General features: G+C 43.0%; 2 protein-coding genes across 5 annotated transcripts in view; both read left to right on the top strand.

The window, feature by feature from the left end:
- Window positions 1–6,916, top strand: part of LOC311105986 (T-box transcription factor TBX2b-like) — a 10,264-nt gene extending 3,348 nt beyond the window's left edge. For 2 of the 4 annotated variants that reach the window (XM_084148239.1, XM_084148238.1), the window contains exons 3-7: window positions 661–807; window positions 2,394–2,470; window positions 2,781–2,950; window positions 3,815–4,428; window positions 5,255–6,916. In XM_084148239.1, the coding sequence (XP_084004365.1) occupies window positions 661–807; window positions 2,394–2,470; window positions 2,781–2,950; window positions 3,815–4,428; window positions 5,255–5,689 (1,443 nt within the window). In that variant the 3' untranslated portion in view covers window positions 5,690–6,916. Of the gene's footprint in view, window positions 1–660; window positions 808–2,393; window positions 2,471–2,762; window positions 2,951–3,814; window positions 4,429–5,254 lie in introns of all 4 variants that reach the window. The other 2 variants (XM_084148237.1, XM_084148236.1) reach the window with 1 other exon arrangement.
- Window positions 6,917–34,438: 27,522 nt separating this feature from the next.
- Window positions 34,439–61,865, top strand: LOC311105987 (T-box transcription factor TBX4-like; the record flags this gene model as incomplete). Its single annotated transcript, XM_084148240.1, has 8 exons — window positions 34,439–34,582; window positions 34,915–35,009; window positions 46,957–47,076; window positions 50,541–50,688; window positions 57,366–57,518; window positions 57,722–57,810; window positions 60,714–60,946; window positions 61,186–61,865. 8 exons carry the CDS (start codon window positions 34,439–34,441, stop codon window positions 61,863–61,865), a joined length of 1,662 nt encoding a protein of 553 aa, XP_084004366.1.
- Window positions 61,866–72,089: the final 10,224 nt, after the last annotated feature.

Below are 72,089 nucleotides of genomic sequence, written 5' to 3'. Positions count from 1 at the left end.
CGGTCCCTAAAGTGCTGTTTGTAGCCTACTGTAAAAATAAACCGCGAAGAAGAGGAAAATGATGGATGCCTCAGAAAGTAGGCTATATAGAGAGAAGCTGCAGTGTTACAGCGTGTGTTCGTTCAATGCTCATAAACCTATGTGCAAACAAACCGACTGTAAACAAATTTAACATTTACATGCCAGATGCATCCAGACGTTTTTGCTAAATGTTGCAGACAGTGTTTTGATAGATCTAGGCCTTTAATTATCCAGCCAGTGTGTATAGGCCTACGTGTTGTAGTAGTTAATGAATGTATAGAATATACATGTGTTATAAATGTTATCAGATACCCAGTAGATTAGCCAGAAGATATGATAATGCAAATATTACATTAAATGTTTATCTTTAACACTGTTTTGTATCTCGATCTATGTTGACCAAAGGTGTGTTCTCTTGCATTCTAAGAATACGCTGTAGGCCAATTCTGAATAGACCTACTCACTGTTATGAATAATACTTTTTTATAAGAAATAATAATAACATATTTTAATCTCATGTGATGTACATTATTGTATTGTATTAATCACTTATGGCCCTAAGAGTTATTTTGAGATAGGCCTAGCATCATATGGTGTCGATGAAATGCTAATAATTCATTTTTTTCCTTCTATCCACAGACGATTCTTAATTCCATGCACAAATACCAGCCCAGGTTTCATATCGTGAGGGCCAACGACATCCTGAAGCTCCCTTACAGCACGTTCAGGACATATGTGTTCCCAGAGACAGACTTCATCGCTGTCACAGCTTATCAAAACGACAAGGTAAGCTATGCAATACGGTAGCCTATACAATACAGTACAATACAGTGGAATTTAACATAGGCTACGTGAATGTTCGAGACCATGAAATTACCTCGGCATTAGAGGTTGGGCCTATATTCACATAAATACCACGATTTTCTATCAGCAATGGGTTAATCTGAGGTTCAATTTAGTTTTAGTTTTGTTTGTTTTTATGCTGTGAAAAGTTGGCTCATTTATGGGTTTTTTTATCTGTAGGACTAAATGCACCTGCCCAATCAAACCGCATGTTGGTCGTCATTGTCAAATGTTAGGGTTAACCTTATGTAACCAGTTTAGCCTACAGTTGCAGGCATATATTTGACTAGTAAAATACGGATTTGAAAAAGTTGGCTGTTGTTGTTGTCTTTCCGTCTATGGGCTATGGACGATGTGCTGCTGTTGAGTATGGGCTACAATTCCATTCAAATCTATGTAGATGGCGCATCTTTGGACACTGACACCATTTGGTTAAAGACTGATTTCCCCATGGTTCTTGAGGGTGTCAGTAATTCCTAGATTTGATGTATTGTGTATTTATTTTAGTTGCAGTCTAAAATGATCGAGCTCCCTGCCCCCCCCCCCCCCCCCCCCCCCCCCCCCCTTCTTCCCCTCCTTGAGTCTAATTGGCGTCCGTGTCAGAGGGGCCTGTGGTGGTCTTGTTGCTATCGTAAAGTTTATGGCAAAGAGTCACAATCGATTAGAAGGCACTAGCCTCGTCAGCTTGTCCGCGAGCTACACGGTCTCAGAGGCTGCCTGCGCAATCAAAGCGTGACAGATGGGGAACTGCGACGCCCTGATTGGTCTATTCGCGAATTCCTCAAGAGTTCCATACAAGGTGAGGTGGGGGGAAACAGGACCAACCCCGTTTCGATACATTTAGGCCAAGCGGCGTGCACAGCCGTTCCAATGACATGGGTGGCTCCAAAGCCCATGCAGTATTTTATTCCATACAAGCCTTGCATGAAGTAGCAATGATCCAAACCACATTATTAATTATGGATAAGATAGTCAGTCATCTGTTCAAGTCGCCCCCACTCAGCTCTCCCCCTCTCTCATTCTCCGAAAAAAAATGGATGGAGAAACACTGTATGTTTCTCATGGGGGTCGTGAGAATAACGCCTCGTCATTAAACCCCTATTAATAATGCAACATCTATCGTTGCTTCCTTTCACTGGAGTGTGTTCTGTTCGGTGTGTTTAACGGGATACTGTGTGTGAGAGAAATATATCAGAATAAATAAAGTTGAGAAAAACACGTGACCCTATATATAGGTCAATACATTATTAGGCCTGGACCTATAGGCCCATAGGCCGAGTTAAGGTCTAATACTACTACTACTAATACTACTACTACTAATACTACTAATACTAATACTACTACTAATACTACTACCACTACTACCACTACTACTACTCCTACTACAACTACTACTACTACTACTAATAATAATAATAACAATAGTAAATTGTAACGTCTATGGTTTGGCCTATTTTTCATTGTTTTTCTCGTTTATCTTGTTTACACCCTGCACTGTCTAATATATTTTCTCCATCTCCTGTCCACAGATAACACAGCTGAAGATTGATAATAACCCTTTTGCCAAAGGATTCAGAGACACCGGAAATGGAAGGAGGGAGAAAAGGTAAGCATTCGCCCATCAGACTGTGTAGTCTAGCCTACTTCTATATACATTATATTTATCATAATACGATCATATGCATAGGCCCTATATTATGCATGTTTTAACAATGCCCCAACGTTATTCCTTTTAACCTGTTTATTAGTTAACCCCCCAAAAAATGACAAAATGCATGCTATTCTCAACTCTGATGTAGGCTTATCATTGAATGTAGGTCGGCCTACTGCTGCCCTCATGTCATGTTAATGGTGTATGGATGCCTTACTTGAATACATGTACCCACTATTATTAAAAGGGAACCGTTCAACTCTAGGAAACAGTTGACCCTTCCCTCCCTGCGGATGTATGAAGACCAATGCAAAGCGGACCGAGACGGGGGTGACTCAGATGCCTCCTCTAGCGAACCAACAACCGGCAGAGATGGTGCGCACTCCCCAATCGGACCTGGATCCAGCCCGCTTAGGTTCAGTCGAATCAGCCGAGGTAAGATACATTATATTTAACCTAAATCTCAATTCGTTTGATAGGCTTAAACATAATAATGCAATTGTGGCCAATGGCATTTAGACTTATGGTGGCTGAAATATGTAGGCTATAGGCCAAATCCTTTAACAATTTAGCCTATTTGAGAGAATAGTCTATAGGCCTATATCCACATTGTGCATTGCAATAGTATACGGGTTGTGTTCACTTCATTTAATTTATTATATCCAAGTAATATACATTTTAGATTCACAGAATACAAATCCATGTGCAATTTACCAAGAAAACACAGTGTTATAGTACATTTTCTAATTACAAAATGTACTTTGATAGTTTTCAGCAGCTCTTGTTCTTTAGATTTAAAATGTTATTTTGTGACAGGCTATTTGTTCAACTCACTTATTATTTAAATATTAAATAATTGTTTCGTGTTGTAATGCATAGACTTAATCAGGCTATTTGACCATCGAAAAACAGCAACTGCTGACTGCTCAACTTTCGATTCATCACTGAAGTCTATTTACTCTGGGGAAACAGAGAGAGTTGGCCTCCTAAAAATACAACACAAACGTCCCATGTTAATGCTCATGTTAATGAACGTCCCATGTTAATGAATAAGACCTGGGCTGACATCTAGGAAGGAAACGGTTAGAAAAGGCATGTTAACACTAAATCATGACTGTACACTAAAAATCATCACTTACACTTACACAATGCCGTTTCAACCTCTATTTTACTTTCCATTATTAATGCTCTTAAAAAATAAAATAAAAAGTCTGAGCATGACATGGCATTTTGTCAGTTATTTTACATTTAGGCCCACAAACATACAGCTAATTCTGACTACTACTTTTTTTATAACAGATGATAAAACCTGTACTGACAGTGAGCAAGAACTTGATAATCAGGACGAGCGTTGTACCGCATCGAACAGCCCTGGACCGGAGCCGCCCTCTCCCTTCAGCCCGAGGTGCGAGGACCGGGTGAAGGATAAGCCGAGTCTGGAAAAGAAAGACGACTATCCGGACTCAAGGAAGCCGAGCGACTCCATATTCAGTTTAAGGAACCTTGAGAAAGGAGACAAAACGGAGAACAGGCACAGGAAAGACACGACAGATTCGTCAAAAAAGGACACCACAGACAGCGGCGCGATAAGCGCAACCAAAGAAAGTTTCTCCCCGCTCATGGTTCAAACAGAGAGCCCCTCACACTTCAGCGCGAGCCACCTGCAGAGTCTGGCCTTGTCTGGCTTGCACAGCCAGCAGTTTTTTAATCCTATGAACGCCGGACAAATGCTATTTCACCCTGGACAGTTCGCTATGGGCCCAGGAGCGTTTTCTGCCATGAGCATGGGCCATCTATTGGCCTCAGTATCCGGAGCAAGTGGTATGGAAAACGGCAGCCTCTCCGCCCAGGGCACGGGGGGCACACCGAACCCTTTCCCCTTCCATCTGTCACAGCACATGCTCGCCTCTCAGGTAAGGGCGGCTTTAATTCTACATGGCAACAAATTGCTTGTTTGAACTCAGTGATCACTTATAGGCCTTTATGCTCGTTTGATGTCACCAAAACCGTTGAAGCCGGTATTATTTAGCCATAGAATAGGCTTTGACTAATAAAGCACGAGTCTTACAAGTAGGCCTAAAGTATGTGCAAACTTAGTGCCTAAAGTCCACTGTAGACGCCTTGCATTGTACCATTTGACTGGCCAGATTTAGCAGGCCCTATTCTGCGCAGAACTAAAATGCGCAGCATGTTGTTGAGTTATCAGGTCACTGCCACTAGGATTAGGGAGTCCTGGGGCTCTTGCATAGTGATAGGAAGCATGCTGCCAGAAGAGCGACCAAAAAATGTCTAGGCCTGTATATATATATTATTATTATTTTGAACAACAGTTCTGTTAATGGTGTTTCAAAGCAGTCTGATATTTGTTTTAAAAGAACATGCTTTAGAAGACCACCCATAAAACAACCACTCATAGGGAATGTGTGGGAGTAAAAACGCGAGGCCTTGCTTTTATTTACCTCCCTTTGGATTATGAATAAGCATTCTCCTTTTCAACATCCAATCCGTATAGCCTTCATTATTCTAAAGGGTTCTTTAACATGGTAGAAGACGACTTCCTTGTAGGTTTAATTATTGAAGTGAACTAGCTATTCAGGCGGTGCGTAATTTGGTCGTTGAGCGGGCTCCCCAAGGTTCAGTAAGCCTAGTCATTTGAGTAGGCTATATCGTGGTCTGAATATATCACTATCACCAGCACCGTCCCTGTACTAACAGCCATTTTCTCCTGTCTGATTTCAGGGCATTCCCATGCCAACCTTTGGAGGCCTGTTCCCCTACCCCTACACCTACATGGCTGCCGCTGCAGCTGCGGCCTCCGCCTTGCCCGCCAGCACTACAACCAGCTCGCTCTCGAGGAATCCCTTCCTCACCAGCTCCCGCCCCCGGATCCGGTTCAACCCTTACCAGATCCCGGTGTCTATGGCCCAGAGCACAAGTCTACTCACCACCGGCCTGCCAGGCGGCCTAAACCCCAGCTCCGAGTCCTCCAAATCGGGCAGCAGAGAGACGAGTCCCGTGCCTGAGCTCCACAACCACAAAGCGGGGTCGAGTCATAGGACCAGCTCCCCCAAATCGATGAAGGACTCTATCAATGAGCTCCAAAACATCCAGAGACTAGTGAGCGGCCTGGAGAGCCAGAGAGAGACGTACCCCCCCAGAGACTCTCCTAAGTGATCTCACTAATGGAATAATATATTCCACCACGACTTGGCTTGAAATATCAGAGGACTTTATTACACATTTTGTACAGCACATTACGCGAGGAAATGGCAATACAGGCCTACCTTTTCGCGCGCCTGGACTGAGAACAGAGGCAGGGAATTAAGGAGAGAGAACCAGCGGCGTCACCTACTGTTACTGTGTGCTGAACGCTGTCAATATTATAGAAAACTGAAGCATCGAAATAATATGAAAATCAAGAGTGGGCACTGAATTTTTAGGCTGCTGGCTAAAACTTGAGCACACTAAGAGGATACCGCAACAACATGTAGAGCATATTGATGTTAAAACGACAGTGGCAACGTCGTGGCATTGTTTTTAGGGACTGAAGAGAGAACTGTTTCAAACTATAATCAATAGACGTGCTTTTGTTTTATGATGAGAGCACTGCAGCAACATAAGTACTGAATGAACATTGATGTGCGTTTTGCCCGCATTATGGAGAAGGTGAAACCTGTAAAACAACAGGAAAACAAGCTACATCCAAAAAGTTTATAAAACATAGGCTATAATTTCAAAAGGGATGGATAAAATGAACGTTCCGTGAAAAATAATTGCTAGAAGAACGCTTAGACCTATAATTTCTGGCAGAATTTTTTAAAAACTATTTATGTAATTAAAATAAATTCTGTAAATAAGCTATAAAGGAATCCAAGAATATGCAATTGGTATTAATTTATTTAAGACTGTACATTGGCGTGTATATAATATTTAGAGTTTAACTCGTTGCTTTTTATTATTTTTTATTTTACATGAACGTATACTGTAAATGAAAGCTATTTAGCGCTTGTTGGTTTGAACCAGAACGTCTTTATCTGTAATGCATTGCTGATTATCTGCCTGTGACACGTGAAGGAAACAAACATGTGTGCCATGTTTATCTGCAATCTCTGTCTGCAAAAACTAATATCAGAAAAGAGAGAGAAAGAGAGAGAGAAAGCTGCCTATTTGTCACATTACCTGACTATTATCTGCAGGAGAGGCAGAGATATAGGAAAACCTCAGGTCATTTCACTCCAACACAGGAGAGGATGATAACATTTCTCTTTAAATGGGGCATAATGCATATCTATATATAAATATATTTAAAATTGAAAGCGTATCTTGCTTATGCTGGTTGTCCGGGTACATTCATTTTTTGTTGAATTATCTCACAATTTCAATAAAAAAAAAAACATGTGTTAAAAAGTTTTGTTCACTCATATTTTGTACCTACTGGATAAAGGTAAAGTACATTTGAAATTCTTAATAATAATAATAATAATAATAATAATAATTTAAATGAATTATTAATAATGTATATAGTCTACCTATTATTAGAATTATAGCCTAATTATTATCATTATTATTAGTAGTAGTATTATTATCATTATTATCTCCCAACATCAGATGAATGAGGCCTCTAAATGAATGATAATACCCCTTATAAAATATAATTTTTAAATGGTCAAACACCTGAAAACACACACACGCACACACACACGGTTTTGTGAAATAAGACCTAAGTAGTTCACTGAGTGTATGGCGCCCTCTGTCGGCAGTATATTTGAGGATAAAATTCATGTTTTTCAGCCCAGTATTTCTCTAGTTCTTTATCAGTGATGATTGTGTAACAAATTCAAACGAAATATTACATTATAACATCTTGAAATGGCAAATCAATGTATTGTAGGTTTCTGTTCATAAGAGCAATGTAGAATGTATAACTGTCATTAGTTACAAGTCAATTTATTCTTATAACAATTAAGCCTATAGGCCTATAATTGTCATATTTACATTGCGTTGCCGTTGAATAGAGGAGCGTGAGTACATTTTACATTACATTTACGTCATTTAGCAGACGCTCTTATCCAGAGCGACTTACAAATTATGCAAGGCCTCTATTTTTAAACTGAGCTACTGTTAGTGTTTATATCAGTGTTTCCTGTAGTATTGTCTGTATTCTACTATTAATAGAATATAATAGTAATATAGGAGTATTTATAGGAGGGCGAGACACGGAACTTCCGTCTCCCCCTCTCCCCCTCTCCACTTCAACCGCACATATCCTCTGCACTTTCAATAGCACTTGGTCTATAGACGCAGTTAACCGTTTGAGTGAATGAGAAAAACTGATCACCATTTGTATGACACACACATACAGTAGCCTAGGGTAGTCCATAAGTCTATTCAAATCAACAAGAATTGACATATAAAAAGGGTCAAATGAAATATACTTTTCCTTAAGAAATTAGACACAAATTAAATTAAACAGCAGCGCCCAACATGCCATAGGCCTTATAAGCATTTTGTTGACGAATGGCTTACAGAAACTGAAGGCATAACTTTCCAGAAATTACGCAAATATTGTCTTCACACGAGGTAGTACAGATGAACACTTTATTATTGTATGGACATATTTTACGCGTGAGCTTGGTTGGGGACAACTTGTCCCGTATCACCGTGAAAGGGTTAACCGCCACAGCTCAGGCTGGGAGTTTGGGAGGATGGGTGCTTGGACGCTTAGGTTCTTTGGCTGCAGACAGCCCTTTGTCCAGAAACCGGCGCCTGTCGCCTGCCTGCCGGCCACACAGCCTCCCCACACCCGCGCACAATGGCAGGGGGAGCAGGGGGAGATCCCGCGAGCCACGGTTCTTCTAATTAGAGCACCCCTTCTTGTTTCTTTTATTTTCTTTCTGCAGTGATAATCACAAAACTCTCATTCTATTATGGGGCCATTGTTGCCCACTCTGTTATCTTCAATTAAAAGAGTGAGCTACTCGACCTCGCACTTTCGGATAACAAACTATTTGTCTAAAGCAATCAGTCAATGACTGATCAATAGGCTCCTTTAGCAGACTCATGGATCGCGACTAATGATTGGTGACGGTTCGGGGTAAAAAGGCCAAGACTATTCACAACTTTGTTCAGTGATCACTGTAGGCCGCTATTTCTCTATTGTTTCTACAACATACATGAATGGAACCTCTATTGGGCCTGGTGGAACGAAATTAAATAAGATGTGAGCACGAGTTAATTAAAAGTGTGTGCATGACTCAAAAGAGCACAAGAGAAGCCTAAACCGAGATAACTCCAATTCTCTTGCTCATCATTAACTGCAATAATTAGGTTATAATTATTTATATGGTTATTCATGTTTTGTTTTTTTTTGTCACAAAAATAGCTACATTAATTGAATATTCAGTTTTGACCAAATTTTCACATGCATTCCCATGGGTATGAGAAAATGTCATTCTTCCTGATCTCAACCAACCAACCCAGCATGACTCATGATGAGTAGGCTACAGACTCCTTTCACTAAAATCAGGGCCAGACAATGACATGATGATGATAATCTATTTGTCCATCACCGCTGCCTTGATATATGTGTTCTGTGTGCTTCTGTAGATTCACTGATGTTTACACTTACCTGAATCTCCAAACATCTCTCTGGGTATTAGATTGCGGAGTGCATTCACCACCCATCAGCAATGTGCACATAGAGGCAAGTGTTTCGCTGATTGGATCACTGTTGCCTGACTGTGGCCCAATCACAAGGCCTAATTTTCCCGTAAAAATCTTTGAGCTCAAATAGATAGCCTATAGAATAGCTTTTGTGTAGAAACGAAAAAAAAATGCATTGGTCGTGTTCCCCTGCTCAGACATTGCATTGCATGCATCAACCAATGTTTGCGTGAGATTGCTATAACAAAACGATGTGATTACAGCAACCCTTGGGCAGAGGAAAACACCCATTATCTGTTGTCTGTTCCACCAAATAGCAAATAATTTGGGGAGACCGGGAACAATATTTATGAAAATATGATTTGAGTTAGATTAATAATATTTTTATACAAACAACATACACCATTAAACACTGTAACTAGAGGGCAGATGCATGTGTGAACAACAGGCCATAGAAATAGATAGAGGACTAATCTTTGTATCTGTGCCATTATTGACAGCATGGACAGCGACATTGAGGCTATCTCCATTTTAAAGTAATACATTTTCTTCTTCTTATTTGGCTAATTGCTCCCAACTCAACTTTCCACAATTGATATAATCTGAATAATATTATGCTACAGATCCAGTAGCCTATTCACTTATAGCCATTGGTGATTAGCTGGTGATTTTCTGGTGCTTAGCGGTCTGTCACACAGACAACAGACAAGTTATTGATTAACTTGCTAAAGTAAACTTAAAAACGTTCTTTTAACAAACTTATCGAGGTTCCTGGCATGTGCCAATCAGTGTAAGTTAGGTACACAAGCTGGTAATTATCTTGGGGGCAAGAGGAGTCTCTCCTCCATCCTATCTCGTGCCCCATGCCTTGGCTATCTCAGAACGTGAGCTGGGTGAGAAAAAGGACAACCCACCACTGGAGGACTGGAGACAGATCTCCTGGAGGAGTGGACAGATTTCCTGGAGGAGTGGAGACAAATCTCCTGGAGGAGTGGAGACAGATCTCCTGGAGGAGTGGAGACAGATCTCCTGGAGGAGTGGAGACAGATCTCCTGGAGGAGTGGAGACAGATCTCCTGGAGGAGTAGAGACAGATCTCCTGGAGGAGTAGAGACAGATCTCCTGGAGGAGTAGAGACAGATCTCCTGGAGGAGTGGACAGATCTCCTGGAGGAGTAGAGACAGATCTCCTGGAGGAGATAAAAAGCAAGGAAGCAGATATCAGCCCAGAATAGACTGGCAAGGAGGGAGGGAGCCTTCACTGTAACCTACTAAACATTTCCTTGGAAGCTCTCACCTGCTTTGTGGTTCGAAAAGACACTTGCCATGACCTTTCACTCCATATATATATATATATACTCCCTCAATTATGGAATAATTCAACGTAGATATAAACTTGTTTCAGAATACATATATTTTTTCTCTAATTGATAATTGCATATATGCCTGCTATTTACGCATGGAAGAAATGCCATTTTACGCATGGCAAATAGTTTTTAAGCCTGGCACAAACGCTTGTATTTCAACATTCTTGGTAGTAGTTCATGCCTGCCTCACAGTCAGTAAAGTTTGTAGAGAGTGAGGAAAGAAGAATTGTTTGTTTACTCTACTGGTCAATGTTTGACAGGCACTGTTTCACAATAGAAAGGTGCCTGTCTGTCTCACTCTAAGTTACAACAACTGTTGCTAATAAGGCCCCATGGAGATTGCATTTGCAAGCCGTCTCCCCCTCCTGGGCACAGGTTTATGAAATTAAGTGAACCCCACAGCAAAGTCAAAATGGAATTTGCTATATTTTTGTCCTTTGTAGGTCCCCTGTAATTCTTACACCATTACCACTATGTTTATTGAGATAAAATATAATCACATCTTAATATAACCATAAATATCCTATAAACTTCCTTATTATCACCTGCATACACATAATGTGGGCTGGAGCTGCCGCCTCTGGCTCTGACTTTCTGCTTGTTCTTGCCCTTCTAAGCAGACCTACGCAAAACTGTTTTGAAGTACCACCATTCACCACTAGATGTCACAACTACTTACTTTTGAAAAACAACCAGGTTTTTGGGGAAATATCAGTATGAGATCAATTAATCATTTTACCTCCTAGTGAAGCGTTCTTCCGTGATATGTCACAAAAGTTGAAAAAAACAACAACAAAATAAAGCAAAAATAAGCATCTTAGGTACATGTTCTAAATATTAAGCAAAATGTATGAATTCTAACACATTAGTGATGGTTCCAATTCATTCAAACTTCTCCAGTACTGAGAGTTAAAGCTTTGAAATAAAAGAAGTGTACAGCGACCTAATAATGTGTGTGTGTGTGTGGCCTCCAGATTGTGGGCCTGACAAAAACTAGGGCAAAGCAATTGGCAAGGTACTGCTCTGTTTCAGCTGTCATTGGCAGCCTAGCTGTTTGGAGAAGGAGGTGCTTTCTGTACCCTTGAGTGCCATGCATACAGGGACCTTTGAAATGTTTGGATCCTTTTTTTGTAAATGTGATTGGTGGATTCAAATTTAAAATGTGTGTGTGTGTATGCACCCAACAGTATGTATAGCCATACTTATTGAGAAGGATGCCTTAAGGAGGCCCTGAGCAAAGACTACCTACCATGTCTTGTTATGTAATGTAGGCTAAATTGTTAATGTACAGACAACTCTCCTTGAAAAGGACAGTGGTGGAAAAAGTACTCAATTGTCATACTTGAGTAAAAGTAAAGATACAATACCTTAATGAAGAATTACTCAAGTAAAAGTAAAAGTCACCCAGTAAAATACTACTTGAGTAAAAGTCTAAAAGTATCTGGTTTTAAATGTACTTAAGTACAGTGGTGGAAAAAGTACTAAATGTTCAAACTTGAGTAAAAGTACAAAGTAAAAGTAAATGCTATACATAAAATTCCTTATATTAAGCAATCCAGATGGCACAATTGTTTTGTATTTATGGACAGAGAGGGGCACACTCCAACACTCAGACATAATTTACAAACACAGTATTTGTGTTTAGTGAGTCCGCCAGATCAGAGGCAGTAGGGATGACAATGCATTATATTGATAGGTGCGTGAATTTGACCATAATTCTGTCCTGCCTCAGCATTCAAAATGTAACAAGTACTTTTTGGTGTCAGGGAAAATTTATGGGAGTAAAAAGTAAAAAAAAATTCATTAGGAATGTAGTGGAGTAAAAGTAAAATAGAAAAGTAAAGTACAGAAACACCAACAAACAACTTAAGTAGTACTTTAAAGTATTTTTACTTAAGTACTTTACACCACTGGAAAAATATGTGTATAAGCTAAAATATTACAATAGGAAAACCAGTAAATCAATAATAAACCAAACAATGTTATACTAAAGATATGTGAGCTCTTGAACCCAAGAGTGTATCCCAAATGGCACCCTATTCCCTACATTGTGACTATGGGCCATGGTCAAAAGAAGTGCACTATATAGGGAATATGGTGCCACTTGGGACACATACCAAGTCTCAGACACATGCTCCATGCATCCTGTAGGACCTGTAGAGTAGACAGAGTAGACGTCCAAAGTGTCTTTTGATCTCCTGGGTCCTTGAGGACATGTTTAAGAAGACATAAAACACTGCAGAGGAGCGGTGAGAGTTTTTCAGATCTGAACGGGGAGAAATCATTTGCTCCTAGCACGCAGCGCCCCTGGTCCTGACACAGAGATGAACATAGGAGATTAATTTAGACTAACAGAGTTTGTCATGATAAACCAGCCAGCTCTTCTAAAAACATACAATCCTCTCACACAACCCCGGGTTAAGCACAGAGAGAAACAGTCACAATGGCTGTGCACACGCAGACACAGACATAGAGCTTGATTCAATCAGATTCACGCTAGCCGACACCCCCATAGCTGGTGTTTTGACGGGTTAGAGGTGGAACCGCGTTAGAGCTCCCGGTATAGCTATCGCAGACATTGGCTGCACAGTCACATTAGTACACTCTTAGAAAAAAAGGTGTTATCTAGAACCTAAAAGGATTCTTCGGCTGTTCCCATTTGAGAACCCTTTAAAGAACCCTTTTTGGTTCCAGGTAAAACCCTTTTGGGTTCCATGTAGAACCTTTTCCCCAGAGGGTTCTACATGGAACCTAAACGACTTCTACCTGGAACTAAAAAGGGTTCTCCTATGGGGACAGCCAAAGAACCCTTTTGGAACCCTTTTTTCAGTGGTGGAAAAAGTACCCAATTGTCATACTAGAAAATGACTTAAGTATAAGTGAAAGTTACCCAGTAAAATATTACTTGAGTAAATCTAAAAGTATTTGGTTCTAAATATACTTATGTATAAAAAATACATGTAATTGCTCAAATATACTTAAGTATCAAAAGTAAAAGTATAAATAATGTATAATTCCTTATATTAAGCAAATTTACGGATAGCTGGGGCACACTCCAACACTCAGACATCATTTACAAATGAATCAAATCAAATTTTATTTGTCACGTGCCGAATACAAGCCCTTAACCAACAATTCAGTTGGTGCTAAGCATTTGTGTTTAGTGAGTCTGCCAGATCAGAGGCAGTAGGGATGACCAGGGATGTTCTCTTGATAAGTGCGTGAATTTGACCATTTCTCCTGCTAAGCATTCAAAATGTAACAAGTACTTTTGGGTGTCAGGGAAAATGTATCGAGTAAAAGTACATTATTTTCTTTAGGAATGTAGTAAAGTAAAAGTAACAGTAGTCAAAAATATCAATAGTAAAGTAAAGTACAGATACCCCAAAAAACTAGTTAAGAAGTATTTTTCCTAAAGTACTTTACACCACTGCCTTTTTTCCAAAAGAAACCCATGCAGCCGAGTTTACAAGTTCGAACACTGAAATGTGTGATATAATCTAGGCCTACACCTTGATTAGGCTGATAGAAGTCTTCATTATTTTGTTGAATGATTTTCAATTTGAGCATCATTATTTCTATATAGCCTACACTTTATCGTTCTGAACTTCTAACGAGAGTGGGATGGGTGTTGCTTCGTGACAATCACAAGAGCAGCTGCTCACCGATGTGACAGCTCCAATGCAGTTACACCTCCGACACCGGCAAAACATCAGCTATGCGGGTGTCAGCTATCGCCGGTTAATGCTTGATCTGATTGAATCTAGGCCATAGACAGAGCGACAGATGTTTAAAACGTATTGGTTCACTGTGTAGTACATATACATACGCACATATTTCTATTCAAAAGCTTGCATGCAGTCATGCAAACATACATTCACGTGTTCACACACACATCTCACAACACGTCATCCCTGCACACTCATGGGGTATCAATGTCACCAGTACGCTTGCAGTGTGGGCGTCCCATGTTGCTTCCTCACTGTCTAGTGTCTGTCTCCTCTAGTCCAGGTGTTTCTGTGTATCGACGACTCACAACGCTACTCTTCCCTCGAGAACAAAGGCTAAGTACTCGGGAAGTCTTTTGAAATACATTTTAGATGACCACTGACAAGTCAATCGCACCCAATAAAAATGGAGGGAACAAGCTAAGTGTTGCATGACAAATGGCCTCCCTTATGCCACATATAGAGAGCAGAGAGCAACACAAAGAAGAGAGGGGTTAGGAAAGTAGTCCCATCATCCAAAAAGCTCACCAGAAACAAACCATATTTAATTACTATACTAAAAGAAACGCAGGCTGCGTCCCAAATCACACCCTATTCCCTATATAGCCCCCATAGAATGACAATGCCCCTATCCACAGGGCACGAGTGGTCACTGAATGGCTTGATGAGCATGAAAACGATGTAAACCATATGCCATGGCCATCTCACTCACCAGATCTCAACCCAATTGAACACGTATGGGAGATTCTCGAGCGACACCTGACACAGCGTTTTCCACCACCATCAACAAAACATCAAACTAGGGAATTTATCTTGGAAGAATGCTGTCACATGCCTCCCATAGAGTTCCAGACACTAGTAGAATCTATGTCCAGGCGCATTGAAGCTGTTCTGGCTCGTGGTGGCCCAACGATGACAAGGAAGATGTGTGTTTTAAAAGCAGACACAGGAAGGGGCCGTCAAGCGGAAATGGAAGAAAACTAGACTCCCTGCGGACCTGGCATCTTTTCACTCCCTCCTCTATACATTTTCTTCATCTGTTTCTGCTGCTAAGGCCACTTTCTACCACTCTAAATTCCAAGCATCTGCCTCTAACCCTAGGAAGCTCTTTGCCACATTCTCCTCCCTGCTGAATCCTCCTCCCCACCCCCCTCCTCCCTCTCTGTGGATGACTTCGTCAACCACTTTGAAAAGAAGGTTGACGACATCCGATCCTCGTTTGTTAAGTCTAATGACACTGCTGGTCCTGCTCACACTGCCCTACCCTATGCTTTGACTTCTTTCTCCCCTCTCTCTCCAGATAAAATATTGCGACTTGTGACTGCAGGCCGCCCAACAACCTGCCCGCCTGTCTCCGGTGACCTTCTCCCCTACCTCACCTCGCTGATCAACTCATCCTTGACCGCTGGCTATGTCCCTTCCGTCTTCAAGAGAGCGAGAGTTGCACCCCTTCTCAAAAAACCAACACTCGATCCCTCTGATGTCAACAACTACAGACCAGTATCCCTTCTTTCTTTTCTTTCCAAAACTATTGAGCGTGCCGTCTTTAGCCAACTCTCTTGCTATCTCTCTCAGAATGACCTTCTTGATCCAAACCAGTCAGGTTTCAGGACTGGTCATTCAACTGAGACTGCTCTTCTCTGTGTCACGGAGGCTCTCCGCACTGCTAAAGCTAACTCTCTCTCCTCTGCTCTTGTCCTTCTAGACCTGTCTGCTGCCTTTGATACTGTGAACCATCAGATCCTCCTCTCCACCCTCTCCGAGCTGGGCATCTCCGGCGCGGCTCACTCTTGGATTGCGTCCTACCTGACCGGTCGCTCCTACCAAGTGGCGTGGCGAGAAGCTGTCTCCGCACCACGTGCTCTCACCACTGGTGTCCCCCAGGGCTCAGTTCTAGGCCCTCTCCTATTCTCGCTATACACCAAGTCACTTGGCTCTGTCATATCCTCACATGGCCTCTCCTATCATTGCTACGCTGACGATACACAACTAATCTTCTCCTTTCCCCCTTCTGATAACCAGGTGGCGAATCGCATCTCTGCATGTCTGGCAGACATATCAGTATGGATGACGGATCACCACCTCAAGCAGAACCTTGGCAAGACGGAGCTGCTCTTCCTCCCGGGGAAGGACTGCCCGTTCCATGATCTCGCCATCACGGTTGACAACTCCGTTGTGTCCTCCTCCCCGAGTGCGAAGAGCCTTGGCGTGACCCTGGACAACACCCTGTCGTTCTCCGCTAACATCAAGGCGGTGACCCGATCCTGCAGGTTCATGCTCTACAACATTCGGAGAGTACGACCCTGCCTTACACAGGAAGCGGCACAGGTCCTAATCCAGGCACTTGTCATCTCCCGTCTGGATTACTGCAACTCGCTGTTGGCTGGACTCCCTGCCTGTGCCATTAAACCCCTACAACTCATCCAGAATGCCGCAGCCCGTCTGGTGTTCAACCTTCCCAAGTTCTCTCACGTCACCCCGCTCCTCCGCACACTCCACTGGCTTCCAGTTAAAGCTTGCATCTGTTACAAGACCATGGTGCTTGCCTATGGAGCTGTGAGGGGAACGGCACCTCCGTACCTTCAGGCTCTGATCAGTCCCTACACCCAAACAAGGGCATTGCGTTCATCCACCTCTGGCCTGCTGGCTCCCCTTCCTCTGCGGAAGCATAGTTCCCGCTCAGCCCAGTCAAAACTGTTCGCTGCTCTGGCACCCCAATGGTGGAACAAGCTCCCTCACGACGCCAGGACAGCGGAGTCACTCACCACCTTCCGGAGACATTTGAAACCCCACCTCTTTAAGGAATACCTGGGATAGGATAAAGTAATCCTTCTACCCCCCCCCCCCCCCCTTTACTCCAACCCCCCCTAAAAAAAAAAAAAAAAAAAAAAAAAATTGTAAAGTGGTTATCCCACTGGCTATAGGGTGAATGCACCAATTTGTAAGTCGCTCTGGATAAGAGCGTCTGCTAAATGACGTAAATGTAAATGTAAATGTAAGTTAAAGGGGGATTCTGGGATGCTGGAGGCTCCCTGGGAGGTCAAAGTGGCACGGCACGCACACACACACACAGCGTCTGGAGCAGGCCGAGCCCCACGGCTTCTGTAATGTCGTTCGGCCAAACATGGTTGGGGATCAGAGAGCGGTGGACAGGAGGAGATGTCACAGTGTGTGTGTGTGTGTGTGTGTGTGTCACAGTGTGTGTCACAGTGTGTGTTGTGTAAGTAAGTGTGTGTGTTGTGTTAGTGAGACTATGGGGCTTGCTTGACCGGATCCTGAACCACACAGCACATGATGCCTACATACTGACCACGAGCGAGAGCCGAGAGAGCTACTAAACTGGACTAAACACACCAATTAACCCTGACACTAATGTCTCGTAGCACTGCCATGAACTGAACGCTAACAGTCCAAACCCCATCTCACGTGAAAGCTTGAAGGGCTTACCTCAGAAGAACAGAGTGCATGGCACTTTTGACTTTTCTAATAATAACGCTAGCTAAGGATCTTATGATGGTTATGGTGATGTAATGGAGTACTGATGGCAATACCACCAAACTTGTGAATGGTTTTACAGAGATCAGAGTAGTGCTTGTTTGTATTGTGGATAAAGAAAATCAAATTATATGAGTGGTTCTGTGGTTGTATTGAGACCCCTGACCTCTTGCTTTTTCTCTCGCAGCTTAGATGTAGGCCTCTTTACACTTCAGAGACTAGCTAACTAAAATCAGCTTCATGAGTTACATGATCAGTCTACTCATTGGGTTCACGATCAACATTGAGCTGCTACAACTAGAACAAACAAAGGATTGCAAGTAACAGGCTACCAATATATTCAACATTCTGTCTCCCTACACAGATTGGCCGTGATCAGAGCCATATATTTATTATAATAAACCGGGTGGTTAGAGCCCTGAATGCTGATTGGCTGAAAGCCATGGAATATCAGACTGTATACCACATGTATGACCAAATATTATTTTTTACTGTTCTTATTACGTTGGTAACCAGTTTATAGTAGCAATACGGCACCTTGTGGGTTTGTGGTATATGGCCAATATACCACGGTTGACGGTGCATTGTGCGTAAGAACAGCCCTTAGCTGTGGTATATTGCCATATACCACACCCCTTGTGCCTTATTGCTTAAATATACACTGCTCAAAAAAATAAAGGGAACACTTAAACAACACAATGTAACTCCAAGTCAATCACACTTCTGTGAAATCAAACTGTCCACTTAGGAAGCAACACTGATTGACAATAAATGTCACATGCTGTTGTGCAAATGGAATAGACAACAGGTGGAAATTATAGGCAATTAGCAAGACACCCCCAATAAAGAAGTGGTTCTGCAGGTGGTGACCACAGACCACTTCTCAGTTCCTATGCTTCCTGGCTGATGTTTTGGTCACTTTTGAATGCTGGCGGTGCTTTCACTCTAGTGGTAGCATGAGACGGAGTCTACAACCCACACAAGTGGCTCAGGTAGTGCAGCTCATCCAGGATGGCACATCAATGCGAGCTGTGGCAAGAAGGTTTGCTGTGTCTGTCAGCGTAGTGTCCAGAGCATGGAGGCGCTACCAGGAGACAGGCCAGTACATCAGGAGACGTGGAGGAGGCCGTAGGAGGGCAACAACCCAGCAGCAGGACCGCTACCTCCGCCTTTGTGCAAGGAGGAGCAGGAGGAGCACTGCCAGAGCCCTGCAAAATGACCTCCAGCAGGCCACAAATGTGCATGTGTCTGCTCAAACGGTCAGAAACAGACTCCATGAGGGTGGTATGAGGGCCCGACGTCCACAGGTTGGGGTTGTGCTTACAGCCCAACACCATGTAGGACGTTTGGCATTTGCCAGAGAACACCAAGATTGGCAAATTCGCCACTGGCGCCCTGTGCTCTTCACAGATGAAAGCAGGTTCACACTGAGTACATGTGACAGACGTGACAGAGTCTGGAGACGCCGTGGAGAACGTTCTGCTGCCTGCAACATCCTCCAGCATGACCGGTTTGGCGGTGGGTCAGTCATGGTGTGGGGTGGCATTTCTTTGGGGGGCCGCACAGCCCTCCATGTGCTCGCCAGAGGTAGCCTGACTGCCATTAGGTACCAAGATGAGATCCTCAGACCCCTTGTGAGACCATATGCTGGTGCGGTTGGCCCTGGGTTCCTCCTAATGCAAGACAATGCTAGACCTCATGTGGCTGGAGTGTGTCAGCAGTTCCTGCAAGAGGAAGGCATTGATGCTATGGACTGGCCCGCCCGTTCCCCAGACCTAAATCCAATTGAGCACATCTGGGACATCATGTCTCGCTCCATCCACCAACGCCAAGTTGCACCACAGACTGTCCAGGAGTTGTCGGATGCTTTAGTCCAGGTCTGGGAGGAGATCCCTCAAGAGACCATCCGCCACCTCATCAGGAGCATGCCCAGGCGTTGTAGGGAGGTCATACAGGCACGTGGAGGCCACACACACTACTGAGCCTCATTTTGACTTGTTTTAAGGACATTACATCAAAGTTGGATCAGCCTGTAGTGTGGTTTTCCACTTTAATTTTGAGGGTGACTCCAAATCCAGACCTCCATGGGTTGATAAATTTGATTTCCATTGATAATTTATGTGTGATTTTGTTGTCAGCACATTCAACTATGTAAAAAAAAAAGTATTGCAAAAGATTATTTCATTCATTCAGATCTAGGATGTGTTGTTTAAGTGTTCCCTTTATTTTTTTGAGCAGTGTATATTGAATTAAAGACATGGCTCTGGCAGAGATGTAACATGGTCATTTGTACCAGTCCAGTACCTCCACACTCAGATAGGAATGCGAACCTTGCCTCTCCACTGCCTCTGCCTGAGTTTGAAGCTAAACAACCTAGTGGGTCTCAACTGAGATTTGTAGCATGACACCCTCGGCTAGCTGACAGCCAGGGCTCAGTGTTTCATTCGCTTCGGACAGCTCTGAACCATGTGTATAAACTGTCCATTTGCCTTGACAGAAAGCCAGAAGATGTCAACTGCACTTGAGTTACTTTTCCCATGTGGGGTGAGCCCCTGTATGGGTGAGCCCAAGTTTCTGCTATTATCCAAATGTTTTCCCATACCTTAGGGGTTAACTGGTCATCAATGGCTCTGTTTTGGTTTGTGATTTGAATGTAAGCAGGGCTATTCAGCGCCTGTGCAAACTTCAAGGCAGTAGCTTCATCATTAAATATTGTCAATGGGAATGACAACTTTTGAGAAGTATATGAAAACATAGGAATTATATGATGATATATTTATTATACAGCAGGGATCATCAACTAGATTCAGCTGCAGGCCGATTTTTTCTTGAGCGGATGGTCGGTGGGCCGGAACATAATTGCAAATAATATGTAGACTGCAAATTGACCGCAAGAAGCCCAAACAGATATAATATTTGACTAAAACATCATCATTTCAAACCTTGCTTACATTTGTATACGATCACGTGTCGCTCTATTATACGTGGGAATACTTGGGAACAGATTTCCAAAAAGTAAATCACTTGGAGCTGATTTCTTGGTGATTTTTTTGTTTTTGTTTTTTTGTTACGTTACAGCCTTATTCTAAAATTAATTAAATAGTTTTTTCCCCTCTTCAATCTACACACAATACCCCATAATGACAAAGCAAAAACGGATTTGTTGAAATTGTTGCAAATGTACTGTATATAAAAAAAAACTGAAATATCACATTTACCTAAGTATTCAGACCCTTTACTGAGTACTTTGTATAAGCACCTTTGGAAGCGATTACAGCCTCGACTCTTCTTGGGTATGATGCTAGAAGCTTGGCACAGCTGTATTTGGGGAGTTTCTCCCATTCTTCTCTGCAGATCCTCTCAAGCTCTGTCAGGTTGGATGGGGAGCGTCTCTGCACAGCTATTTTCAGGTCTCTCCAGAGATGTTTGATCGGGTTCAAGTCCGGGCTCTGGCTGGGCCACTCAAGGACATTCAGAGACTTGTCCTGAAGCCACTCCTGCGTTGTCTTGGCTGTGTACTTAGGGTCGTTGTCCTGAGCGCTCTGGAGCAGGTTTTCATCGAGGATCTCTCTGTACTTTGCTGCATTCATCTTTCCCTTGATCCTGACTAGTCTCCCAGTCGCTGAAAAACATCCCCACAACATGATGCTGCCACCACCATGCTTCACCGTAGGGATGGTACCAGGTTTTCTCCAGACGTGACGCTTGGCATTCAGGCCAAATAGTTAAATCTTGGCTTCATCAGACCAGAGAATCTTTTTTCTCATGGTCTGAGAGTCCTTTAGGTGCCTTTTGGCAAACTCCAAGCAGGCTGTCATGTGCCTTTTACTGAGGAGTGGCTTCCTTCTGGCCACTCTACCATAAAGGCTTGATTGGTGGAGTGCTGCAGAGATTGTTGTCCTTCTGGAAGGTTCTCCCATCTCCACAGAGGAACTCTGGAGCTCTGTCAGAGTGACCATCGGGTTCTTGGTCACCTCCCTGACCAAGGCCCTTCTCCCAAGATTGCTCAGTTTGGCCGGGCGGCCAACTCTAGGAAGAGTCTTGGTGGTTCCAAACTTCTTTCATTTAAGAATGGAGGCCACTGTGTTCTTGGGGACCTTCAATGCTGCAGAAATGTTTTGGTACCCTTCCCCAATTCCTTTGAGCTCATGGCTTGGTGGACTCCAATCAAGTTGTAGAAACATCTCAAGGATTATCAATGGAAACAGGATGCACCTGAGCTCAATTTCGAGTCTCATAGCAAAGGGTCTGAATACTTATGTAAATAAGGTATTTCTGTTTTTTATATTTAATACATTTGCAAACATTTCTAAAAACCTGTTTTTGCTTTGTTATTATCGGGTATTGTGTGTAGATTGATGAGGTACAAAAATAATGTAATACATTTTAGAATAAGGCATAACAAAATGTGGAAAAAGTGAAGGAGTCTGAATAATTTCCGAATGCACTGTATTTAAACCCCCCCCTCCCCCAAATATGTGGGGGCCCAAATAAAACCACCCGCTGGCCAAATTACACCCGTGGGTCGCCAGTTGGGAAACCCTGTTATACAGTATAATCATCTGCACTGGGACTTCACTTCATATTCAATATTTGAGCTAATATTCACTGGAGAGAGTACTGGACAATGTCATTTGTCACTTGGCCAAATATCTATAAATGCTCCCTAAAGTGTAAAGAATTGTCAGAAATTGGGTGAAAAGAGAAACCCAACTTCTTATACTTGTCAACCTCATTATCTGTGATAACCTTTGACTGCATTCAAAATGTTTTTCAACAAAGCACAACTTCTACCTTAATTGGCCTTTGGGGATTTATGCTCGATTTAATCCAACCACACATTTATTTGGACTCAACTTTACCTCCCAAATTAAGGATACTTAATGTTTTACATCATTCAAAACAACCTAATAGTGTGTGTCACTTAAATTGGAAATAAACAAAAAGCTTTTAAAGTCTTGTTTGAAAAAAATAGTAGGGTTAAAGCTTATTTTGAGACTGTTGTTTCAGAGTAGACCAGCCTGCTTGTGGTTGGACTGAAACCAGAAGAGGCTGGTGGGAGGAGCTATAAGAGGACGGGCTCATTATAAAGACTGGAATGGAAAAAATGGAACGGTATCAAACACTTCAAACATATGGAAACCACATGTTTGACTCCATTCCATTGATTCCATTCCAGCCATTACAATGAGCATGTCCTGCTATAGCTCCTCCCACCAGCCTCCTCAGATTGAAACACCCCCTAGAGCTGCAAGAAGGATCTGAAATTCCATCCTGCCAAGAAGACATTTAATACAAGCTCTACTGTAGGCTTGCCCTATAAATATTCAGAAATAAAATAATGAGCTAAGTTTAAATTTTTTATCAAGGTCATTGTTCTTTGGTAATGAGGTATTATCCATTTAAGAAATTTAGATTGGGGTGGATAACTTAGAAAAATATATAAATTGTGCCTGCTTTATAAATAAAGCTGTGATGATTGGGACATGGTGTGTGTGTCTCTGTAACATCATTAACATTTAACAATGAACATTTAATCTGTACAGTTAATCTGCCCCATGTTTGGGCAATGTGCTGGCCACTTCTGATTTCCCATGATGCACCATGGCCATAGAGTGGCGCCTGGGGGACAGAGAGCCGATCTATAGAGAGAGAATAGTCACTTACACTTCCTGTGTGAGCAGCCAATCAGAACCATGGGTGGCTAAAGAGAGAGAAGTGACTCTTCTCTCTCTTTAGATCCAGCTGGTCCGACCGGCTCTCTATCCCCCAGACTGGCCAGTGGAGGGGATAGGACCAGTCCGATTGGACTCTGAGCAATGGTGGGTGGTGGGCACACATACAGCATACAGTACATCAGGGTAAGTGGGGGAAATAGCCTCTGTGTGCTAGCTAGCACTGTACTAACTGCAAAACTAATAGGCATTTGAGCACTGTAGTTGTAATAAGCCCAAATCCACCACTCTATCTCCCACATTTTGACTGCACACAAATTAGCAAGGAGAGGCACAGGCTTCTTCAAGCCACAGTGATGATTTCAACTAATTAATTATGTAAAAATATGACATATGCATACCTTACGGAGTGTGGCTTTAAAGAGAAGGAAGACAGCGACGGGAGAGAGAGAGAGAGAGAGAGAGAGAGAGATGTGGGGGGGGGTGGGACCACTTCATCCCCCTCTTTTGTTGTTTATTAGCCGAGACCCCTCTCTCTCTCACCCACTGCCTATTACACAGGCAAATGTTTTCCCAAGGAAAGAAAAACCCTCACTCCCTCCAACATAAATTAGTCAATGGACTACTCTGTATGCTGTGACACCAATGCTAACCCTAGTTATACAATATCACTAACACACAACTCCAGCTAAATAAGCATTGTCCTTTATCAAACAGAATAGAAAATCCCTATTTTAACCCCACACCCCAATTTAAGTCCATGTCACAAAGCATAAAAACAATTCTGAAACCATAAAAGGCTGAGTGGTGTCAAACCTCTAAATAATACAATGGTATGTATGTATGGCAATATATCAGAGAGGGGAAAGGTCAACTAATTTAGTGTAAACAACTCATTACAGAGCTCAGTCTACTTCTATACAGTCAGATGGAATAGATGGAGGGAACATGTACACTCATACAACATTGTATAAATGTTAAGAACATTAAAGAGTTTAGGGTAAAATTGCCACATATGTGAAAATATCTCATTGTTATGTACTGTATTTGAAATGTCAAATTCGTTAGAGATGTGTAATTGGTTCTGAATAGGCATCAACCAACAATAATATATACAGTTAGTGTATTTCCATCCAATCACGATAATGACTAAAATATCTGCTATTCTAATTGCTGAAAATGTAAGAAAAAAATACATATCATACAAAAAACCTTAAGCATAGGGTTTAGAAGTCAAAATGTCTGGTAACCTTTGAAAAAATAATTTCACTGATATTTGCATGAAGCCTAGGTTTTTCTGCTAGAAAGTTTTTTAGAAATAATAATTTGTAGGTAAAATAGTGGTATACCTCCATGAGGCAAACTATTATATTCTAAGGACCACTGAAATGTCATACTCGCATCCTGAATTTTTTGCGACTACTGCACCTCATGCTTATCTACTCAGGGCCAAAGGTCAATGACATGTTCATTCATCATACATGTCTTTTTAAGTCTGAAAAACCCAATTTCTGGTTTAATTTGTTACCGAAATAACGAATTAAAATGGTTCAAAATAGACTATACAAATAGGACTTGTGAAAACAAGCTGATGTATGTATTGGAATTAATGTTTTGGCAACAGATATTTTCATTAATAAAACCAAAATTATGACCACATTAGCAAGGTTTACTAATGGACCCATCAAAGCCATAGGTAACCTATTGACACGTGAATAAAAGGAACAGAAATGTCTATATATTTTTTGCCTAGTATTTCTCATAAACATCAATATAGCATAACTTCTAAACCAACTAACACTGTTAGTTTCGGACCAGAGACCAAAACGCCAAGGAATCGGTGTATATAATATGGGAGTTTTTAACGACGCTTGAGTTGTCCCCTCAGCAACACCCAGCCCTACTCCAAGTCCACGAGCCCACCACAACCCCACTGGACTCCTGTTCCTAATTTCTGCACCACGTGACGGTGGGAGTGAGTCAAATTTAAACTCCCTTTCAAAACCCAACTCAATTCAGCTCCTATAAAAAATTCAACCATTTTATAGCAGAAGCATCTTCTATACAACGGCGGCTGAGGTTTGTCCTTGTGGGACTAAGATTCCCTGAAGAAAAGCACAGCTAAAGGGGTGTACAGAGCAGAGGTCAAGTTCGTGTGAAGGGCAGAGCAATAACGTGGAGGTAAGTACGGCTACTTTTACATCACGTGTTATGTTTGTGAGGGCCAGTTACACAGAATTGAGTATGAGCCTTTGGTCATTTTAAATGTTGCATATTTGTTGTTGGTCAATGGTCATACCATTGCTTTTTATCTTTCATGAGGTAGGTTGATAATTTATATATTTACGAGGCTTTTGTGTAAACTTAGCATAGCCTATGCGTTAACACAGCCTGGCGTTGTATTTATATGATGCAATGAATTTAGGATCAATATTTACATGCTTCCCTAAATATGTTACTCCCGCGCAAATTAGAGGACTGCATTCGATCTTGGATGGACTGTATGTTCGATATGGAACAAAAGGCCTTCACGTGAACTCGAGGCTTTGGCGCCACATGACTTAAGAAAGATTACAGTCCCATTCAGCAAAGGGGTTGATATAGGAATATGAGATGGAAAACCATAGAAAACTGACTATTCTGCATAATTGTTCCCTGACAAAAAACGTCAATATTAATTATATTGATTAATCATACAATAAGGATGACAGGCCTATCGAAAAAAGTATTAGCCTATGATAATTACCCTATTAGTAAGCTATTTGTAGTTGTAGTAGGATATGTTCACAATAAATAAATATTAAAACTATTATTCGTACAGTTTTTGTTCATTCATAAGTTAAACGGACGAACATAAAACGAAAATCACCCCATCGACAAAGTAAATAAATTAAAGGAAACTAGTGTGTTAAATTTCAGCCTATGATTCGCACTTTAAAAAACAGATGATTTCAACAAACTGACAAATACAATCAGCCAAATGCCATTTATTGACCTCAAAATGAGACCAAAATCAAGCCATTTGTTAATTATAATGCATATGAAAATCTATATTCTGAGCCAACAAATCATCAATAGGTCTCTAAAACTTGACATTAACCGATAAAATACATCACCCATGTCCAAACATTCAACAGACTCAAACAACGACCACTGTCGTTTGATTATTCGATGCCTCCTCATTTACATTTACATTTTAGTCATTTAGCAGACGCTCTTATCCAGAGCGACTTACAATTAGTGAGTGCATACATTTTTTCATACTGGTCCCCCGTGGGAATCGAACCCACAACCCTGGCGTTGCAAGCGCCATGCTCTACCAACAGAGGAGGCCCTCACCAGCCATATTTTGGCTGAGAAATATTGAAAGGGTTGAAAACACATTGTGGGAAATGACAAACGGTCGCGGGAAGGACATTTAGGCTGTTCTCGTTCATTTGGTCATGTCACCAGTAGATATAAGTAAAACTCTCACCGACCAACCCCACCCGCCAACTTATATTGTTGATTTATTGGTCTTTCAGCCTCTTGCTTCGACCCATTTACTCCAAAACCACAACCATATTTCACCTGAAAATGTATGAGCGTTTTAGCATCATTCTTTGACGGCTATTGCTGTTTTGAAAGGAAAACATGGCGTGCGAAATAACGGTCCAGAAATACCATCTATAACTGAACCAGACGATGGGTAGGCTATAGGCTTGTCCACTCATCTTCACTGTGGCCCTCAGAGGTCATTTGAGCTCTCACTGGAACAGAGGAGCCTCAGTTCGACCCCAACAATCCTGATTTGGACATGGTTCACCTCACAGGTAAGCCAGTTCCTCAGATGTCTTGTTTGCACAGTGACACCTGATTGACAAAGACCCAGAGTGGATGCTTCAATGATCAAGTTGTGCTCTTCTGAGTTGGTTTAAAAATAATATCTAGTAGCAAAGGTCTATCGGGTCAAATATTAATTATTCTCTGAATAGTTTATTAATGAAGCCTATAGGTCTACTATATTATGCATATTAATAGCCTATAGGCCCTATCAAACTCTGCAGCTATAGCCATTTATAGGCAATACATAGCATGGGGTTAGTATTTTTAATGATGTAAGCAATAGCCAGTGGGATGGCGGACGAGATGAGGTTGTATTCATGTCATACATAACGATTATTAGTCCAATAGACGTTGGTGGAGAGATTCTGGCTCCAGAGTAGCAGTGCATCGCGCTGTAAGGTATTCTCGTTGGTAGGGGAGCGACGTCAGGTCTGCGACGGTGAGAGAGGGGGGGAGGGGGGGAACGTGCCAAATAATTCACTCGTCCCGGTGTTTTAACAATTCAAGGGGTTGAGCAAATTCTTTTTAGTGTTTCCAAGAAAAAATCACGCGCTAAATTCGTTCTCTCTAAAGCTCAAACCGCACTGCACACGCGCAGAGTAGGCTACAGTTCAGTTCAAGAGCTGTTGAATCACACCAAGGCAGGGTTAACACGGGCGCTAACGCGTGACCGGGAGTTTACTCGAGAACCGTTATACCGGAGAAAGATAAGCAAGTCTATTAAGATGAGATGCTGGACGACTTGCCCTAACTACGTCTCAATGGAACGTAACTTCCTGCTATTTCCTTCGTGAAGACAGAAAATTACCATTTGGAAATTAAATGGATTCAAGTTTATAATATTTCATGAGGTAATGTAATAACATTATTGCCTATCTTCAGTGTAATCTGCCTATCTACATGCTTTGTAAACAAGCTCAGGCATGGAGTCAATCTGAAAACGGCGTAGTTGGATAGGCTCAGCTTCTTTAATGCGATTAGTGTTAGGATATACTTTCTACTTGACTGCCTTGATAGTGATGGTGAACGTGATAACGCTGTGTCTGTCGCCTATTTCAAGAATAAAAGCTGAAGCAGTGTCCTAAACCGTTGTTGTATGATGCGGTAATATTATGGAGATGTATAACAGTCTATGGTCACACGGTCTATAAAAAATGAAGTTATAACTGATATGAACATGCAGCCTATAGTAAAATATGAAAGTCACCATTTCAATACATTTCACCTATACTCAAAGAAGTTATAGGCTAAATAATTATTATTTTCACAATATGATTTTTAGGTTACTGTAAATATGATGAAAATCACAAGTTAAGAACAGTTGTTTACTCAATTTCTAAAACATTTCAAGAGCCCTTGTCTGAGATTGTACTTTTCTTTATAGATAGTAGCCCAGATGCTGTGTAGAAATGACATTAAATGTAATATTAAACACCAAAATACCAGTTTGATGCATGTTTCAGGGCCCTGTGAAGGTATTCAGAGCTTATTGACATTAAAGTTATGAGAACTAAGGATGCAAGGACTGACCATCCATTATATTAAAATGATAGTTTTAACCATGTTTTGAGGCTATACAGTGTTTGTTTACATTTACATTGTTTAGAAACATTGGAGTAAAAAAAGCTTTTATTTTGGGTTCTGATGGGGTAAGACAGTTGAACTAAGCTCATGAGGCATTTATAAGTCATATCCTTCAAGAATCAATGGGTGTATTCATTTATAAGTCCAAAATTGATGTAGCAACTATGGATTCAAGCTTTAAGGTAATATAAAAAGTTAAACAAACAACAATTCTATCTGTTCTGTTTAAGATTAAAAAGACAATGTTCTTATTAGAGTTATTATCCTTAAATAAATAATATAATAATAATAAATAATGTTACAAATATTATTATTAGTATCATTATTATAACAGTTAACCATTAATAATGATAATATATACTATCATTATCATTCACAATAATATACTTAATTAGTTTATACAGACCAGATAATGATTTTAGAATATGCTTTTAGAATTATATGATCACAAATTACAAACAAAACATGCCTATCTACATATGGGAGTCTAAATAATGACATTTGTAGCCAATCAATCAACAAAACAACTGCTTTAAACGTAGGCCTAATTTTGTGGAGGGAATCCAACATTAGAGACTTGTTTTCCAGGTGAGAGATTTTACAGCACCATGCTCACTTACTACTTTGGTGCCGTTACATTTTTGTTGTGATAGGTCAGTTTCACATCCAATGTGATTTGCGCTAATGGCGGGCTAACAAGCCCAAGGCTACGTGATGTGATTCTACTGACATAGCTGAGTTGTACCTGCCAGAGACATACAACAACAAAGGTGCAATGTACTGATGCACAGTCAGACAGGCCCACCCCCCCCCTCTCTCTCTCTCTCTCTCTCTCACTCACTCTCTCTGCAACACAACACCAGATGCATGAGACTGGCTTCTGCACAAAATGGCAGGTCAGGTTTGAATTTATGGCAGCTGTCTCAATAACATGCATCATGCATCATATCTATATTTCAGACTGGGAGGCAAAAACACAGACACAGATACAGTTGAAGTCGGAAGTTTACATACACCTTAGCCAAATACATTTAAACTCAGTTTTTCAGAATTCCTGACATTTAATCCTAGTAGAAATTCCCTGTCTTAGGTCAGTTAGGATCACCACTTTATTTTAAGAATGTGAAATGTCAGAATAATAGTAGAGAGAATGATTTTTTTCAGCTTTTATTTCTTTCATCACATTCCCAGTGGGTCATAAGTGTACATACACTCAACTAGTATTTAGTAGCATTGCCTTTAAATTGTTTAACTTGGGTCAAACATTTTGGGTAGCCTTCCACAAGCTTCCCACAATATGTTGGGTGAATTTTGGCCCATTCCCCCTGACAGAGCTGGTGTAACTGAGTCAGGTTTGTAGGCCTCCTTGCTCGCACACGCTTTTTCAGTTCTGCCCACACATTTTCTATAGGATTGAGGTCAGGCCACTCCAATACCTTGACTTTGTTGTCCTTAAGCCATTTTGCCACAACTTTGGAAGTATGCTTGGGGTCATTGTCCATTTGGAAGACCCATTTGTGACCAAGCTTTAACTTCCTGACTGATGTCTTGAGATGTTGCTTCAATATATCCATATAATTTTCCTTCCTCATGATGCCATCTATTTTGGGAAGTGCACCAGTCCCTCCTGCAGCAAAGCACCCCCACAGCATGACGCTGCCATCCCTGTGCTTCACAGTTGGGATGGTGTTCTTCGGCTTGCAAGCACCCCCTTTTTCCTCCAAACATAACAATGGTCATTATGGCCAAACAGTTCTATTTTTGTTTCTCCAAAAAGTACGATCTTTGTCCCCATGTGCAGTTCCAAACCGTAGTCTTGCTGTTTTATGGCGGTTTTGGAGCAGTGGCTTCATCCTTGCTGAGTGGCCTTTCAGGTTATGTCGATATAGGACTCTTTTTACTGTGGATATAGATAATTTTGTACCTGTTTCCTCCATCATCTTCACAAGGTCCTTTGCTGTTGTTCTGAGATTGATTTGCACTTTTTGCACCAAAGTATGTTAATCTCTAGGAGACAGAACGTGTCTCCTTCCTGAGCGGTATGACCGCTGCGTGGTCCCATGGTGTTTATACTTGCGTACTATTGTTTGTACAGATGAACGTGGTACCTTCAGGCGTTTGGAAATTGCTCCCAAGGATGAACCAGACTTGTGGAGACCTACAATTTTTTTTCTGAGGTCTTGGCTGATTTCTTTTGATTTTCCAATGATGTCAAGCAAAGCGGCACTGAGTTTGAAGGTAGGCCTTGAAATACATCCACAGGTACACCTCCAATTGACTCAAATGATGTCAATTAGCCTATCAGAAGCTTCTAAAGCCATGACATCATTTTCTGGAATTTTCCAAGCTGTTTAAAGGCATAGTCAACTTAGTGTATGTAAACTTCTGACCCACTGGAATTGTGATACAGTGAATTATAAGTGAAATAATCTGTCTGTAAACAATTGTTGAAAAAATTACTTGTGTCATGCACAAAGTAGATGTCCTAACCGACTTGCCAAAACTATAGTTTGTTAACAAGAAATTTGTGGAGTGGTTGAAAAACGAGTTTTAATGACTCCAACCTAAGTGTATATAAACTTCCGACTTCAACTGTACACAGACAGATACAGGCAAAGACACACACACACACACACACACACACACACACACACACACACACACACACACACACACACACACACACACACACACACACAGACAGACAAATACGACACAAAATGTACTGCGATACAGATACAGTACATTGCATGCTCTCCCCTCCATTTACTGTCATGGTATTGCTCCTTATAAAAAACTCAAGAGTTGCCTAAAAGCAACAGTTGCTAATTGAGTTTGGCCAGCTCCCAGCATATCAGACTTACAACTGAGAATAGCCTCCCTACTGCACCCAGGGTACACACACACACACACACACACACACACACACACACACACACACACACACACACACACACACACACACACACACACACACACACACACACACACACACACACACACACACACACACACACACACACACACACACACACACACACACACACACACTCACACTCACACTCACACACAGACACACACACACACAGGACAATCTACCATGAATAGTTTAGTGGATTATATGTCTGGGAGTGACACAGATATAAACAGAGGGCGAGCTCACCGTGTTTAGTTAAACAGGGTAAGTGAAAGGGCCCTGTTCAGGAGGGTAAAAAAGTACCACGGCTGATTTGCATCGCGCCTTATCTTTATTCGCTTTAGCAAATGTCTGCGTTGGTTTACAGTTTGAGCCCCTTCTCTTTCATCCTGAGAGAGAGCACTCTCATTGTTTACATGTCTGAGATTAAGGGAGGGCCAGGGTGAGTGTAAAAACTCTCAGAAATATACACTGTAGACCTTTATATGTACTTCCCAAATGGCACCCTATTCCCCATATAGTGCAGTACTTTGACAAGGGACCATAGGACTATTCAAAAGTAGTGCACTATATAGGGAATCGGTTGCCATTTGGGACGTAGACCTACAGTTTGAGTCTGTATGGTAAAATGGCTGGGGGAATGGTTGCTATGGGAGAGGAAAGGGCCTTGTGAAACTGTACTGTATGGAGGAGACGAGGCTATACCAGCTCTGTGTGTCTGTGTCTCTCATGAAAATATGTTTGTCTTTGAGCTGGGTTTAGAGCCGTGAGAGACCAAAACTTAGCTGGTGACCTGGACTAATGGAATGAACAGTGTTTAGGAGCCGTTACATAAAACCATCCCACCGTAATGCTAGAAGAGTAAATATTTAATCCAACTCTTCTGACGAACAAATTAATCTTGACCCTGTGTGCTTAATATCGTGGTCTCCAAGCATGCAGATTGAGTAATTAGCTTATGTCTAGAGTTTCTTATGATTTACAAGTTAATATGAAAATATATATTAGGAATATTGTCATTTTATTTATCAAACTAAACGTCAGAGAATCAAATTGGCGATGGTACCAGAATAACAGAAATAGAACTATTCAATATGGCCGCTGGTCCACACATCACAGAGCGCAGACTTGAATGGGATTGTCCATTCTAGTAATTCTAATTCTATGGCCAGAATGTTGCTTGAATATTTACGATTACCTAGTAGTTGTGTATTTATGATGACCTAACAAGCACAACAGTGTAGTTCTATGTGGGAATTACTTCACTTTAATGGGTCCAGTAATTATAATTCTATGTGTGGAACAACCAAGTTTGCTCTCTACTATTCCATGTTTCATATGAGTGGAGAGCAGAGCTGAGGCTATAGTATACACTAGATGATTCAGACGCAGTTCCTCCTTTAACCTCACATGGAACCTCACTGCAAACCTAGATCGACTCTATTTTGCATGAATGAGGGCCCATCATCATATTTGGGTCATTGTGACCAAATTCCCCCAATGGCACATGGCCCTTGCTGCAGTGATCCACCTTGAAATTACTTTGCCTACAGAATTCAACAGACATTTCTATTAACAATAGTTAGTAGCTTGGCGACAAAAGAGTGACCTGGTTTCCAAGAACTGAAAAATGTATTCTAAGAAATATCCCACAATGAGAGAGCATGCCTGAATGAATTAATATGCAGTAAAGAGTTTTAAAATTTTTATTCCCTCATTGCAACATTTTTGTTGTTGAGTACACACCTTCAAGTGTGTATTATTGCAGTGCAAGAATTAGGCATTGACTTCTGTATTCTTGACATTTCTTTGTAAGGTTTGATATGAAATAATTGTATCTACCAGAAACGTTTAAAAATGTATCTTTCAATATAAATAGTAATTCATAAAAAATATATCATTTTCTTGTGTAAATAATAGAGACAAATTAAAGTAGACTTGTCTTTTACATAGACCAGGTTCTCTTTCTAAAACAGACAGGAATTCCATTGAAGAACGTCATTCAAGGTGGATGACGACAATTAATGATCTGATTTATTTATATTTTTATATGGAGTCCCCTTTAGTTCATAAGTTCTGTTTTTTTCCTCCCATTGGTCATTCTACAAATGTTCATTAGAAAATATTGAATTAATTAGCAGCTTTCCAGTAAGATGTGTTTAATTTCCTTACAGTATTAATAGGGATTGTTATTGTAGAAATACAAAATGAATAGCAATTGCTATATAAGTACATTATATAAATGTACTTAATGTCAATTAGTAGTTAAAAAAATTAATTATAGCTAAATATTTAGTCATGATGAAATATTAGGCTACTTCTTTTGGGGGGCGGGGTTTATCTTTGTAGCTTGAAGGGATGTTACATTTTGTTTGTATTTTGTTGGAACATATTTAGTCCAGTCCATTTTATGGGAATGTGATATATTTAAGTATTTTAAGAGACAGTGTAGTATTGGTTTAGTGTCTGTCTGTGTATTGTAAATCTGTTATAATCTGTAGAGATGCTCTGTTTTATTTTAGTATGATAGTAAGTCTGTGTCACAGATATCCTATTACATTACTATATAAGTTCTATATAAGTTCTATATGTAATTCTATGGTCCATGTATTGTAAGTCTGTGTTTTGTAAGTCTGTGTATTGAACTGAAGCTGTTGTTTGTCTCATAGAGATGCTCCAGAAGAAGGCCTCAGCTGTGACGGATGACAGTGTGACTGGGGTCCAGCCTGGAGGGCCCCCAGACCTCAGCCCTGACTCTTCACGCCTGGGCCTGTCTACAACTCCCAGCCTCCCCCAGGGCAATGAGCCAGACCAGGTAATCGTGGGTATTGTAGGCTCTCAACACAGAGCCAGAACCACAACTGCAAAGGTATTATATGTTCAGAAGTTTCCTATTCTTGGAAATGGCCAAATGGGTACGTGTCCTTGCTCTCAATTTCAATAATTGTTGACTTGACTTGTTAACAAAATTATTGGCCGTATTAAATCGTGGGTGTTTTTATTTCTAGTCGACACCCTATCAATTGGGAATGATTTATTGAGAATTAACTGGTTTAATTTGAAAATGCAGATGGCATAATCTGAGTTGTCTATAAGCCCACAACAGGTTGCCAACCCTCATGGCTGTTTCTACCTTTCTCTATTTAGAATATTGAGAACATCAAGGTTCTTCTTCATGAGAGGGAGCTGTGGAAAAAGTTCCATGAGGCGGGAACGGAGATGATCATAACGAAAGCAGGCAGGTGAGTACCTACAGTTCATATATCACAGCAAATACATGGGATATACCATATTAGTAGACTAGCACTACACATTCTATACTATACTAAACTATGCTAAACTGTACTAGACTCATCTAAGACTCTCCAAAAATATGGGTTACTTCTGCTAATTGCGTAGCTGCTTTCAATAGTGTTAAAATATAGTCATTATTTGTAAGTCGCTCTGGATAAGAGCGTCTGCTAAATGACGTAAATGTAAATGTAAATGTAAATTATGGCACCTCCATTTTGAGCAGCTATGACCATCTGTTGGAGCTAAGGCAACCAATTACACCATGCTACAGTTATGGCGCCCTGGGTCTCAGGTAAAGTAAATGAAGAGACATAATTTCTGCCCCAGTGAATATCTAATTGAAAACACAAACCCACAGCCTTGCTCTGTGTGTTAGATTTAATGCCGCCCCGTGGATTAGACAGTCTGGCCCTTAACCTGGACTTTAACCAGAAGATGAGTAGACGCTTTCTACCCAACCTCCGCCCACCCCTCATTCCTCACAGGGGCTTTTTTTCCAGTCCAAAATGTAAAAGGTCACCACAATTTTTCTTTAATGCCGCATCACTGTGAAAGATAGGCTTTCCCTTGTCCAGCTGATAAAGTGCGCTGAGAATCCCTTAAAACCTTTGAAGGGCCCGGCCTCAGAGTGACGCTTAGCTACGCAGCTCCACCAGCTGCACTCAGCTGGAAAACCTGACTGACTGACTAGGCTTATACAGTCAGTCAGCCTGAGAAGCCAGAGAAAATCAGGGCGGCGTCCCAAATGGCACCCTGTTCCCTTTATAGTACACTACTTTTGACTCGAGCCCATGGTGAGCATGAATAGGATGCCATTTGGGACGCACGCCAGGTTTATGTTGCTCGGTAATGGAGCAGGAGCAGCAACAGTACGTAATTCAACAATTCTAAGAATGAACTCTGTCTGAACTGATGTGAAGTATAAAATGTTATTGAACATAAACATTTATTGTAAATTAAACCAGTTGTAGGCCACAACACTGTGGGCGAGAGTTGGTTATGTCGAGAATGTTGTAGATAGGATAAAGAAAAACTAGGGGCCAAAATCGTAATCTGACTTTTTTGCAGGTATATCTCTATGTACAAATGATGAGTAAACATACAGTAGCAAGGCTGCTTCACTGCTACACCAGCTCTAGCTAGACATTTTGTTCTACATTTTGCTCTCTAACTGAAATATTGTTGTTCAAGGTGCAGCTGAGACTGCCAAAACAATTCAATGCCAATTTATTCCAACAGATACTTTTTCATGGAGGAATCTGGAAGGAACATCAAGCAGTAGTGCTAGGTGCTGCTAAATGCTAAAGGATCTGACGAGCTAGCAGGTTTTAATCCCTCAGTACATGAAGGATGAATGAATGAACAAATGAATAAATGAATGAATGATGGTTCTCAGGAACATTTTCTCTTGGAAGGGAGGTCAACACCCTATAGAGGGCATCCGGTCATCTCTCCTTGGAAGGGGCAGAGTGGCAGGGCTAGGAAGAAGTTATGGCTGTGTCTTTAGATTAGATCATGGCTTGAGAAACATACTGCCAGTTCAGCCCTTCATCCTCTTACAGTGCAGCTTGGACTTCAGCCTCTTACAGTGCAGTTCAGACCTTCAGCCTCTTACAGTGCAGCTTGATTTTCAGCCTCTTACAGTGCAGCTTGATCTTCAGCCTCTTACAGTGCAGCTTGGCCTTCAGCCTCTTACTGTGCAGCTTGGCCCTTCAACCTCTTACAGTGCAGCTTGGCCTTCAACCTCTTAAAGTGCAGCTTAGTCCTTAAGCTTCTTGAAGTGCAGCTTGGCCCTTCAACCTCATACAGTGCAGTCAGTGAACTCCTGACTGAGGAACGTAGATGTAGTTTGTTATTGTGAGTGCCACAGTCTCAGTCTTAATCCTTGCTCTTTAACGTACCCAGGCAGTGCTCCAACTCTCCCCTCTCTCTCTTTCTGTACACACGGTGCTCCTTCTCTCCTCTCTTTCTCTCTGTACACAGCCCGTCAGTGGGAGCGGTGGCGGAGGGGTGATAAGAGGAGCCCGGCGCCCGCTTTCAGCAGCGTCTAGCGTGGCCTGGAGCGCTCCATCATCACCCCGCCACTCCTTTTGATCTCCCTCAGTGCTGGAGGTTCCCAGATACTGGATGGGAGTTCCAAATGGCACCCTATCCCCCGTATAGTGCACTACTTTTGACCAGAGCCCTATGGGCCTTGGTCAAAAGTAGTACATTATAAATTAAATAGGGTGCCATTTGGGATGCAGCCTGGATAGATCCCTGGACTGGAGGGCCTAGGAGGCTCATAGTGCTGGGCTGCTAGGAAAGAAACAGCTGGCACACGCCACACAAACACACACCCACACACTGACACTGATATCATACACATTCTTCATCTCCATTTCTCATTCTCTCCAGTCCTCTACAACACAAACACTCTCTCAGGCACGCAGTGCACGTGCACAGAAAACGCATGCCTTGGGAAAATGGGGCAATCAGCTGGTCCTGACTGCTCCTGAGTTTTGACAGGCACTCGCTCTAACAAATGCATCCCTTTCCATTGTTCATGCATTGTCATATTCCGTTTTGGATGACACAAAGACGTGCTTTCGAGTAAAGTCCTGCACTTCAAGGGGATGGACAGTAAAACTTGGATATTTTATCATGGCTGTTTGGCAGCTTTGCCATGGAAACCACAGCATCTGTCATCAGGCAGGGCTGAGGTGGCTGAGCCATCGAGGTCCCCGATTAGTCATTAGCCATGCTATGTGATCCACTGTGTACCCCTTCGCGGAGTCTTTTGGAAATTGACTCAGATAGGGAGATGGTAATTCTGGGGCCCGATCGAACAATGTTTCCACAGTAACTGAGGTGTTACTGTACACCACTATTTCGACTCATGAGTCATGTCTGTGTGGTAAAATGGAATCATTCTTATGGATGTGCTGAAAAGCCAATTGCAATAATGGCAGGCTGGGTTACATAGAAATAGCCTTATATCCTTCTTGAGACCTCCTGATCTGTTGACACAGGCCTCCATATGGGCCTGGTTGGATGGTGTGAGTGGGGCTGGGATGAGCTGCAGGTCTGTTTTGGATGTTCCCCTCAGATTAAAACGTCTTTCTGTGAGCATGACACCAGGACTGATCTCCTCACTGATTGGATTTGGAGCCTGAGAGAGACGGAGAGAGATTATCTGCCTTCAATCCCCTCTACCGTACGGGACGGGTTGAGTATTTCAAGTAATGTGATCCATGAACAAGGCTTTAGCTAGGGCTCCTGTCAGGCCAGAAAGATCTGCGATGGGTCCTTTGAAGCCTTGTGCGTTAGGAGCAGATAGAGGCTGAGTCCCAAATGGCACCCTATCCCCTACATAGTGCACTATCTTTGATGCACCCAGAGCCTTATGCTTGGCCTGCTTAGGGGGCCCGCTATCTGCTCGCTCTTACACTCATCCATTCAGAGAGCATGTCACCGTCAGCCTTTCAGAAGTGTGTCTCACACTCCCACTATTTTAACCTGTTGTCAGGAGAAGGGGAAGCAGCAGATCAACTGTACTGGAGTACAGACCCTTTGACTGACCCTACTGTCAGGGGGTGATGCGGTACGATGACAAGTCAGATGTACAAAGTGCTGTCCAATCCAAACCGCCATTAAAAAGCACTTAGGGGTTTATAAGGGGTGCTGCAGATCCCTTTGCAACTTTTTGCTTTGCAGATGGGATGAAAAAGAGAGCTGTTTCTCAGGGAAGAGGTCATGGAAGGTAGCGCTATTCATGTGTTTTATGGCCTTGTCTGCTATATTAGCATATTCTGTCTATCATTCCTGAGTCTCTCTCTCTCTCTCTCTCTCTCTGAGACGGATGAGAACAGAGAGCTACACTCACAGCGTTCCCACACTTGTCTTTTTATGGCGCTGCTGCCGATGCCCTCTCAAAAACCATCAGGTGAGTTGTAGGAACAGCCCACTGGGCACACCTCGTCATTTCAACATGGAAATGTGGGTAATATTTGGTTGAAATGTTAATCAATTAAATGTCAACCTTTATTCACCCACTCAAAAAGACAGCCATAAGTTTGTTGAATTCCCGATGTGTTATCACTATGCTTTCAACCATCTAAAAGAACAGAAAGTTCAAATAGGAATACAATGTCAGATATTTTGTATTTATACAACAACTTAATGTATTATCACTATATTTCATCTAATAGCACAACCAAATGACCTGGATTGCAGTTGAGATTACATAAAAAGTGCATCAATGCTGTTGGAGATTCTGCGCAGATTATTATAGAAATTGTGAAGAGCTCCACAGACCTGCAACCTTTGCATGCTATCTTGAACATGCACTCTTTCTATGATAACATAAGAAGACATTTATAGTTACTGTAGGCTAACCTCAAAATGTGGCCATGGATGTGTTACGCATTTTAAGGTTGAATAAATGCTGTTACATTAGTTTGTAAGATAGCCTTAACTTTAGGCTGTATTACTGTATTGAATTGTGTTTGGTGGACAACGCCACCAAATATCAACATTTTAAGGATATCTAATGCTTGGATAGCCACTGGCTTAATCCTATTTTTCAACATTTAATTTATAAACTTACTGACAAGTTAATAGGCTATTTACTGTATTACAAAAGTGAAAGGGCCGATTCCGATTTAGGAACGCCTTTCCTACGCACCTCTCAGTAGTGAGTATTCAGACTTACCTTGTGTAGGTGTGTAACAGGATTTGCAGGCATGGTTCCCTTGCACATGCTGAATAAATATAATTAAACCGCTGAAAACCCTCCACTTGGTGGCCAACAGATTTTCTCGTGGAGTTTTCATTCAATAAGGTTTTCAGGACATTTATCTTAAGCCATCCTTTTAAATACGGTGTACCTTTTAGTTAGAATTTTGTCCACAGACTCAATAGAATATATCGAGAGAATGGGTTCAGAATATTAGAGATCATGAAAGAAAGTAATCTAAATATATGCATATTCTTCTACGTTTCGGCACCAATTGGTAGATTTAAAAAATACTCTGATCTTATAAATTATTTAGGGTTAGGAAAGTATTTAGGAATCATAAAAACAGGTTAGGAAAGCCTTTATGCACAAAAGAAAGAAGACGGTGGTTTGATTAATTTTGAAAATTGCCACATTCAGTTCTTCAACCAATGGTAATGTTGGAACATTTGTGTACATAAAATTATAATAGGGAGAATAGTGTATAATAGTAGGCTATACCCTCGTCTATTGCCTGCACCAACCATGGAATTGTGTGATGACACAGCCAAGGATCGGGTTCAAACTGTTATGGCTTGGTCTGCGCTCTGCTCCATAACGATTTGATTAGCCTACATGTCTTTAAAAAATATATATATTATCAACTGTTGCTAATAATCCTCATCAACAACCACATGGCCGTGACGGCGTTTACAGAGGAAGCAAATGAAGGTAAACAAAACAATGTAATTAAATGGAATGATAATGTAGGCTATACCAACTGAAGGGAGCTAACAGTAAATTGGCAGTTGAATATGTGTTGATATTAGGCCTACTGATGGTCGATACTGATAGTGGGTAATATTTAACCTGATAGAAATAGGAAACAGAGAAAGTCGGGTAGCCTATAATTAAGACATGCCTATCCCTGAAAGTTAAAAGGCTGTACAATTTAAATTCTGCATTTCATAAACTTTACTGTGGGAAAGTTGATATGTTGATATGCTTATGTTTGCTGCCATTTGTCTCCAGCGATTATAAGGTAAAATATATCTAAAACAAGTGTCATTTATATTTACAATTCTCTTATCCAAACGGATTACTCATTTACCTAGCTCTTATCAATAGCTCTTATCAAGTTGTAAATTAGAGTGCATGGAGAATGGTATTATTTCTAACGGGAAAAAATTAAGTTGATACTTTTTCCACTTGGAACCGGTATGTTCGCTAGACGTTATTTATGGTTTCCTTGCACGTAAAGGTGGTGGAATTATGAGGAAATTAATTCAAGGTCAGAATAAGGCGGATCTGTAGACACACCTCTGCCACACCTTCATTTATTCGATCTCCACCCCAAAAGAATAGCGGGTGAATAGCATGCTATTCTCATGCTTAAGTTCAAGGTCAGTATACGCGTAGACAGAAAAGTGCATAAAAAGGGAATGATGTTCCATTTGTGCTCGCTTAACTCGGGTTGGAATTGGCCCCATATTGAATTGTGTTTGGTTGTCAATGCAACCAAATATCAACATTTGAAGGAGATGTATATTTTGTGCCACTGACTTAGTCTGGCTTTAATTCCATAATTAATAATTGATATGTTGGATTCACGTCTCCATCTCAACCAAGAATCAAATTTAAAGAATAGGACTGAATCAAATCAAACTTTATGTAAAGTGCATTTAACGTTTCACTTGATTTTGTCCTATTCTTTAAGTTAGATTTTTGGTTGAGATGGACACGTGAATCCAACATAGCAATGATTAATGTGTAGAGAAACTGGAATTAAAGCCAGACTAAGTCAGTGGCACAGATGGACCTATCCAAGCAGAAGATGCATCTCCTTTAAATGTTGATATTTGGTTGCATTGACAACCAAAGACAATTCAATATCCAGTATGTCTACAAATGAATAATTGATATGTTGGATTCACTTCTAATCATGTTAATCATTAATATGTTGGATTCAGGTCTCCATCTCAACCAAAAATACAAGTTAAAGTATAGGACTAAATCTAGTCTAATCAAACTTTAAATGCACTTTAAATAAAATACGATTTGATTTAGTCCAATTCTTTAACTTTTGGTTGAGATGGAGACGTGAATCCAACATATTAATGATTAACTTGAAGATTACATTTGAAATCAACCAAAGATTGAAACCCTAGGCCTATATGTGTCTATTTAAGCAATAAGGCCCAAGAGGGTGTGGTATATGGCCAATATATCATGGCTAAGGGCTGTTCTTGGGCACAACGCAATGTGTTGCCTGGACACAGCCCTTAGCTGTGGTATATTGGCCAAATACCACAAACCCCTGAAGTGCCTTATTGCTATAATAAACTGGTTACCAACGTAATTAGAACAGTAAAAATAAATGTTTTGTCATACCCATAGTATACGGTCTGAAATACCACACCTTTCAGCCAATCAGCATTCAGGACTCGAACCACCCAGTTTATAATTTTAGTTGAACCCTGGGTTGAATTGAAACAAAAGCTGTTGATGACTGTTGATGACTTGTTTTGTTGCCTTACAACCTGGAATTAAAAGTTATTTTTTTGGGGTTTGTATCATTTGATTTACACAACATGCCTAACACTTTGAAGATGCAAAATATTTTTTCTTGTGAAACAAACAAGAAATAAGACAAAAAAACAGAAAACTTGAGCGTGCATAACTATTCACCCCCCCCCCAAAGTCAATACTTTGTAGAGCCACCTTTTGCAGCAATTACAGCTGCAAGTCTCTTGGGGTATGTCTCTATAAGCTTGGCACATCTAGCCGCTGGGATTTTTGCCCATTCTTCAAGGCAAAACTGCTTCAGCTCCTTCAAGTTGGATGGGTTCCACTGGTGTACAGCAATCTTTAAGTCATACCACAGATTCTCAATTGGATTGAGGTCTGGGCTTTGACTAGGCCATTCCAAGACATTTAAATGTTTCCCCTTAAACCACTCGAGTGTTGCTTTAGCAGTATGCTTAGGGTCATTGTCCTGCTGGAAGGTGAACCTCCGTCCCATTCTCAAATCTCTGGAAGACTGAAACAGGTTTCCCTCAAGAATTTCCCTGTATTTAGTGCCATCCATCATTCCTTCAATTCTGACCAGTTTTCCAGTCCCTGCCGATGAAAAACATGGTGTTCTCGGGTGATGAGAGGTGTTGGGTTTGCGCCAGACATAGCGTTTTCCTTGATGGCCAAAAATCTCAATTTTAGTCTCATCTGACCAGAGTACCTTCTTCCATATGTTTGGTGAGTCTCCCACGTGCCTTTTGGCGAACACCAAACGTGTTTGCTTATTTTTTTCTTTAAGCAATGGCTTTTTTCTGGCCACTCTTCCGTAAAGCCCAGCTCTGTGGAGTGTACGGCTTAAAGTGGTCCTATGGACAGAACCTCCAATCTCTGCTGTGGAGCTTTGCAGCTCCTTCAGGGTTATCTTTGGTCTCTTTGCTGCCTTTCTGATTAATGCCCACCTTGCCTGGTCTGTGAGTTTTAGTGGGCGGCCCTCTCATGGCAGGTTTGTTGTGGTGCCAGTTTCTTTCAATTTTTTAATCATGGATTTAATCGTGCTCCATGGTATGTTCAAAGTTTCTGATATTTTTTTATAACCCAACCCTGATCTGTACTTTTCCACAACTTTGTCCCTGACCTGTTTGGAGAGATCCTTGGTCTTCATGGTGCCGCTTGTGTCACGCCCTGGCTCTGGGGACTCTTGTATGTTGAGCCAGGGTGTTAGTTTCTTTGTGTAGTGTTTATGTTTCGTTTCCTATGTTCTGTTCTAGGTTATGTGTCTCTATGTTGGCCGGGGTGGTTCTCAATCAGAGGCAACGAGAATCAGCTGTTGCTTGTTGTCTCTGACTGGGAACCATACTTAGGCAGCCTTTGGTGCACTTGTGATTCGTGGGATCTTGTTCCATGTAGGTTTGTGTATGACCGAGGACTTCACGTTTCGTTTTGTTGTTTTGTTATTTGTTACATTGTGAAAAGTACTCATTAAAAGAGATGTACGCATATCACGCTGCGCCCTGGTCCACTCATTACGACGAACGTGACAGAAGATCCCACCATCAAAGGACCAAGCAGCGTGTCCAGGAGCAGACAGCCTGGACTTGGGAGGAGATCTTGGACGGGCAGGGGTCCTGGACTTGGGAGGAAATCCAGGCCAGAATGGATCGCCGTCCGTGGGAGGAGACGGTGGAGACGCGCCATAGAGAGGAGCAGCGGCGCCAACCGTGTCGACGTCGGACACGCAAGAGGCAACCCAATAATTTTTTTGGGGGGGGGCACACGGCATGGACGACGGGGCTGCTGGAGGCAGCTACAGGGCGAGTTTGGGGATTAGGAGGCCACCGGGTTTGGGGGGCTGGAAGGGAGGTTGGCGGAGCCTAGAGGTAGAGCAGAGCCAACTCCCCGTACTCAGGCTAGGCAGCGTGAGACTGGGCAGGTTCCGAGGTATGCGGAGCTGCGTACTGTGCCGCGAGTGGTCCGACACAGTCCGGTACGTACTGTGCGAGCACCACGCACGTGTCGTGCTAAGGTGGGCATGCAGCCAGGACGGAGTGTGCCGGCTCAACGCTCATGCACTCCAGTACCCCTCCTCGGTCCCGGATATCCTGCGCCAGTGTCACGTGCTGTAGTGCCAGTACGAGTACACAGCCCTGTACGTCCTGTGCTGATGCCTCACACAGAGTGTGTAAAAATAGGCATTCAGCCAGGACGGGTTGTGTCAGCTCTTCGCTCCAGACCTCCAGTCCGTCTCCACAGCCCGGTCCGGCCTGTTCCTGCTCCCCGCACCAAGCCTCTGGTGCGCGTCGCCAGCCCGGTCCGGCCTGTTCCTGCCCCTCGCACTAAGCCTGTGGTGCGCGTCGCCAGCCCGGCCCGGCCTGTTCCTGCTCCCCGCACCAAGCCTGTGGTGCGCGTCGCCAGCCCGGCCCGGCCTGTTCCTGCCCCTCGCACCAAGCCTGTGGTGCGCGTCGCCAGCCCGGCCCGGCCTGTTCCTGACCCTCGCACCAAGCCTGTGGTGCGCGTCGCCAGCCCGGCCCGGCCTGTTCCTGCTCCCCGCACCAAGCCAGTGGTGCGCATCGTCAGCCCGGTCCGGCCCGTTCCTGCTCCCCGCACCAAGCCAGTGGTGCGCGTCGTCAGCCCGGTCCGGCCCATTCCTGCTCCCTGCACCAAGCCAGTGGTGCGCATCGTCAGCCAGGTCCGGCCCGTTCCTGCTCCCCGCACCAAGTCAGTGGTGCGCGTCGTCAGCCCGGTCCGGCCCATTCCTGCTCCCCGCACCAAGCCTGTGGTGCGCGTCGTCAGTCCGGCACAGCCCGTGCCTGTTTCACCGGTGCCTGGTCAGGTACCGGTCAGCTGCTCCACACCGGAGCCTAAGCAATCCGCTCCACCGATGTCCAGTCCAGCTCCAGCCAGCGTGGCCAGACCAGACCAGGGGCGCTACGGGGGGGTTGTTAGAGGGTGGTGGTCACGCCCGGAGCCGGATCCGCCTCCGAGGTGGAATGCCCACCCGGCCCCTCACCTGTTGGGTTTATGTTGGCGCGGTCGCAGTCCGCGCCTTTGGGGGGGGGGGGGGGGGGTACTGTCACACCCTGGCTCTGGGGACTCTTGTATGTTGAGCCAGGGTGTTAGTTTCTTTGTGTAGTGTCTATGTTTCGTTTCCTATGTTCTGTTCTAGGTTATGTGTCTCTATGTTGGCCGGGGTGGTTCTCAATCAGAGGCAACGAGAATCAGCTGTTGCTTGTTGTCTCTGATTGGGAACCATACTTAGGCAGCCTTTGGTGCACTTGTGATTCGTGGGATCTTGTTCCGTGTAGGTTTGTGTATCACCGAGGACTTCACGTTTCGTTTTGTTGTTTTGTTATTTGTTACATTGTGAAAAGTACTCATTAAAAGAGATGTACGCATATCACGCTGCGCCTTGGTCCACTCATTACGACGATCGTGACAGCTTGCTTGGTGGTGCCCTTTGCTTAGTGGTGTTGCAGACTCTGGGGCCTTTCAGAACAGGTATATATACACTGAGATCATGTGACAGATCACGTGACACTTAAATTGCACACAGGTGGACTTTATTTAACCAATTATGTGACTTCTGAAGGTAATTGGTTGCACCAGATCTTATTTAGGGGCTTCATAGCAAAGGGGGTGAATACATATGCACACACCACTTTTCCGTTATTTATTTTTTAGAATGTTTTGAAACAAGTTATTTTTTTCATTTCACTTCACCAATTTGGACTATTTTGTGCATGTCCATTACATGAAATCCAAATAAAAATCCATTTAAATTACAGGTTGTAATGCAACAAAATAGGAAAAATGCCAACGGGATGAATACTTTTGCAAGGCACTGTATGTTGAAAATTGGTTACAATGATGACAATCCTGTGGTTGAAATTCCACCCTCAAAACAACATTTTACGTTGATGACTTTTTTCAAATCCAATGTATTTTCCATGTAGATTCCACGTCACAATACGTTGACAAATTACGTTGAAACAACGTTGATTCAACCAGTTTGTGGTTACATACTGTACCTCCCTCAACGCTGTGATCTCCTTTGACCTCTCTAACTAATTACTCGTCCCAATCAGTCTCTAAGCCTGGCTTGAGCCGCTTTCTGAGTGCTAATCGTCCACTCATCTGCCGTGGTGAGAACACTTTCCGTTCTGATGCTACACTCAGGGCTGGCTAAAACCCTCCTGCAAAGCCGGAGAAGAGCCTCTTATGCATATTTACCCTGTGCGCTCAGCCCCACAGAGAGACACCTTGGGGCTAAAGCCAATTTTCATTAGCTCATCTGAAGAGGGAAATCTTTTCCAGTGTAAGCTAGCTAGGTGAGGGAAGGTACTTAGGTGCTCAAAAAGCTTGGGTGACATCATTGTCCAAAGCGCCTTATCACCTTGATTCCCGTTCAACATCCCTCAAAGCTCCAAGGTGTGAGGGCAGCACAAAGACATAAGGCATTAAATAAACCTCTGTATTTACGGGTCTTACGATACTAAAGGTGCTTAGAAGCTAATGGCAAGTCTTTCCAAATTGGATCAGGAAGAGGTGACTTAGTCACCAATAACAAAACACCTGCTGACCCAATTCGTGTTTGAGTGAGTTGGGGAGCGAGCATTAGGTCTAGTGGGTATTATGGTAGGTGAAATCATCATCATTAGGGAATGTCCCTTCTCTTGTGTCCTTCACAGGAGGATGTTCCCCAGCTACAAGGTGAAAGTGACGGGCATGAACCCCAAAACCAAGTACATCCTCCTCACAGACATCGTCCCCGCCGACAACCATCGCTACAAGTTCTGTGACAACAAGTGGTGAGTTTAGTCAGAGACACCTTTTAAAAAAAAAGTGATCCTTTAATTAACCTGGAAGACCCTTGAGATAAGGGATCTCCTTTATGAGGGAAACCTGGTCATCAAGACAGCAGCTATACAGTCAATACAAAAATGTACATATTAAAAACAGACAATACAGCAATACATATAACACACCAGTATAGAAAATATACAAAGACAATTATAGAATCCTGCCAAAAACCTTGTCAGAGTGGTTCTTCCAGTTTGCAGTATTGCTCAAGTTATTTTCTAAGCTCAGGGCTTAGATGAGTAACCTCCTTAATGGTTGTTATGAGAAATCCACCCACTCGTCTCTGTCTCAGATGCTGCTTGGCTTTAGACCTCAGGAGGCAGGGACGTTTTGAAATGGAAAGGGGGGGATCAAGAAATGGGGAGGTTAGGGAGGGTGGGGAGGGAGCGGTGAGCTTAAGGAAGATGAAAGTAGCTATTATCTTCTCAACCCCATAGCTTCACCTCCACCGCTCTGCAGAGGCCTTCCTCTCTCCATGGGAAAATAATCACCAACGCCGTAGAGTAGACAATAACGGTGGGTGCAAATGAGAGAGACATTTAACACTCTCAGACAGTTTTATATGCTTGAGGTGATGCTGCCTCCCACATACAGTATACACACAGACAAGCAGTACACACACACACGCGCACACATATCCCTGGTGGCCCTTTCCTCGGCAGGCTCTGGAACAAACACTTTACATGCCGTGACATCATTATGCAAACCAAATAAATGTCATGTTGGATAATGTAACGTTGTTACATGTGGAACCATACAGCACCAAAAAGGATAGTAACCATAGCGGATCCCTTTTTGGTGCTATATAGAACCCTTTTTTTAAGGTTCTATAAATAACCATGCTAATACGGTTCTAAATGGAAGCTTTATGTTGCTATAAAGAACTCTTTCCTATAAAGAACTATAAAAAAGGTTCTATATAGCACCAAAAAGGGTTCTGCTATGGTTACAACCCTTAATGGTTCTTTATAGAACCTTTATGGAGAAAGGTTTTTATATAACCATTCTCAATCTCAAAAGTTCTACAAATAACCTTTTGAAGAACCATACAGGGTTATTTGTTTCTGGTTAGCCATATTATATTGTTAAAATTCCATAGGTTTTATTATTGTGTTCATTGACAAGTTGAATCAGGTGTGCTAGCTCTGGAACGTCTGGGGGTCCTTAATGAGAGAATTGAGAACCACTGACTTAAGCAACAGTTCTCAATTGATACAAGGCCAGACATGAGTTTTTCACAAAACACTGTCACTGGCCATAGTCATTTTTCAATAAAAAAATTAGATAAACTGGAATGACACTCTCTGTTGTACAAAAAGAGCGGTGTGCAAACCACGCCCCAAAATATTCGAATGAGCCACCGCCCCTACATTTTATTTATCACTAAAAGAGGAAAGAACCCTTTTTTGATTCTAAAAACTGCAAAGAACCATTTAAGGGCTCAAAGGGTTATTTGGGTCAGTATGGTTCCACATAGAACCATCACCCTTCACAAAGGGTAAGGAACCCTTATTTTTGTGTGTGTATTGGCTAACAATATTTTCTTTGTGTTCAAGACCAACATTTTAATCTCCCACTCATCTGTTCATTCGTTCATCTGTATCCATTCATTGATGGAATGGAGAGATGGAGCATGAGTCCAGGCACTTGCTGCCTCCAGTCATGGAAGGCCTAAATTTAGTCTGTTGTGGTTGAATAATGAGGAAAACCGACTGGTTTCTGTCAATTTAATCATTGCTCTCGTGAAAAGGAGCGCCTGGCTGCAGAGTAAAATTTCCACTTCTCAGAACGAGGACGCAAATACAGTATGATGATCATTGAAATCTTAAGTGACAAGTCTGTCCACAGGCAGCTTTGTTGTTATTATATATTTTTTACGTCATTTAGCAGACGCTCTTATCCAGAGCGACTTACAGTTAGTGACTGCATACATTTATTTTTTTATACTGGCCCCCCGTGGGAATCGAACCCACAACCCTGGCGTTGCAAATGCCATGCTCTACCAACTGAGCTACACGGGACTACTATTGAGGTCATGTTATAATAGTATGCCATGCCATGCATACTCCTTTGTTCTTTTAGAGCACAGCAAGAAGAGTACCTCATGTCTCAGTCGCTGTGCTAGCTAAACTGTAGCTGCAGATTGTCATTAGCACACAGTTCATTACCGCAGGGCACTGGCAAGCCGCCTGCTGGGCTGTACCCGCTGTCCTTCCAGTGACCCTATACCTTGGGTGATGCCGGTTTTGACTAGATGGGATACAGCTTATGTCAGAATTGACCTGAAATAAATGACTTTTCGTAACAGGTTAGGAGAACTTACGCAGCAGCTTAGGATAATTAACGTAGCAGGTTAGGAGAATTAGGTTAAGGTTAGGAAAAGGGTTAGGGTTAGCTAAAATGCAAAAAAATGCAACTTTTGACGTCAATTTGACAAACTGTATCCCTCTAGCCATGACCGGTGATGCCACCATAGCCTGCATCTGCCACTGCCCACCGGAGCGGCATCAACCGTTGCCACTGCTGGCCGTGCAAATGACAAAACAACTGTATCCAGTGTAGGGTGTACTGAAACCAGAACCCGACGTCACTCCAAGAAAAGTCTGCGTCCCAAATGGCGCCCTAATCCCAGGGCCCATAGTCAAAAGCAGTGCACTATGTAGGGAATAGGGTACCATTTAAGACTTAGACAAAGCCTCCATAAAATGCACCACGTGCTTTGCTTTCTCCAGCAGAAACCCAGCCATTTTTTTTACAACCATTTGTTCCAGATCTTTGTGGGATAGCCTGGGAGGGCCTGGAATCCCAGCGTTTGCCAGCGTGGGTTGCTGGAGTATCTCAGCGACACCTTGGAGGAGCGTAATTAGCAGTGATGTTACGGTTGAAGCAACCTTTGAAAAAGAAAAGTAGAGCCGCACACTCTAGGAGCTCAGATGCAATAATTTAATAACCCAATAACCAACGTTTCGACAGACAAGCTGTCTTCATCAGGGTTGAAGCAACCACCACCACCACCTCCAGTCTGGGAGAATGGTTCCCATAGCCCATAGTGTGAGGGCTGAAACGGCTGCCATTTTTTATCATTACTGACTGTAGCTACATGTGTTTGGTATAAAAAGGGATCCTTCATTCTCAGTGGCCCATCAGTGAGCCTGAATGGAGTCGTGTGGCTGCTGGAAGATTTGGCTATGCCGTGACAATAGGGTTTGGTAGACCACAGCCCTGCTGGGTTGTATATGGTTGCTGGATTACCACAATGGCTGAGCCATCTTGGCAGAGTAATGGCCGTTGGTTGCTGCTAGCCATGGGGTCTTTATGATGATGATGATGCACCTTAATTTCTCTTAATCTCCCTCTCTCTCCTTCCCACTCTCGTTCTTCTCTTTCTTCTTCTCCTTCTCTTTCTACTCAGGATGATGGCAGGCAAGGCGGAGCCAGCCATGCCAGGGAGGCTCTATGTCCATCCAGACTCCCCGGCTACAGGAGCCCACTGGATGAGGCAGCTGGTGTCCTTCCAGAAGCTAAAGCTCACCAACAACCACCTGGACCCATTTGGCCATGTGAGTGACCCTCAGTCTACCTACCTACAGCATCAGCACACAGGCTAACATTCACTCAAATCAGTGGCGGTCGGTGCCGTTTAAGATGAGGGAGGATTATATATTTTTTATGAGCACGGCTTTATTTCTATTATAGCATATTGGATGACTGTCATTCATATTCCATTCACCCAGTTCAATGTAACATCGATAGGTTTAGGCTACTACATGATACTCTAATTTTCCCTGTACCCATCATGAGGTTGCTACAACCTAGCCTATGAATGAAAGTTTACAACGTAGGTGCACAGGTTGAGAGAATTTTGAGTAATCAAGGTGACAGACAGTGACACGTTCAATACCGCCTTGCACACTCTTGCCTACATCTAGCTGATGTAGGGTGTAATCATTAGTCCAACAGTTGAAAATTAGAGTTTCTGTTGGACAAATTCAGGTATGTTTATCCCCATTTCGTTCCGTTTGCTTCCATTTAAGAAACGTTTTTTAAACAGAATCGGCGGAATGAATACACACAAACAATTCACTTTCATAGCAGCCACATAAAAACAGCATGATCACTTTGCTCGTTGTATATATAATTCCATCTCACAACTATCTATGCGCTCTCCTCCTCTCACTTTTTCCCTTCGCTTGTGGACTTCAGTGCACAACACATCAGCTGTCTGTGACATGGCGAAATAACCTTTCCAAGCCAAACCTTCATATCATGACCGCTAACCGCTACACACAGCCTACATCGTAGTCATGTCATAGTCAACTAGAACTACAAGAACTTAAGCGTTAGTAAACCCAGTGTACAGTCAGAAAGCAGTTACACCGGCAGGCCCCGGTGGCAATACATTTATAAAACCAAAAGCTTACCTTGACTTGGAAGAGTTCCAGTGTTGGATAGCCATAGCCAGCTAGCTAACATAGCATCCCTCTCTGTTTGAGCTGGGTGTTTGAGTAGGCTAAACTAGCTAGCTACATTTGCTAGCTAAGTGAAAGTGAAATAAAATAAAAATACAACCCAATATCGCTAGCTCTCTCTCTCTCTCTCTCTCTCGCTTCTCCTTAATTTTTGAAGAAATTAATTTGTTCAAAACTGTTAAACTATCGTCTTTCTCTCTATGAGGCAACTACTCACCACATTTGATGCACTACACTGCAGTGCTAGCTAGCTGTAGCTTATGCTTTCAGTAATAGATTCATTCTCAGATCCTTTGACTGGGTGGACAACATGTCAGTTCATGCTGCAAGAGCTCTGATAGGCTGGAGGACATCCTCCGGTTGTCATAATTACTGTGGAAGTCTGTGGAAGGAGGTGAGAACCATGAGCCTCCTAGGTTTTGTATTGAAGTCAATGTACCCAGAGGAGGACAGAAGCTAGCTGTCCTCCGTCTACACCATGGTGCTACCCTACAGAGTGCTGCTGAGGCTACTGTAGACCTTCAATGCAAAACAGTATGTTTTAATCAATTATTTGGTGGCGTGAATATATTTAGTATAGTTTTATCTAAAATGGCTAACTTTTTTAATGTTTCACTATTTTTATTTTTATGAAATTCGCTAAGGAGGATAGTCCTCCCCTTCCTCCTCTGAGGAGCCTCGACTGATCAAATATACTAAAAGTACACTACCGTTCAAAAGTTTGGGGTCACTTAGAAATGTCCTTGTTTTCCATGAAAACATACATGAAATTAGTTTGAATAGGAAATATAGCAAAATGCATAGGAAATGTAGTCATTGACAAGGTTAGAAATAATGATTTTTTAATAGAAATAATAATTGTGTCCTTCCAACTTTGCTTTCGTCAAAGAATCCTCCATTTGCAGCAATTACAGCCTTGCAGACCTTTGGCATTCTAGTTGTCAATTTGTTGAGGTAATCTGAAGAGATTTCACCCCATGCTTCCTGAAGCACCTCCCACAAGTTGGATTGGCTTGATGGGCACATCTTCCGTACCATACGGTCAAGCTGCTCCCACAACAGCTCAATAGGGTTGAGATCCGGTGACTGTGCTGGCCACTCCATTATAGACAGAATACCAGCTGACTGCTTCTTCCCTAAATAGTTCTTGCATAGTTTGGAGCTGTGCTTTGGGTCATTGTCCTGTTGTAGGAGGAAATTGGCTCCAATCAAGCATCGTCCACAGGGTATGGCATGGCATTGCAAAATGGAATGATAGCCTTCCTTCTTCAAGATCCCTTTTACCCTGTACAAATCTCCCACTTTACCACCACCAAAACACCCCCAGACCATGACATTGCCTCCACCATGCTTGACAGATGGCATCAAGCACTCCTCCAGCATCTTTTCATTTGGTCTGCGTCTCACAAATGTTTTTCTTTGTGATCCGAACACCTCAAACTTTGATATGTCTGTCCATAACACTTTTTTTCCAAACTTCCTCTGTCCAGTGTCTGTGTTCTTTTGCCCATCTTAATATTTTCTTTTTATTGGCCAGTCTGTGTCGTAGAAATATTTGACTAAAAAATAGTCAACTCAAAAATATCTCTCAAGAGACTGGAGCTTGTGAATCCAGAAATTAGGCTTTATTATTGCGTAACAAAGCCGAGCCACTCCATGGAACGGCTGTCTCTCTTTGGCTTAGAGATCTCTTATATACACACACAAATGCACAGTCATGTATACATAGCTTACAAAGCTACTCCCCTTAAGATCACTGATTAACATCTTTAACTGCCATGCCACTATTATCTTTGAAAGTCCAATAACACATGTTGTTTACTCCAAAAGGCCATGGGCGCTTTTGCCTCTTTCCCTTATCTCATTATGTTGGTGGCATGGCTCAGACACTTTTAAAAATAAAATACATACATTCATCAAAGCATGTTTACACATTGTATTGACTATATTCCTTATTTAGACATGTATCTGGACTTATAAAATGTCAATCATGTTTACTATATTTTATCTTTGACATTTCCCAACATTTTCCTTAATGATACATAAAATATTACCATATCTGAGATATGGCTTTTTCTTTGCAACTCTTTGCATCCCGGAGTCGCCTCTTCACTGTTGACGTTGAGACTGGTGTTTTGCGGGTACTATTTAATGAAGCTGCCAGTTGAGGACCTGTGAGGTTTCTTTTTCTCAAACTAGACACTCTAATGTATTTGTCCTCTTGCTCAGTTGTGCACCGGGGCCTCCCACTCCTCTTTCTATTCTGGTTAGAGCCAGTTTGCGCTGTTCTGTGAAAGGAGTAGTACACAGCGTTGTACGAGATCTTCCGTTTCTTAGCAATTTCTCGCATGGAATATCCTTCATTTCTCAGAACAAGAATAGACTGACGAGTTTCAGAAGAAAGTTATTTGTTTCTGGCCATTTTGATCCTGTAATCGAACCCACAATTGCTGATGCTCCAGATACTCAACTAGTCTCAAGAAGGCCAGTTTTATTGCTTCTTTAATCAGCACAACAGTTTTCAGCTGTGCTAACATAATTGCAAAAGGGTTTTCTAATGATCAATGAGCCTTTTGAAATGATAAACTTGGATTAGCAAACACAACGTGCCATTGGAACACTGGACTGATGGTTGCTGATAATGGGCCTCTGTACGCCTATGTATTTATTCCATTAAAAATCAGCAGTTTCCAGCTATAATTGCCATTTACAGCATTAACACTGTATTTCTGATCAATTTGATGTTATTTTAATGGACAAAACATTTGCATTTCTTTCGAAAACAAGGACATTTCTAAGTGACCCCAAACTTTTGAACAGTAGTGTAACAGTAATACCAAGAACAGACCACAACAAAACTATGGGTATATGCTGGACAATTGCCCAAGAACAACAGGTACTTTGGCCAGGTGACCCCACACTTGGCCCTTAAAGCCACTTAGATCACCAACACTTGGGGGAGTTCTTTGTCACAGAGCCAAGTGCTCTGCCTGTCACATCAGTTGCATCAGCAGGGCCAAGTGATCAACAGCTTGACTGCTCAAAATAATGTCAACAACGTCTATAATCTTTAAGCTCAATTAACTGTAAATGGGTAGAGAGAGAGTGAGAGAGAGGGGAATGGTTAGCTACTGAGGCCTCACAATGTAGGTCAATCCACATCCCAGGAAGGCACAGGGTCATTTCACACAATATAGCTTCTCACTTCTCCTGGCCATGTAAAACAAGAGAGGTGACAGGATACAGCTAATTTAGTAAAACCTACACAGGGGATGAGACTTCAATAGACTGGTGTTAAAACCACAGCAGAATAGAGGTGTTTTTTAACAAGAGACAGAGTCATAAAGCTGTCTTGATTGAAAGAGAGGGAGAGAGGAGAGAGGGGGAAGGAGTCGAGGAAAAATGGCCAGAGAGGAAAAGGAAGAGAGGGTGAAAGAGGGAGTGAAGTGGAGGGAGTGACAGAGAGAGAATAGAGGGAAAGAGAGAGAAAGCATATGAGAGAAAGTGAGCGTCTTGCCACGAGAGAAAGTGAGGGTCTTGCCACAGAGGGAAGTGAGAAGTGTGACGGCGGCGGCAGTGCTGCCCAGAGGAACTCTGGGAAGGCTTGTCCAAAGTCATCCTGTCAGAAGGAGAGCTCATTAGGTTCATAACCTCTGGGATCAGCGGCGGGGCCCGCTGTCAGGTTGAGTCCACCGTCTGGATAGTGATAAGGGCGAGTAATGAGGACAGAGAGAGAGAGAGAGGGGCCCGGTCTTACTAAGCCCTGCTGATGGCCATAGAACAGCCCACGCCAGCAGGGGAGCCAAAGAGCCTCTCCTCCCTGGCCTGTATAGCACTGGATCCACCACCTACCTGACCCACTAAACCAGGGGTGTCAAACATACGGCCCATGGGGGGGTCAAATCCAGCTCGCTAATAATCACTGAAATGAAAGCTAGACAGTCAGGGAGCATTGAAAATATTTTCAATGCAGCCCTCCGGACCTCATTGAAGACCGAATGCGGCCCCCGGTGCAAAATGAGTTTGACACCCCTGCTCTAAACTGACCCACAGTCTAAATAAAACAGCCTGTGAAGTGAGCTAATGACAGTCAATGACAGACTCTGTTGTTTATGCATTTGAGAGTGTGTCTTTTCAAGTGTGTTTGTTTATGTATGTGAGAGTCTGCATGACTGTGTGTGCAAGTATGTGGGTCAGCATGGCTGCTAGTCCAGTCCAGAGCAGGATGTCCATCAGCTTGATTCAACCCAGAGGTATCTCAGATCTATGACAGCCCTTCCCTTTCCTGACCATCCCCCACAAACGCTGCCCTTCCCTTCGCAAAAAACTATCGCAGATCTGGGATCTGGGCTCCCACTGACCCATGCTACTGTCGACCAAGAGATGGTCCAAGGAATCACTCCTGAAATGCTGTCACTTCCCAGCTGTCACCGAGTGAGGCAGTGTGTCTTGGTTTATAAACCAGTTTGGGGCTGGCATTTTCACCCAAAAGATGAAAGAGAGAATGCATGATTTGGTTCTGGATTGATCCAAGGAAGGCTTGTCTTTCTCAATGCAACCAGACAGCACAGAGAGAGTCAGACTCCTTCCTGCACTGCCTCCAGACAGACACTGGCCAGACTAGCAGACTAGACAAAGGTCATCACCAGAGAGTCTCCAGTCAACCAACCAGTAGCTTATCTCTATCCGTTCTCTGCCTTAGGTCACCACAGAGTCTCTAGCCAGCCAATGAACCAATTGCTTATCTCTGTCTGAACCTTGCCTCAGCAAAAGGGGGCAGGGGCATGTGAGCATTGGGCTGTTCAGGGTGCAACTATGACCCTGTGCCCTGATAGCACAGAAGGCTGCTGAGGGGAGGATGGCTCATAATAATGGCTGGAATGGAGTGAATGGAATGGTATCAAACACATGGAAACCATGCGTTTGATGTGTTTGATACCATTCAATCTATTCCGTTCCAGCCATACTATGAGCCCGTCCTCCCCAATTAAGGTGCCACCGGCCTGCCTGTGCTTGATAGTCTTAACCCCTCTCTGTGGTAACCTCCTGGAGGGGTTGGCCTCTTAAGACAAGGCCCTGGTACTACTGGGCTGTGAGTCTAGAAGGTAGGAGAGGAGGGGAGGTGGGAGTGGGGGAGAGCTTGATGCTCATCGGCCATGACAGAGCTGCGCTGGAGATTACCCTTGCTCCAACCCTGCTGACGCTCCAGTGAGCATGTGGCTAGGCTACTGGGCTACTCTGAGCAGACTGGTGCCGATGTGCTGACCTAGCCCCCCCCCCAGCTCCACACATGCTGAATGATGCACTATACAGTTGCAACTCAAGTGTGACAAAGGGGTGCCCACTTTTCAGTGTCAACACATTGAACTACAGTATATTGACACATTTCCACATTGTATGGACAAAGTTGAGCTAATGCCCACTAATGCAGACTCCAGTAGCATTAAAATAGGCCTACCTGCAAAAAAGGCTAGTCATGGAAAACCTGAGCATCTTAAGCACCTAATTCACACTATGAGTCTATTCAAGTCAATAAAATTACATCACTTGGAATTTAGCATCTAGGCAAGGGACAACAATTAATTTAAAGGGGAAGAACTAGCTTCTTAAAAAAATAACATCTTAAAAAGTCTTAAGACTGTGGTGGTGGCTGGTCATTCACTGGTGCCCCTAAGACACTGTGAATAAACAAAATCCTCTGCTGTCGTTTGTCTGACCTTGTACTTATTTTTTATTTTCTTCTACCTTTCCTTCTTTCCCCCTGATAGATCATCCTGAACTCGATGCACAAGTACCAGCCTCGGCTCCACATCGTCAAGGCCGACGAGAACAACGCCTTTGGGTCTAAGAACACAGCCTACTGCAGTCATGTGTTTCATGAGACAGCCTTCATCTCCGTCACCTCGTACCAGAACCATAAGGTACAGTATGTGTGCCACCCATGTAGTTGTCCACCTGCTATCTGATGTTCAATGTCTTCTGCACACACAGTCTGACACGTTTCTAATGTCTTCAAAACACTATCTGCAGGAGAAATGTTCCAAATCATAGAAATACAAGTTTTGACTGAACATTTCATGATGAGTCTCAAGTGCAGTGACAAGAAGTGTTGCTGTCTTCCCAGATAACTCAGCTGAAGATCGAGAACAACCCGTTTGCCAAGGGTTTCCGTGGCAGTGATGAAGGGGACCTGCGTGTTTCCAGACTCCAGGGGTATGTTCTGTATGTTAAATTTTTGTCATTTAGCAGACACTCTTATCCAGAGCGACTTACAATTAGTGAGTGCATACATTATTTTCATTTTTCATACCCCCTGTGGGAATCGAACTCACAACCCTGGCGTTGCAAACACCATGCTCTACCAACTGAGCTACATCCCCACCGGCCATTCCCTCCCCTACCCTGGACGAATTGTGCGCCGCCCCATGGGTCTCCCGGTCACAGCCGGCTACAACAGAGCCTGGATTCGAACCAGGATCTCTAGTGGCACAGCTAGCACTGCGATGCAGTGCCTTAGACCACTGCGCCATTCGGGAGTTTATGTTAATGGAATGTGCCACTCAATAAAAATGTCTATGGAATACTTACTTTATCATGGAAACAATTCTTCTTTTGGCACAGTACATCATTAATTGGAACCATTTTATCACGTTGTATTATGATTAGAAGACAGGCAAAGGAATACGTATTAGGGGTTTTATTACTCCACCCAACACAAACACATACAGTACCAGTCAAAAGTTTGGACACACCTACTTATTCAAGGGTTTTTCTTTATTTTTACTATTTTCTACACTGTAGAATAATAGTGAAGACATCAAACTATTAAATAACACATATGGTATCATGTAGTAACCAAAAAAGTGTTAAACAAATCAAAATATATTTTATATTTGAGATTCTTCAAATAGCCACCCTTTGCCTTGATGACAGCTTTGCACACTCTTGGCATTCTCTCAACTAGCTTCACCTGGAATGTTTTTCCAACAGTCTTGAAGGAGTTCCCACATATACTTAGCACTTGTTGGCTGCTTTTCCTTCACTCTGCCGTCCGACTCATCCCAAACCATCTCAAATGGGTTGTGGTCGGGGGATTGTGGAGGCCAGGTCATCTGATGCAGCACTCTATCACTCTCCTTCTTGGTAAAATAGCCCTTACACAGCCTGGAGGTGTGTTGGGTCATTGTCCTGTTGAAAAACAAATGATTGTCCCACTAAGCCCAAACCAGATGGGATGGCGTATCACTGCAGAATACTGTGGTAGCCATGCTGGTTATGTGTGCCTTGAATTCTAAATAAATCACAGACAGTGTCACCAGCAAAGCAACCCCACACCATAACACTTCCTCCTCCATGCTTTACGGTGGGAACTACACATGCAGAGATCATCCGTTCACCAACACTGCATCTCACAAAGACACGGCAGTTGGAACCAAAAATCTCACATTTGGACTCCAGACCAAAGGACACATTTCCACCGGTCTAATGTCCATTGCTCATGTTTCTTGCACCAAGCAGGTCTCTTCTTATTATTGGTGTCCTTTCTTTGCAGCAATTCGACCATGAAGAACTGATTCACACAGTCCCGTCTGAACAGTTGATGTTGAAATGTGTCTGTGACTTGAACTCTGTGAAGCATTTATTTGGGCTGCTATTTTTGAGGCTGGTAACTCTAATGAACTTATCCTCTGCAGCAGAGGTAACTCTGGTCATCTATTCCTGTGGTGGTCCTCATGAGAGCCAGTTTCATCATAGCGCTTGATGGTTTTTGCGACTGCACATGAAGAAACCTTAAAAGTTCTTGAATTGTTCCGTATTGACTGACCTTCATGTCTTAAAGTAATGATGAACTTTTAAGAAGGCACACCTGTTAATTGAAATGCATTCCAGGTGACTACCTCATGAAGCTGGTTGAGAGAATGCCAAGAGTGTGCAAAGCTGTCATCAAGGCAAAGGGTAGCTATTTGAAGAATCTCAAATATAAAATATATTTTGATTTGTTTAACACTTTTTTGGTTACTACATGATTCCATATGTGTTAATTCATAGTTTTGATTTCTTCACTATTATTCTACAATGTAAAAAAAAATTAAGAAAAACCCTTGACTGAGTAGGTGTGTCCAAACTTTTGACTGGTAGTGTATATATATACACAAAGGGATGTAACCCAAACAAAAAGCGAGGTGTAACCTCTACACAATACACGGAACGAGACCTGTAAACAACAAGAGCACAATACACGTTACTCACGAGACCAACGGACATGGGACAATAATCGACAAGGACAACGGGGAACAGAGGGCACATATATACACATACTAATCAGGGGGAATGGGAACCAGGTGTGCGTAATGAGACAAGACAGTCAGGGTTGGTGGTAATGATCCATGTCAGTAACGCCTAGAAAGCAGGTGACTGAACGGAATGAGCAGCAGTACCGGGGGGATCCGTGACACATTTGTTCCTTTTGGAACTCGTTCCATTTCTTCCTTTAGCAGATTAACTGTGCTTGCTTCCTTTAATACTTCGCTAGCTCTCTGCAAAGTAGAATCTGTAACGCAAGTGTTGGGGAGTAGTGAACTACATTTAGTTCAACTAGTAATTTAATTACATTTTGCTGTAGCTTGGTCGTAGTTGAACTAAATTCAAATCTTGGTAGTGTTTTCAGTAGTTGCCATATAGTGGTGTAGCTAATTAATGGAACTACAGACTACTTTTTTAGCAAAAATAAAATATGGGTGAAGTGGGCAAGAAATGACTTTTTACATCAGACCTGCCTAATTCTCACTTGAAACACTTTTTGTGTACATAATTCTAACTTTTTGTGTTTAATAGGCTAAATTACACATTCTGTTAACATCTGACTGCAATTTGTAGTCTATGACATTTCAGATTTAGATATAATTTTTCACTAAGTAGTTTGGATGTAATGAACTACTTTTTCGAAGTAACTTTAGTTAAGTAAGGTATGTTTTTCTTAAGGGTAGTTTTAGTGTAGGTTAGCTTCTTCCAGTATGAAGTAATTGGTAGCTTGATAAACTATATTTTCAGAGTAGCTTCCCCAACACTGTAACGCTAATCCTTCTGTTCTTGATTCTCCTTCTTCCTCTCCGTAGAAAAGACTACCCAGTGATTTCTAAGAACATGGTTCGCCAGAGGCTCCTCTCCTCACACGGTCACCTGACGGGGAAGCTGGGAGCTGGGGTACACCTGTCAGGGCACCCCCAGGTCCTGTCCCACTACCAGTACGAGGGTGGGGTGCCCTTGGGGAACTCAGACCACCAGGAATCCAATCCCTTCCCTCCCAGCCGAGAGCCAAGCCTGCTCTACCACTGCTTCAAACACAGAGGTGGGTTAGCTGCAGACCTACCTGAACATCTCCACACCTGTCAATCACAGAAAATGGGCAGTCCTCATCATAACTTTGTTATCTTGCAACACATCTTTTGGTGCTACACATCAATATCACACAATATAAATGGGTTGGTACACAGTTCCAAACAGTATAAAGAAGCATCATAGGTCAGCAGGGTGATACATTGAGTTTTTTCGCTCAGTGATGATGATTTAATCTTCATTTCTTTACAGATAACACCAGGCACTTGGAACTAGGTTGTAAACGGACGTATCTGGACACAGCGCTTCCAGCAGTCTCAGAGGAACACTACTTCCGCTCTCCTCCCTCCTACGAGCCTCCACTGCTGTCCCACCCATATTGCGGTGAGGCCATAAACTCCAGGGAGGCCTGTATGTACGGAGGGATGGAGGGAGAGAACGGCCACGGGGCTGGGGGTGCTGACGACCTGGTTCCCCCCTCTCTGAACTGCAACATGTGGGCGTCGGTGCAGCCTTACCCCCGGTACAGCGTGCAGACAGTGGAGGCCGTCCCCTACCAGCCCTTCACTGCTCACTTCACCAGTACTGCCACCGCCACCTCCGTGGTGCCCCACCACACCCCCTCCGGACCCCCTCGCCCCCAGCCCGACATAGGAGTCTACAGTCCAGCCACAGCACAGCGAGGCCTGGCCGCCATCCCCTCGTCATCCTCCACCTCGTCTTCCTCTCCACCGGTTCCTGGTTCCAGGGATAGCAGGCCGGTGGTCCATCCTCCTCTGTACCACAGGAAGCCTGGGCCTGGGTCTCCTCTCCGGCCTCACAGGGAGTTCTCGGCCTTCCCAACACAGAGCGCCCCCCCATCCATCCGGGACCCATCCTACCAGTACCAGATGGGGCAGAGCAGTGTAGGGGCCCACTGGAATGATAGCTAGGGCTAAGGGGTGCAGTGTGGCTCCTGAGGCAGCGGCGATGTCCACCCATCCGGTCAGTCCAGAGTCAACCAGACTCCCCCTAGCCAGCCAGCCAACTTTGAACTGCCTGTGAGGCATCTGAAATGAGATTATGTTGAAATACAGCCATGATGACCTTGCCAAGTTGCACAGTGGAAGCCATAGTAGTTTCTCATGAGGAGAAGCAGATCAGAGTGGCCAAACTCCAATAGAAGCCTACATCTGCCCAAAAGCTCTGCTCCTTTAGACCCATGTTATCCTGACTGGAGGAGCATTGTGACTGTGATGATGATGAGTATTCCAGAGGAAGAACCCCTCTATAGAATTATGCAAAAACGTGCCATATAATGGCTTTAAAAAATCATCCAAAACGTTCAATGTCAAACACTGCCAAAAGGAGATGTTTTCAGCAAAGTGAAGAATATCCATTATGCCTTTGATGTGTTTGAAGTGGTGTGTTTAGGGTTAAGATGGACACCTATGTACCAGTAACGAATTGATTAACGTTTCTAAGAAAAACATTTAAATGCAAAACTTGATCATATTATTATCAGCAAACAAGGGAGTGGGACATGGATGTGTATGTGCAAAGAGATTGAAGTAACAGGCCAACTGTTATTGAGACCTTGAGTAAAGCCTTCATTTAATTTTGCCATCTCTGCTTGTGTTGAGAAGCTTTGCCAGGTAGAAATCGGTTGAACTTGTAAACATGGGCTGCAGGTGAACTACACAACAAGTCCACCCATGCAGTCCATTTGAGCAGAGCTTAAGTGTGTGTAGTTCTAGATCTCATCTTCAGCCATATGCCTCTGCTAGCCATGTTGTAAGCTAGCGTGACAACACTAAGCATGAAGCGAAACGGCCCTTAGCGTTAGCCCAAGTCTTTGAACCACAATAGGGCAGTAATCGCTTAGCACTTTGGCTCCAAACCTGCAGTCTGTTCCGAAGCAGCGATCCTGCCTGTTGAAGTGGGACTTCAGAGAAGGTCCCTGGCCAACCAGATGGGAGCTTAAGGAATCGTTGTTAAGCCAACGCTAGTGCAGAACACAGAGCTCCGCACAAATCCCAGCCTCAAATGACTGCGTTAGAAAAATCCTTACAAGACTGCAAATGTAAAACAGCCCGAGCGGGGCGGGCGAGGAGCCACATTGTGAAGTCAAGTTGAGCTGAACTGAAGAAGGAACAACTGGGTAACATTCAGCAAGGCCTGGCCTGTCTGACCTTGACAAGTAGGAATTGGTAATAATAGAACAATATGGTGGGTCTATTACCTAGCAGACCCACGCTATCCCTTCATTATTTACATTTTTTTTTCTCGATATAACTTCTTTGAATATTGCTTTTGCACACCTGATGAAATAAATATTTGTATGCCTCCCATCGTTGCTTAGCGTTATGAGAAAAAAAAAGTCAACAGAGTACCTTTGTGGATGTATTGTAATGGTAATAATAATGGTAATGGTTATTACCTTGGCTATCTTGGATTCAGTCTGAAATTAATTTCCGTCTATCCTCCACTAGCACTTACTTGTCATTGGTGATCTAAGACACATAAGCTCACATCAATCATTACGGGTGGCAGGTAGCCTAGCAGGTTAGAGCGTTGGGCTCACAGAAATATACATTCTATTTCTATTGTTGGGCCAGTAACCAAACAGTCGCTAGTTTGAATCTTTTGATGTGCCCTTGAGCAAGGCACTTAACCCTAATTGCTCCAGGGTCGCCGTTGATAATGGAAAACCCTGGCCATGACCCCACTCTCCGAGTGTGTCTCAGGGAGAGGTGGGAAATGGAAAAAAAACATTTCCAATTCACACATGCGGAGTAATACACAGTTGTACATTTGTGTAATAGGACAAATATAAGCACCCACCAAATTATTATTATTCCAATCAAGCTATCAACGACATTATTAAACATAAACAACAACTACACCCACCTAAATGGCATCATACCATGAACATTGACTGGGTTAGTTAGTTATCCATCAAATGAAATAATTTGTGTGTATATCATATGTCAGTGTGTGTGTGTGTGTGTGTGTGTCAGTGCAGCGTGGCTGTACAGTACAGTATGTAGATGAATGGGAAAGGTAAAGGACGTCATCCCAGGGCATACATACATACCGGTACTGTAGACCTCTGCTTTCTTTCTCTCACACACAGCAATCATTATGGTCCTGAGTTATGGTGATGGTTCTGCCCTGGCTCTTGTCAGCACCTCCTTTCTCTCTCTCTCTCTCTCTCTCTCTCTCTCTCTCTCTCTCTCTCTCTCTCTCTCTCTCTCTCTCTCTCTCTCTCTCTCTCTCTCTCTCTCTCTCTCTCTCTCTCTCTCTCTCTCTCTCTCTCTCTCTCTCTCTCTCTCTCTCTCTCTCTCTCTCTCTCTCTCTCTCTCTCTCTCTCTCTCTCTCTCTCTCTCTCTCTCTCTCTCTCTCTCTCTCTCTCTCTCTCTCTGTCTCTCTCTCTGTCTCTAGGAGAACTTCCCACTCCAACAAACCAATTGCCAGAGATCTAGGGTCTTCAAACAGAATGAAATGTCTATCATGTCAAACGGTGGGTGAGAACTTGGTGATTAGGTCTTTCTTTGCCGATAAGAGGGACACATATTTTTTAAACAGATCCTGTTAGTATCTTGAACATGAATTATATTTGTACTTAAAATGAAAGTGGCTATGCATGTATTTTCCCATATGCTGTGTGGGCAACTTAGGTTATGTATACACTTTTACTGGTGTGACAAACATCCCACAATACATACACCACAGATACAAGAAATAAAGAGAATTTCCTCTCTGAAATGGCTGTAGAAATTATTGGATGTGGGGCCTTGCAGTGTGTCTACACAAGACAACCTAACCATTGTGGGTACAAATCATAATTTTACCATAATAAATATTTACACTAATATACAATATAAAATATCTGGACTAATTCATTAAGAGAGTATGACATAGAGCATCATACAAATCACATGTATGACAAAAATGAGATACAGGATATCATTAAGCAATAAGACCCGAGGGGGTGTGGTATATGGCCAGCATACCACGGCTAAGGGCTGTTCTTATGTACGATGCAACACGGAGTGCCTGGACACAGCCCTTAGCCGTGGTACATTGGCCATATACCACAAACCCCCGAGGTGCCTTATTGCTATTATAAACTGGTTACCAACGTAATTAGAGCAGTAACAATATTTTTTTTGTCATACCTGTGGTATATGGTCTGATATACCATGGCTGTCAGCCAATCAGCATTCAGTGCTCGAACCACCCGGTTTATAATTAGTAATAAACCATGTGTATTGTAATAAACACAAGTGTGTTATTCTCACATGTGCAGACCAGGAGGAAGTATGGTTAGGATGGCCGTGTATGTGTGCCGGATATGGTGGTTGTGAGGCTGAAGAGTTAGACTGGCCTCAATGTTTCTATGGAGGATGTCCAACTGAATGCAGGTGGTTCTACTGGGCAGGGCTATAGATCTGGAGGAGTGAGCAGAATCGGACTGCAGCTGGGGCCAGCCAGATCTAAGAGCAGAAAGGAAACACAACAACAGAGAAAAATAGGGAATATTGGGCCATTTAATAAATCAGAAAACTAAGTATTTCAGACTCAGTCAAGAGTCATTTGACTACAAAATAATCTCTATTGATTTGATTGTCCTACAATGGCTAACGATGGCTAACAGAAACAGTGCTATGGTGTGAGAGTTGAGGACAGAGAAATAAAAGCATCATGTGGTTTGAACAACCTGCCTGTAAAACAGGAGACACCCAAAAGCCACTCTTAAGAACCTACTGGGAAAAAAACTAAAGTTAATTCTCATCCTTCAATTTATGATGACCTTTTTTCGGCTGTAGCTAACTCGAATAGAGCATAAACAGACAGACGTAGCAGCAGATCTACATTTATGCTAACTTTCCACATAAAACGCAGTCTATCTCTGTTATAAAGAAGCCAAGTTTAAGCCCCTTGCAGAGCACAGTGTATCCCCACTCTAGAGCTGCGGAGGTATGGCAGTGTATCTATGTCTGCGTCCCAAATGGAATCCTATTCCCTTCATAGTGCACTGCCTTACAAAAGTCAAAATCCATTTTGGGATGCAACCTATCTCTGAGAACCTGACTGGGGGCCTAGCGTTCCATCTGGAACTCATTGGTGCTGAGATCTGGCTGTGCCGGTGCCTCTCTCCCCTGCCTCTCTCCATTCCACGCTGCCCTTTTTTCCCCTTACCGCTGTCGTCCCATAATCCCATCTGAGAGCCGCTTGGTGGTAAGTTCCAAATGGCACCCTATTCCCTATATAGTGCCCTACTTTTGAACAGAGCCCTATGGGCCCTGGTCAAAAGTAGGGCACGTCATAGGGAATAGGGTGCCATTTGGAACGCACAACTGGGCTGGGTGGTACCCACTCTGACCCACTCCGATGGGCTTAACTGGGTTGCCTTGTAAAAAACCTGGGCCCTCGCTGACTCCTTCTCTCCTTCAGCCCAGCCCAGGCACTCTGAATACACGCTTTAAATAGTGGAGGGGGGATTTAATATCAAGTCCATTACAGCCTTTCTGGAGCCCTGTAAATAGTCAATTAGTGGATGATTCTGATTTGATCCACATGCGGAGAGATCCGCTGTGGGGGAGGGAGGGAGGAGAGAAGAGGAGGGTGGGAGGAGTGTGTGTGTGCAGCATGGTTTGGCGTGTTTCCCTCAAGCCCCTGCTGTTGGAGCTGGTGGGGTGAGACAGAGATACCCCTGCCCTGACTACCAGGTAGGGTAGGGGGGGTAGAAGATGTAGGAGGCCAGTAGAGTGGTGGTGTTGGGGCATCATCCCACATCCTCCTCTAACTTATCTAGCTACCCATCTTGAGGTCAACCTAATGCGCCACGCCAGGCTGCTGCACCGACTGCAAAGGTTTCTGGGAGATGCTTCCCCACCAGGGGCCACAGGAAGTGCAGCAGAGGGAACCCTGGGAACTCTGAATTCTTCCTTCTGAAGGGTGTGTGTAGGTGTGTTGGGAGTGTACGTATGTGTGTGTGTGTGCTGATGGGGGGGCTGCGGCGGGTTCAACTCTCTGGTGGTGGGACACTTAACTGTGGCGGTGTCCCTTGATCAAAGGTAGGGCCTACATCTGGTGGGCTCCACTAAACCTCACTGTATAAAACTGGGCTCCCACTTTAATAAGTGGCTTTGGATAAAAGCATCAGTAAAAATGTATAATTATATTGTGAGTGCTCCCTGGATTAGGCCGTTAGGGAGGAAATGGGAGGGGGATGTAGGTATTAAGCGTTTTATCCAGCAGATGAAGTTAGAGTTCTACGAGCGTCGTTGAGATCGCTGAGTCGTCGCTGTGTAATGTGAGTAGAATGATGGTGATGGCAGTGGAACACAGAACAAACAAGCTCTAGAACTTTTAAGAACTAAGATCGAAACCCTCTGCTCTAGCATTACGGCTCAGTCTAATTGGCCCTAAAACCAATCAGAGCACAGCACTCATAACGTGGTAGAAGCGGGTTGCCATCCAAATCCATAGTTACCTCAGCTCAGTGAAATATGCATGTTGATGGAGGGAGCAAACAGAACAGAACAGGATCTCATTATGGGCTATTGTGGTGGAGGGAGGCTCTGAACTGCTTTGATGATGCATGATCTGAAAATTACCTCATCTTTCTCTGCATAGCTCTGATTAAAGCCAGCAAGTGTTTGTCGAAGTGAATATATTGTGTGTATGTGTTGGAATATGTGTGTGATGGTGCACGAGTATACACTGTGTGGGTGAGACATTCATTTTCAGAGGTTTGCGTGTCCAGCATTCTTCTCCTCCTCCCTCCTCCAATTGCTGCCAAGGCTGAGCCTCCTTAGCCAATCAGCACCTCTCTTATTGTCTCCCGACCCTCTCCTCCCTCCTCCTCTATCCCTGTTCCAGCCACGAATACAAGTGTCCCTGAGCAGTGGGCGCAAGGAATACAACAAACATGTCCAATGACAGTGTTAGAGTCTATAATTCTCTCTCTCACACACATGCACACAAACACTCACACATACCACACACACACACACAAAACTAGAGGTGGGAATTGCCAGGGACCTCACGATACGATATTACCACTATACTTAGGTGCCGATATTATATATATTGCGATTCTCACGATTCTATATGTATTGCAATTCGATACTGCGAATTAATTGCGATTTGATGTTCCAAATCTATTGCTCACTATATGTCTGCTGCAGAGAAACAAGACTCACTTTTTAAAATAAAAGATGGAGAACAAGCTTTTGGGTCAGGTACAGCCGATTAGCCCTAGCTAACGCTACCTACATTCGCAAAAAAATATATACACAAAAAAATGTTTTACTTGAAATCAAATATCTATATAATATCATCCAAAAATTATAACGCGATATGTAACTGTATCGATTTTTCCCCCATCACTACACAAAACAAGAATAAATTCCCAGAAAAAACATACACAACTAGCCCAACTTGAGGTACACATAGGTTGTTCCTAATTGGTGCAGAAGAGGTTAAATGTAACAAAACATCATTAGAATAGACAGGAAAAATAGGATGTTTTATGCGGATAAGCCAATGCATTCAGAAAGTATTCAGACCCCTTGACTTTTTCTAGATTTTGTTACATTACAGTTTTATTCTAAAATGGAGCAGGTTTTCATCAAAGATCTCTCTGTACTTTGCTCCGTTCATCTTTCCCTCGATCCTGACTAGTCGCCCAGTCCCTGCCGCTGAAAAACATCCCCACAGCATGATGCTGCCACCACCTTGCTTCACCATAGGGATGGTGCCAGGTTTCCTCCAGACGTGACGCTTGGCATTCAGGCCAAAGAGTTCAATCTTGGTTTCATCAGACCAGAGAATCTTGTTTCTCATGGTCTGAGAATCCTTTAGATTCCTTTTGGCAAACTCCAAGCAGGCTGTCATGTGCCTTTTACTGAGGAGTGGCTTCCGTCTGGCCACTCTACCATAAAGGCCTGATTGGTGGAGTGCTGCAGAGATGGTTGTCCTTCTGGAAGGTTCTCCTATCTCCACAGAGGAACTCTGGAGCTCTCTCAGAGTGACCATTGGGTTCTTGGTCACCTCCCTGACCAAGGCCCTTCTCCTCCGATTGCTCAGTTTGGCCAGGCGGCCAGCTCTAGGAAGAGTCTTGGTGGTTACAAACTTCTTCCATTCAAGAATGATGGAGGCCACTGTGTTCTTGGGGACCTTCAATGCTGCAGAAATGTTTTGGTACCCTTCCCCAGATCTGTTTCTCAACACAATCCTGTCTCGGAGCTCTATGGACAATTCCTTCGACCTCATGGCTTGGTTTTTGCTTTGACATTAACTGTCAACTGTGGGACCTTATATAGACAGGTGTGTGCCTTTCCAAATCCTGTCCAATCAATTGGATTTACCACAGTTGGACTCCAATCAAGTTGTAGAAACATCTCAAGGTTAATCAATGGAAACAGGATGAACCTGAGCTCAATTTCAAGTATCATAGCAAAGGGTCTGAATACTTATGTAAATAAGCTATTTCAGTTTTTTCTTTTTAATACATTTGCCATCATGGGGTATTGTGTGTAGATGGATGAGTTATTTTATTTATTTAATCCATTTTAGAATAAGGCTGTAACGTAACAAAATGTGGAAAAAGTTAAGGGGTCTGAATACTTTCCGAATGCACTGTATATGAATGGACAAAGCCATAGATCACGTGACACCATTCATTCCTATGTGAAGACTCAATAGCTCATTGAAGCCAAATGTAGTCAGTTAAGATGGTGTCTCATGGACAGGGCCAGCTTAATACAGGAGCTTACTGGGGCTGAAGCCCATGGGCCCAGGCCTGTGGGGGGCCCAAGCGACAGCAAAAAATATAAAGTAAAAAAAGGATTTTAAAAGTATTTTTTTTTTGGGGGGGGAATATATAATGAATATATTATATATACAGTATATATTATATATGTAGTATATATTTTATATTTCTTCCCTGCAACCGCCAACCACAGGAAGATTCAGGAGCCCGCTCTCAGTAGTGTAGCCTGCTGCTGCCTGCTGCCGCTCTGCTAATCGTCAGATGGGGAGAGGAGACGAGGTAAGGGGCCCACGTGGGTAACATGGGGGCCCTACCTTGATTGGGTAACTGATTAATATATATTTTTAATAAACTGCATAATAAATAAATGTGACTGGTCAATTGTGTGAGTCAGGGGCCCAAGCCTGTAAGGGGCCCAAATGTATTATAATAAATGTATTATTATATTTTTTATCCAACCACAGGAGCCCGCTCTCAATGTTCAAAATACACCAGAGAGCATAATTTAGCCAAAGAAGATCAATCGTTTATTTAAAAAATAACTGTGCATTAAGTTTTATCGCAAGCACATACAGGTATCTGCCAAAAGTAAGGAAACACCAACATAAAGTGTCTTAAAAGGGTGTTGCAATGGATGCCAGTCCTGGCTTTAGTGGGAACTGCCATCTATGGCTATGGTTGGTTGCAGCTGTCAGTTTGCCTTTTGCAGATTTCAAAATACAATCGCGGGAAAAACGTACAGTTTGGAAAGCAAATGCCTACTGCTGAAAAGGAAAGACTAATCTGTCTGCAGAACCAATGGAAACATGATTTCTTAATCCGGCCCTGCTCATGGAGACAGTTTGAGCTACTCCAGGAAGTGACGTTGCAGGCTAGCTCAGTGCTGCCTCCTCTAAGTAACTCAAATTGAAGGCCAACCGGGGTACTGCAGGCTGCCATTAGCAACCAAATTATCCTTATAACTTCTTCTGTGTGCGATTTTTTAATAATCGGTTCTAGAACATACATCTTGTGTATTAGAAACAATTATTGGTAACATAATTGTACTCTAAACATTTGTTTTTATTTACATGAAGATTGACCATGAAGATTGACATTTTTCCATTCACTATAAAGGGGGATCTTGTTTTTTGCTAACAATGCATGCAGTACTGCGGTCGACCTTGAACTTTAGTGGCTTCAATGAGAGGGGGCAGTCGTTCTCCCCTGGGATAAGCAAACTATGTGCCATATATTCAATGTATACCATTAACTTTGGCTTCAATTTCACAGTGACACACAAAGACCATTTGTGGTCTTAGCCACGCAAGACAAGCATATAAACACAGGGGTTACTCTCGTCACTGATGACGGAGGTCTGGTAAGGGCAGTGCCAGCCCCCTCACCCTGCCTCTCCACTAGCCACATCCTACAACTAGCCACCCGCATCACCCCCCATACCCTTACTGCCAACCAGCCCCCACCAGCTGAGCCCATTGCCACCTCTAGCCAGAGCCTACTTGACGTCTGGCCGGCCAAGGCAAGCACCATAGCGCCAACCATCTTACCGCCTCCTTCCCTCCTTCTTCGCCTCCACCTTTCCCCTCTTCAGGTTCACTGCAGCTTGGTGACAAGATTGCTATTATGTGCTCCGCTGTGTGTGTAAGCCACTGGGAGCCAATGAGGAAATTCCTCCCGACAGACTGCCTAGTAGTCTGTGGCTGCGTCCTAAATGGCACAAAGGGCCGATAGGGCTCCGGTCGAAAGTAGTGAACTATATAGGGAATAGGGTGCCCTTTGGGACACAGACTGTGGAACAATACAGCCACCACCACCACCCCTTTAAAGGGATTATGCTTCTCGGTTTTCCCTGTGGGTCTCTGTTGATGCTGACCCGTGAGCAGGGAGACAGATCCATCTCAAATACTTCCAGGTTTCTGTTTATCTAATTCAGAGACAAATAAACTGGCACCAGCTGACAGAGAGACACACTGGAGGGAGAAAAAGGCTGGCTCGGTTCAAAATGGCCAACTCCTATCCTCTCCTCTCCTGCTGCTGTGTTGTGATGAGGCGTGACATCAGAGCACACATACAGATGGGCTGTTAGATGTGGGGAGGAAGAACACAATGACAACCTTGCGCAGTGAGTCAATGAGCCGAGCAGCCTGGACAGCTCCACTTGGAGTGCCTATCCCCTCTACTGGCCAGGGGGTGTAACTGAACAATCACAGAAGTTTCTATTGTCTGACATTCTCCAAGGTGGGAAACATGCTTTGCTCTTTAAAAAGACTCTAAAACTCTTGATAAAGACTGGAGTTCAGGATATCCTTGGGGAAAAAATGCCATGTGTAGGCAATAATAGACAATTCCAGAGAGCAGCTGACTACCCAGTAAACTGGGAACATTCCCAGGA

The sequence above is a fragment of the Coregonus lavaretus genome (assembly GCF_964263955.1).
Source record: "Coregonus lavaretus genome assembly, chromosome: 30".
In the NCBI taxonomy this organism is placed as follows: Eukaryota; Metazoa; Chordata; class Actinopteri; order Salmoniformes; family Salmonidae; genus Coregonus; species Coregonus lavaretus.
Note: the sequence above shows the minus strand (reverse complement) of the source record. Positions and strands in the feature narration are given on the sequence as shown.